Raw genomic sequence first — 72,089 nt, forward strand, 5'->3', positions numbered from 1 at the left:
TGCGGCCAGGGTTGTGTGAAAAACGCAGAATATAGAAGATGCTGCGATTTTCATGCAATGCAGAACCGATGCGTGAAAAACATCGCTCATGTACACAGACCCATTGAAATGACTGGGTCAGGATTCAGTGCGGGTGCTATGCGTTCACGTCACACATTGTACCCACGCAGAAAACTCGCTCATGTGAAAGAGGCCTTACAATAAAACTCTCTGGCAGACAATTATAGTTGAGGGGAAAGTAGAAATAGTAGTATGTTTAATTAAAAAATAAATGTGATCCTGAGGGTCATTTATAGACGTCCACTCTCCTGCCATGTTGTCTATAAATGATCCGCCCCATACCAACACAGGCACGGAGAGCCAGCAGCTCTTAAAGGCTTATACCAGTCAGGCTATGTTCACACAGCAGTATTCAGGTTTGTATTTTACGTCAGCAATTGTAAGGCAAAAAAAGATAAAAAATAAAAAAGGAACCTACAGAGAGAAAGTAAAATTTTTATTATTTTTTTTTGGCCCACTGCTTACAAAATACTGATACAGACTTGAATACTGCTATGAGAATGAGGAAAGCGGCAATAAAGCTGCTTTGGGTGCATACCACTGAACCAAACCAAGATCACTGTGTTCAGATGACCTGTTAGACATGTGGTCCTCCAAGATGGCACTGCATTTCAGCTGTCTGACACCAGCCATATGGTGTCTACCGCAATGAGATTAGGAACTATGGCTGGCCATGCACATTGGATAGCGGTCTCTCCTGGCCTATCCTTACAAATGCTCGTTTGGTTTAGCGCGTATATGTCCTGAACAATGAGAACGCTGCTGACAGGCACCGGCTTATCTCCAGAGAACAAAAAAAATCAGGCAGCGTAATCCAACTGCCTGACAATCAGCCGACAGATGAGACCCCCCATATACATTAGACAGGCTGCCAGACCTGCCAAAATTGCTGCGTTCAGCATCCATTTATCTAATGTGTATGACCAGCTTAAAAGAGAGAGAGATAAAATAAAAACTTACTCTCGAGCCAGTCCTATGCAGTGGCTGGAAATTTCGGCTATTTATTCCATTAGTAAGCTGTAATAAATCAATGTAAGATCGTTGGTTTCGTATTGCTGAAAGCTTTCATGTACGGGAGACGGAGAATGGCGAGGTGTGGTTTAATAAAACAATAAGAAAACGTCTTTGTCACAGAACTTCTCTTTTTTCCAAACAGCAATTAAATCATTCACACAAAAAAAAAAATTGCAAATCTGGTAAGTAATCACCCCCTGTATGCCAAAGGTAACTACTTCACCCCTCAACTGCAGCTGGGAGTCACACAGATTTCCAATTGATATTTACAACAGATAAATCCTGCAACTGCCGCTGAGGGGTTTATTGGAAAGTCCGATAGGATGTACTGAATCACAGGCATTTCCTCAGCAAGGCAGCCTCCATTCATTCCATCAGAAGAAAGAAGTATTTCACTGATCCTTTCCTGGATTTCAATCTAGCTGTAGACGGATATGTACATTGTGATCACTGCAGTCAGCATGGAGAAGGGTGCACTCTGTATACTGTGACATTGTAATAGTGATGTGCTGCCATACTGCCAAGGCTGGAGAAGACGTGGGAACACTGAACATGGAGGAGTAAATCAAAGTGGGCACCTCCTATGCTCTCTTGTATAAAGCCCCGACCTGGATAACCGCTTTTTTAGTAATGAAACATACAAAGGAAGGGAAAAGACGAGTCACTTAAACTAGACAGAAATATGTTAACCTACATTTGCATTAGAATTGTTGTCTGTATTTTGTACCATGGAGTAACTGAAGATGTACCCACCACTAAGCTGCACAACCAGCTTATATCCCACAGAAACCATAATGCTATGACATGATGGGCAAAATAACAATGGAAAAGAAAATAATAATATATCGGAATGCCCACTCCTCCTACCAAACCTAGTGACCCACAACAGCTTACTCCACATTGAGCAGTCTTCACGGTACCTGTGTTGTATCGCCACCCTGAGCTAGTAGTTCAGTGTCTTAGACATTATTTTTTTTATATAACAAACTCTGTACAAAGGAGCTGGGGACTGTTTGTGGATAAAGCAAAGGGGCAGATGTTTCCCCTTAAATCTGCTGTGGTCTGATTTGTAAAACTGTATTAAGTAGGATACAGTTGCACATTTCATAGAAGGGCCAACCATTCTAGCTCGCTTTCTACAAGACTTATTCTTTTTAGCAGTCTATTAGATAATCTGAGTCCCAAACCCAATCTTTAAAAAAAACAAAAAAACATTATAAATCTATTTCAAATAAAATAACCCTCAAAACCACCAATGAAAGGAGCAGTAGTTTATCGCAGAGCACCCTGCCCGCTTCCATTTATATCACCGCTGAGCCCTTTCCAGGGCATGCCAGCACAGAGCCAAAATGGAAATCCTGGCATCCTCTTGGTTAAAAGAGCTGGTCAGGCTGGGGAGGGGTGCCTGGTAAGTGTCTCATTTTGTCTCTCTAATCCCTTACAGAGCAATAAGCTCTGTTAAAGTTTAAGTTCGTTGGCAATTTTGGAAGCAATGTTCTTAAATGCCATGGAGGTGCCTGAAATTCTCTTGAAACGCACACCATTCAGGGAGAGCCGTGGAAGCTTGCACACCTCCATCTCCCACTGTACATAGCTGTCATGACCCGGGGAGCCATGGACACAAAGCAGCATGTACTTCTCTTGTGACTCATGTTGGCAGTTATTGGCATCCAGCACTTTGCAGATTTCACTCATCATCTCATTAGGCTCCATTGAGCTGGTGGTTTTCATGCTCCATGTGAAGCGCAATGAGCGTGGCTTGGAGTCCCTCAGGTCATCTTTTTCTGGAACAGTCAAATGAGGTCTGGAGAAACAGACAAGATACAAATCATATATACCATCATATATAAAAAGTATATAAAGATGTTGCTTTACCAAACTGGAGTTGCAAACCTATAGTTGAAGAAAGAAAATTTGAAGATTAACGGGAGGACATACAGAACATTTACATGGCGACTTCCTTTTCATCTTTTCAACTGCAGATCCGCAATTTTCAGGCTCTTCTTCTGTCATCCAAGAGTGCCGCACAGCACACTGTGTATTCATAGCCCAACATACTTGCCCAATCCTGCTCTTGAAATGGCCAAACTTAATGCTGTATAACACTGGCCAATAATCGCCAACGGTGGCAGATCACACTGTCTAATGACTATCTGCCGCCGGCAAACCGCTAGACAACATGGGGACAAGCGATGGCATAGCATTCATAGCCTCCTGTGATAGCAGCAGTCTCCTCCGCTAGCTAGCAAGCGATTCCCTCCCGACAATTGCTTGCTGATCTGCCTGTCTAATCCAAGCTTTAGGGCAGCAGGAATTGCCTTGTGCCACCAAATGCACAGTATGGATCAGGCAGTCTTGGATGGCAGAATAGGAGCACGAGGATTGGCGGATCTGCAGCTAAACAATGAAAAGGAAGGCACCAGGTAAGTGTTCTGTCTGTACCCCAGCTAAAGCAAATTTGTTTTCTTAAAGGGGTTATCCCATCTTAGACAATGGGGGCATATCGCTAGGATATGCCCCCATTGTCTGATAGGTGCAGGTCCCACCTCTGGGACCCGCACCTACAACAAGAACGGACCCGGGGAGAGTTGTGGCTGGAGGACCCCGGGTTTCCAAGGGTCCGTCCACCACCAGGCACAGCTCCCCGCCTCTCCCATTAAAGTGAATGGGAGCGCACCGCGCATGCACGGCCAACGCTCCCATTCATTTCTATGGGGCCAACGGAAATAGCCGGGCACCGAGCCAGCACTATTTTCGGCGGCTCCATAGAAATGAACGGAGGGCGGCTGCGCATGCGCTGTGCGCCCTCCTCCACTTTCTCTGCTCCGTTCTCCTTGTAGGTGCGGGTCCCAGCGGTGGGACCCGCACCTATCAGACAATGGGGGCATATCCTAGTGATATGCCCCCATTGTCTAAGATGGTATAACCCCTTTAAACTGGAGGGTTGCTTTAACTTATTTAAAGGGGTTATCCAATATTATACATACCCCCCTCCCAATGCCCGAGCCCCTCCTATAGACGATACTTACCCGGCCCCCGAAGTTCTCCCTGTCGCATGGATGAAAACATCTGCCAACGGGGGGAGCAGCCAATAGCAGGCCACGATGGTGACCAGCCTCCCTACATCACTCTCGATCAAAACATATGGCGACAGGGAGATGCAGTGGCTGCCATACAGGAATCCAGAGGGACGCAGGTGCCGCAGACCATGTAAGTATCGTCTATAGGAGGTGCCCGGGCTTTGTTGGGGGGGGGGGGGGGGTATTTCTACTATTGAATAATCCCTTTAAAAGAACTTCAGTAAGCAGCTACCCTCCGCATAGTTTACAGAATTAAAAATGTATGCCCTTTCAAAGTGTGAAGATGTCTGCACCTAAATCTGTGCGAGATCCGCCAACAATCTACATCCTATACATGTGGATGGGATTTCCGCTACTCCGTTCACATACAACCGCAAATTTCTTTTGGTGTGTGGTGAAAAAAAACATGCCATTAAAGTAAATAGCATGTCATTAATTTCAGATAAGAAAAAAAACTAAGTTTAGCCCCACTGAATGCTAATGGGTAAATCCTAGAGCGAGTCTGCAGCACACCACAGCTAATGCGTGGCAGGTGAAGGTAAAGCCTGGGATTTGTTGCAGAAATACACATTCGATTTTACCCGGACGTATGATCATACAGATATAAAACTTTTGCTGACGGCCCTTTGATATCGGTAAGTTGTGCCTGTTTTATCTGCTGTGGTTCTGGATGAAAAACTAAGCATCACACTGCCCTTAAATCAGTGAGCATCCATTTGATGCTAATACTAGGCAGGATATAGATGTCACTACTTTTAGGGTATGTTCAAAAGTGGCATCTCTACCGCAGGTAAAAGTGTAAATTACAAGTGTAAAGTAAAAATTTATATAAAAAATAATTATAATAATACACTCCAATTTCTTTTCTTTCATATGCCTTACTCGGACATGTTTATGCTTAAAGTTCCAATAACAAAAATAAAAAATACCAAAGCACAATGTTACTGAGCAAGTGCCACTCACTTTATCTGTTAGATGGAGATATTAAAAAGAAAAAGCCACATACAAACAATTACTGGGTCTCATGTATCAAAGAAGGGTTGTTAGGGTTGGCAGCTTACACCAGTAACTGCACATGTCCAGCTCCAGTCCTGGAACACCAATGCATTATGAGAGTTACAGGACTGATGAGAGCTGAATTCTGATGTGCAATGTGTACCAAAATTACAGTAGAGGATGTGACTTTTCTTAAAAGGATAGCCCAAGATTTTTTTCTTTAAATAGCATGGACACACATATCAAATCTTAGCAGGAATATTTGTTATGCTGAATGAAAACAGCAGTGATGCCCATAAGTACCGCAGATGACCACTGTGGGCAATAAATGGCCCAGCAGTCACATCGCTGCAGCAGAAGGAAGGGGGCTTGGGTGCCAAGTATACATTATAATTTTTGTATTATTAAATCCATGTCCCTGCCATTTCCCCCTTTTAACACCAATGATTTGCAGCAGGAAAGAAAAAAAAGAAAAAAACATTTTTAAGCATTCTGCAGAAACTAAAACCGGACGTGGAACCTTTCACGTGGAAAGCCCACAGATTTAACCAATTGTACTGTATGAGTGAAATCAATAGCAGGAAGTGTGTTCATTCAGTTTGAAGGTGCAGATTCTCTATGTGGTGTATTGACCAGGCCTTAAAAAGCTTTTCATAAATCACTGCTGATCCACTGAAATGTGCTGTTCTGCGCGGTAAATACTCATGAGCTGTAGAAGACAACATAGTGCAGCTCTTCAATACATCAGGATCAAAATTATTTAGGATCAGATTCCAGAGGGAAAGAAGAAGAGCGAGCCCACAGAGAGTAAGTGGTTCAGGGAGTGAACAAGGAAACAAAAAGGTAAGGGAGCAAGAGTTAAAAGTATACTGCAAGCTCAGCAGGAAGACGAGGTGGAAACAGGAGAGTAATGGCAAATAAAAAATGACATGAGATAGGAAATGATTAGGAATGTGAAGAATGCTACCAAGACAATGTCATGGATCTCTCACCTGGTGCTCTCCACTCGATCTTTCCCTTCTGGTTCATTTGGGTTCCTCAAAAGAGAGAGGTAAAAAAACAGGCTGTTCAATGTGTGCACTCTGAACTCCACTGTGCATGGCTCGTCTACAGCTTATGCTTTCTTATATCCTTATTGTAATACAATTTAACAAGCATTTTACTTTTTTCCCCAAAGATGAACCATCCAACTATGTAATAAAAACTGCTTTTAAGGGAAGAGATCTTCCAGAAATTCTCATTTCAGAAAACTTTTTTTTTTTTTTTTTAAGATTTGGCATTGACATGATAAGCGATATGATTTTTATTTCGTAATTAGAAGTGTTGTCAAAAGCAGATATGCATAGTAGGATATTTAGCAAAAACTCCCACAAAACCAACTACATTTTCCGTTCGGATACTTGCGCTTTTCTTGGGCGTAGTAAGGTAAATGTAGCATTGATCAGCAATGAATGAAAAACTTTTGAGAATAACAGTACGTACAAAATATAATATATATGTAATGTCTACATAGAATATTGTTAAATACTACTATGCTTTAAAATGTACCTCCAAGGATACTCTTCTGCCCAATTTGCCATGGAGAGACGGAGTACATGCAGAACACTCACCAATGCTGTAACGTTGCGTCTCTCCGCGCCTGGCGTCAGATGGAGCGGTTCAATATCTCCGGAGGTACACTTTTAATCTATGTCTGCTCCCATGCATGAGATTTGGAGCTCTGCACCAAAAAAAAATAGCGCTCCAACCACAATATATACCGTACAAGCGCTGTGTTCTGTTTACCTGCTCGACATTGCAGCCACGGGCAGGTGTGGTTACAGCTCAGCTGTTCCATTTATTTCAATGGAACTGCTCCCTCCCGTTCACTGTATTACATCTATACTGCAATGTCGACAGCGAGCAGGGATTCAGTGAAGAGAAGGCAGCGCTCGTACAAGCGAGGATTTCTATTCAAGCAGCGATCCTGAGGATAGGTCATCAATATAGCAAAAAGAGGAGAAACCCTTTAAAATGTCCCCCCACCTGTATGACCTTATGGGGGGCACAAAGTAAAAAATAAAGATAAAAATGCTAATAAAATAATCAAAAATTAAAACTAGAACGCCACTATAGTCTACACAGCTACCTCCTCCCTGTGTAAGCAATCCCAGTAAAAAAAAAAAAGCCATAACTGAAATAGGACACAATTCTAAAAAGTTTTTTAAATGTACTTTGTGCTATAAGAAAATAGAAAAACTTACTCTTTCCCCAATAATTATTTAAATAACCAAACCAAAAAAAATATGGCTTTCGAGGAAGTGAAAAAACACAAGTGTGTCTGGTCATGAGTGGGAGGAAAGGCCTGGTCTTGATATGCAGTACAATCTGCAGGCAGCAGGTTATAGAGCAGGAGGAGCTGAGCAGATTGAGTTATAGTTTTGTGAAAAACGATTCTGTAAAACTTTTAATTTATACATTTACCGTATATCTCTGCCTTTTCAGATTTAAGATCCGCGGGGGGAGGTGTTATCAGTGACTGACAGCGTTCTCTGTGTAAGTGTGTATACAGGGATAGTTATCAGGTAAAGAGCACAGGGGTGGTCATAAATTACAAGTTTTACTTAGTCTTTTCCCATAAACCTATATATCAATCTGGTATATACCAATCTGCTCAGCTCCTCCGGCTGTAGAACATGCTGACTGCAGATTGCACTGCATCTTGTGGTGACAAGTTCCCTTTAAGGCAATGATCACAGTGATTGACAGCTTTCCCTGATTGAACTCAAACTGCATGGGAAGGAAAAGGAGAACTCACAGGCGCACTCTAAATGCAGTATTCTTCTGTAAAAAGGTCTGCACTGTCACACTCAAAGTACCCAAAACTATACAGAGCCGAGCTCTGCGCTAACATGAAGACTCAAGTGCTCATGCACAGCAGTCCTGACAATGTATTTCAGCACAGCTTTAAAGGGGTTGTCTCACTTCAGCAAGTGGCATTTATCATGAAGAGAAAGTTAATACAAGCCACTTACTAAATGTATTGTTATTACCCATATTGCTTCCTTTGCTGGCTGGATTCATTTTTCTATCACATTATACACTGCTTGTTTCCATGGTTACAGACCACCCTGCAATCCATTAGCGGTGGTCTTGCTTGCACAATATAGGAAAAAGCACTAGCCTATGTGAGCTTCCACTGTTCTGACCACCAGAGGCTGACACTTTACAGTAGTGTGCAAGCACAACCACCACTGATGGATTGCAGGGTGGTCTGTAACCATGGAAACGAGCAATGTATAATGTGATGTTAAAATGAATCCAGCCAGCAAAGGAAGCAATATGAGTAGTAACAATACATTACTAAGTGGCTTGTATTAACTATCTCTACATGAGACAATGCCTTTAAATGCTATGGAAAATGTAAAAAACTGGACTCTTGGGGACTTGCGTATTAGCAATCAGAGGAAACAAAATGACCGCGGTCCCATTAGTTCACACAAAACCTGTCCTGATCACACATGAGGACCAGTTACTTTACAACACTGAGGTAAAGAGCTGCCTCCTCCTCTCTACTTGTCAGGGATTATGGTCCTGAATACAGATAAGAACTTTAGCTGAATCTCTGGGGAATTTAGTTCATGAGGAGACATGAAGTACAGAGAGGACAGACAGGACGGACTGTGGTAATGGAGAATGTATACAAGTGCTGCTGCTCATTAGCCACACCTCGCCTCCTCTCATGTCTCCTCATCATCTCCATTCCCACAGAGATTCACCTGCATTCAGGATCAGAGCAGAGAGGATGAGGCAGCACTATGGCTCATTGTGGTGAAGTAACTTGTCCTACTATTTATTATAAAATAATATTTAAGTATTTTCATTTTTTTAATTCCTGGAGAACCCCTTTAAAGGGCTTCTGTCACCCCACTAAAGTGATTTTTTTTTTTTGGGCTAGTGAAATTAGTTATATTGCGATATATCACAATATAATTGTGTTACTTACTTTGATCCAGCAGTTTCTTCAAAAAACGAAGTTTTATCATATGTAAATTCGGTCTCTAACAGCAAGTAGGGCGGCTACTTGCTGCTAGCTGCTGCAGAAATCCGCCCCCTCGCCGTGTTGATTGACAGGGCCAGCCGGGATCTCCTCCTCCGGCCAGCCCTGTTGGCATTTCAAAAATCGCGCGCCTCTGTTGATTCGGCGCAGGCGCTCTGAGATGAGGAGGCTCGTCTCCTCAGCACTCCCTCAGTGCGCCTGCGCCGATGACATCACCGAAATAGAAGATGTCATCGGCGCAGGCGCACTGAGGGAGTGCTGAGGAGACGAGCCTCCTCATCTCAGAGCGCCTGCGCCGAATCAACAGAGGCGCGCGATTTTTGAAATGCCAACAGGGCTGGCCGGAGGAGGAGATCCCGGCTGGCCCTGTCAATCAACACGGCGAGGGGGCGGATTTCTGCAGCAGCTAGCAGCAAGTAGCCGCCCTACTTGCTGTTAGAGACCGAATTTACATATGATAAAACTTCGTTTTTTGAAGAAACTGCTGGATCAAAGTAAGTAACACAATTATATTGTGATATATCGCAATATAACTAATTTCACCAGCCCAAAAAAAAAAAAACCACTTTAGTGGGGTGACAGAAGCCCTTTAAGTTACACTAAAATTGAAAAAAGTCAGTTAAAAACCATTTGTGCATCCATGCTGCATGTCCGTTTCTCACACTGTTAAAAATGGCCAAGAAAAACTGATGAATTTCATTGGCTTTTTTTTATAAAGTTCCCAACCCCTGCAGAGCCCTCGGTACACATAATGTTGCCCATAATGGCGCCCAGCAATAATGGCCCCATCTGTAATAATGGGCCCCATAGTGGCCCCATCTGTAATAATGGCCCATAGTGGCCCCCATCTGTAATAATGTCCCCCATAGTGGCCGTCATCTATAATAATCCTGCCCATTTGTAATAATAGCCCTCATAGTGGCCGCCAGTAATATTTCATTTTAGCAACTAACAAAAAAAAAAAAAAGTATTTGGATGCGCAATTGCTTGATGACATCACCGCATGCCCCCAGCATGCGCATGTCCTGAGCGCAGGTCTTTCAGCAGGTCCTTTTGAATAAAGGGAGGAGTGACTGCCTCTGCAGGTGGATGAGCCGAGTATTTTTTTATATTTTTTTTTTAACTCCCTAGAAGGCCACATTGTCCTAGTGTACCTGTTTTTAACGGCTCTAAGAAGTAGGGTTGCACCGGGTATTGCACAGTATAGTATCAGCTTTCCGCGTGCGCCATGTTCTCTTCACTAGCACAGTGGAGAAGGAGGGAGTCCCTCCCTACTGACGCAGCTGCCGCTGCCACCAGTGGGGAGATAGCAGGGAGGAGGAGGGGAGGAGCTGTGGCCAATGCACAACCAATGAATGTAAAACACATGAATTCAAGTATAGGAGGCCGAAGGTGCCGGTACCGGGATCACATACCCGGCACCCAGCCTCAAAAACGGGTCATGTGATCCGCCGAACCGCGGCAATTAACCCCTCAGGTGCCACACCTGAGGGGTTAATTGCCACGGTTCGGTGGATCACATGCCCAGTTATTGAGGCTGGGTGCCGGGTATGTGATACCGCTGCCGGCACCTGCGGCCTCCTATGCTTGAATTAATGTATTAATTACATTGATTTGTGGTGCCGATTCGTTGCTATGCGAGGTGGAAGCAGGCGGTCAGGGTCCTGAACCAGCAGTAACTTTTACTTCAACTTTAAATCAGTGCATCTTTATTAACTTACAATGAAGCTCCGGTAACAGGAGCTTCATTACTCACGTGATGCACCTGCTCCGCCTGCTTCATTCATAAAGTGGGCGGAGCAGGTGTGTCATGTGAGTGAGTGACGTTACTCCACCGCCCGCTCTGCCTGTTACTGGAGCTTCATTATATTTGTAAGGTAATACAGATCATAGAGCTAATTTAAAGTTCAAGTAAAAGTTACTGCCAGTTAAGGAATAGTCTGAATACTGATGTGGCCAGTGTATTGGGAGATCTGTGCCATCCATAGATCCCGATCCGCCTAACAGCGTGTCATCCACAGATCCGCCTAACAGCGTGTCATCCACAGATCCGCCTAACAGCGTGTCATCCACAGATCCGCCTAACAGCGTGTCATCCACAGATCCGCCTAACAGCGTGTCATCCACAGATCCGCCTAACAGCGTGTCATCCACAGATCCGCCTAACAGCGTGTCATCCACAGATCCGCCTAACAGCGTGTCATCCACAGATCCGCCTAACAGCGTGTCATCCACAGATCCGCCTAACAGCGTGTCATCCACAGATCCCCCATAACTTGTCTTTTTTTACATTGTAATGCAAAATTATGTAACTCCTAAATTTGTTTTATTATGGTCTTTGAAAATAAATTTAAGTAAATTCATATAAACCCCTTTTTTTTTTTCATTTTGGTGTTTTTCCCTGATTAATCAATGAAATTATTGACAACTAATCGATTATTCAAATAATTGTTAGCTGCAGCCCTAGACCAGAGTCCAACAAAGAAAAAAACTGAAATGAGGAGATAACACCAACTAATTAGTGCTATTCTAATATCTGTGAATTATTTCAGTCTCTGCAAAATCTAAAAACTAATATGCAGTGACTGTAATGTACCACAGCATATTAACATATAAAAAAAAAATATATTATACCCAACATCAAAAGTGTTGCTCACGACAACTCAAAAGTATGATTCATAAAGGCGCCCAATGTATGCAGAAGGTGAGGAGGAAGCTGGTGGGTGGTATAAACTGCATCTGACTGCTTATTATGCATCGGCTATGAGGAGGTAGGCTGGGGGAAATCTGCAGCAACTCATCTCTTCACTAATGCTTGGATTAAAGGAACACAACCTAGAAATGGATGTCAAAAGGTAAACCAGGACTAGAGATGCCCTTGGGGGTTGCAGATAAAGGAGTCCTGCTGATCTGTTTCACTTTCAGACTGGAGACGGATTGAGGAAAGGGAGGAGCCAAGGAGGCGGGGCATAATGATCTTGTCCTACTGCAGACAGGACACAGTATGGAGGTGCCTGCTCCAGGCCTCCAGCCACTTACAGTTTTATAGTTTGCCACAAGATTGGGCCCCTCTTCAGATGACCTCCTGAGACTTTCTCAGTTTTAACTATACTATGACAGAAAACAGGATCAAAGGAAAAGAGAAGATGAAAGGAGAAAGTGCTCCTAGATAAGGTAAAGTACCGTATTTTTTTCCCTATAAGACGCACCTAGGTTTTAGGAAACTATTAAACCGCATAAATATACAGGAAAAATGAACTTTCACGCAATAAACCATAAGTGTCTCTCTCCAACAGCCCCCAAATTTGGGAGGTATGCAATGGCCATATAGCCTAAGCGCAGCTTAGCACCAATGAAGTGATTGGGACTGAGGTGTGATACCAAGCACTGCCGCTATACAATGTCTGGTGTGTGCTTGGCGAGATGAGAGAAAGCAGCAGCACTACTGCGAGCGCTGCTGCCTTTTCAAACAGCCGATTGGCGAAGGTTCAGGGGGTCCAACCCCCACAGATCTGATACTGATGACCAATCTAGAGAATAGGTCATCAGTAGAGATGAGCGAATTTCCGCTTATGAAATTCGCTCACACTTCGGTTGTTGGTAAAAGGTGAATTGCGTTATGAATTCTTTTACCACGGACCATAACGCAATTCTATGACGGAATGCCTTTAGAGGCATTTCGTTATTCATTCAGTCATAATAGAAGACTATGGGCTGCAAAATGGATCAGTCCGTTTCTGTTATGCAGGGGAGGACTACATAACACAATTCACCTTTTACCAACAAACGAAGTGTGAACGAATTTCATAAGCGGAAATTCGTATAGGTGGGGATGCGAATCACAAAACGAATTGAGACTCAGATTTCTACACGTTTTCATAAGCATTAATCTTTTTTTACTTTTAAAAAGGGTTTAGACTAATTCTTAAAACGGTCCACTGTTCCTGCTGTGACCACGTCCTGAGGAAGTCCATTCCACAGTTCTTACAGTAAAGAAGCTTTGACGCTTCCGAAGACTGAACCTTTTCTTCTCTAGTTGGAGGCAGTGCCCCCTTGTCTTTTGAGGGCATTTTACATGGAACAGCTTTTCACCTTATTTTTTGTATGGCCCATTTATATATTTGTATAGGGTACTCATGTCCCCCCTTAGACGTTTCTTCTCAAGACTAAATAAATTCTTTTAATCTTTCTTTATAACCAAGACCCTCCATGCCCCTTATCAGTTTAGTCGCTCTCCTCTGTACTCTCTCCAGCTGCAGAGCATCCTTTCTATGGACTGGTGCCCAGAACTGAACTGCATATTCCAGATGAGGCCGCAGCAATGCTTTGTAAAGTGGTAATATTACATCCCTGCCCCGCAAGTCCATGCCTCGTTTAATGCATGACAGTGTCCTGGTGGCCTTAGAAGCAGCCGATTGACATTGTGCGCTGTAATTTAATCTACCATCAGCAAGGACACCCAAATCCTTCTCTACAAGTGACTCTCCCAGTGTTACTTCCCCTAGGACATATGAAGCACGGAGATTATTACTACCAAGATGCATAACTTTACATTTGTCCACATTGAACCTTGTTTGTCAAGTTGATGCCCAATCACTCAGTGTTCAAGTCAGCTTGTAGTATATGGACATCTTGCATAGACTGCACAGTACTACATAGCTTAGTGTCATCTGCAAAAATAGAAATGGTTAATTATTAATCCCCTCCTCAATATCATTAATAAATAAATAATAAAGGGCTCAGCACTGAACCTTGGGGTCACCACTTATAACCCGGGACCATTCTGAATAGGAATCATTGACCACAACTCTCTGGACACAGTCCTTCAGCCAGTTTTCAATCTTTTTTAAATATGGGCACCACGTTTGCCATGCGCTGTACCAGTCCCTAGAGAATCCTTAAAAATTATAAACAGGGGCACAGCACAGAACCCCAGTTCAGGACCTGCATTAGGCCAGTGTAGAGAGCAGCTGCTAAGAGCATCTCTCTCTCGGAGGACCCAACATGAAATATTAAATTTGAACATTCAGAACTGAAACACTTCATTCTCAATGAAGATGTTCACACATGCAAACTACTATGTTTTCAAAAATACGGCATATTCAGGACTGCTAATCAATGTCAGTAAGGAAGTCAGAGTTTGAAAAACCGTACATTACCACTTTATATTCTTATGCAAAAAATACTGTTATTCGGTTCCTCCAACTCAAGATCAAACCTCAAAACTTTCAGACAACTTCTACCTCTAAACTGAAAGAGCATTCCATACACATCACATTGGTGTCTACAGCACCGCCGTCAATATGACTTGAGGACTATACTTATTCTTTCTTTTTGCAACACCGACAAAAAAATATAAATAAAAAATAAAATCAGACAACCCCTGTAAACTGCCTAAAATAACAAATATATGCTCACCGTTTTTTTTCCCTCTGCTACTTCCTGCGATGCTCTCCGATCCTCACCACTGTTCTTTGTTCTGGCTGCAGCGGTGACGTTCTGTGCATACAAAGTCACCTCAGCAGAGATGTCTCATCACTGCTGCAGCCAAGAAGATTAGATCAGCAGTGGGACGGGAGCACAGCTCTCAAACAGGGAGCAAAACAGCAGATGAGTATTCATTCATTTGCTCTTTTAAGCCACTTACAGGGGTTGCCCGACTTTTTATAACTCAGACAACCTCTTTAAAAAAAATAAAAACCCATACAAGTCTACCCGAATTAATCCTTCTAGCACCATCTAGTATATAATATAAATCTCCCACATACTAACATGGTTCAGAACTGCATTTACAATAAACCCAGGAATGGATCTTCTCAGAGACCTTGAAGATAAATCTCTAAACCCATTTTTAGAAAATAATAACAAATCAGTCACAAACAGTGGCTTACTACCGAAACATTTATTCTGAGAAGACTGTACCACTGTACACAGGCTATGCATACTGCTAGAATAAAGAGTCCCTATGGCAGAGTTCTTCAACCAGCAGACCGCAGTTCATACCCATTTTGAAAGCCAGCTGATCAGATTCCAGAGACCTGCCATCACAGATGCTTTGTCATCAGGAGCGAACTACCGTTGGGGAGTGGGCAACACAAGATTCCTGACATTATCCAAGGTAAAGCGTTGTGTGCAGCAGCGCCTTGAAGGAAGGTAGACCCTTGAGATCTGAATTCATTTTAGGAGTCTGGTCTGGGGTTTGAATTCATTTTAGCGGTCCTAAGGTTCGAAGTAGATTTAGCAGTCTTGTCTGAGATCTGACTTAAAGGGGTTGTCCAGGTTCAGAGCTGAACCCGGACATATCTTCATCTTCACCCAGGCAGCCCCACTGACTTGAGCATCAGACCAGTTCATGCTCTGATGCTCTCCTTTGCCCTGCGCTAAATCGCGCAGTGCAAAGGCATTTTTATGAGTTCCAGTGACGTACCGGGGCTCTCCATAGGGCTGCCAGGAAGCCCAGTGACTTCACCGGCACTTATGGGCAGACTTTAGAGCTGCCCTAGCCAATAAAACTGCTAGGGCAGCGCTAAAGACCGCCCATCAGAGCCAGTGACATCACCAAACACACTGCCGTGCCGCCCGGCAGTGTGTTATGATAAACAAGAGCCCTTGCCCTGCGTGATCTAGCGCAGGGCAAGGGAGCACATCGGAGCATGAGATGCTCTGATGCCAACATCAGGTGGGCTGCCTGGGTGAAAATATGGGTATGTCCGGGTTCAGCTCTGAACTCGGACAACCCCTTTAAGTCTTACCTTGGGCCTGAATGAGTTTAGGGATCTGGAGTTTTAATTTTGGGACGTGGTCCTGTCTTTCGGCTAACAAGTAAAATAAGTCCTAACACGTATATTTTTACTAGGTCTGCAAAATGTCAATGAGAAGACAACTCAACTATTGGTGTTCAACTCAACCCATTACCTGACCACAGTTGTGGGTAAGCGGACCTTTAAAGGGGTTTTCCAGTCTTTCGGCACTGATGCTCTATCCTCAGGATAGGTCATCAATATCAGATGGGTTAGGGTTCGACACCCATTAACCCGGCAATCAGCTGATTTCTGAAGTGTCCAGCACCGAAAACAAGACATTGGATTGAGCAGGAAGCAGAAAACTATTCACGGTGTACTGCACTTTCAGCTCCAATTCATGTGGCACACTGTGTGAAGACCCTATCACGAGTTATCATTGTAATAAGGAACATAGGACTATTGTATGTTAAACCTATAAGAAAACATCCTATGGGTGCCTCCATGGGGGTGGGGTGGGAACAAAGGTGCAGGATGGGCACCATATTATAGATCACCAATATGGACAAGTGAATAAAGTCTAAGGCCTCTTTCAGAAAAGCATGTCATTTTTAAAAATCACGCTGTGTGTGAACATGATTCCCCATTATGGAAGCTGTGTCTCTCTGCATGACCTCACTTCTACAGAATTATACTGACTGTATAATTCAGTAGATACTGCTCATGCAGATACACACAGCATTATAAATCAGTATAATGCCATGGTGTCCTGTGAAATAAGACCTGTTCATAACGGGAAATCACGCTCACACGCGGTGCGAGCTTTCCGCACGGGACATTCTTGTCTGAAACTAGCCACTATGCATGTTGTAGGATAAGAACATATCAAGTGTACACTTGTATCCTGCACTGATCAACCTGTTGTGTTCTCCCAAGACTACCATCCCCAGCAGTGAAGGGATGTGATTTCCATAACCTTTATGAATAAGCCGGTACGGTGAAGACAGATAGGGCAGTAGTTAAAGGCAAGAGCTTTTTGTGAAATACATGCAGACAAAAAGCTCATTTTCTCTCACACACTATGAAGCACAAAACTTCACATTTACACTCATAGCAAGGGAAGCTATGACATTATTACTCAAGTCTTAAAATGAAGGAGGCTATGAAAGGAAAGGTTGTTGGTTTTTCCAAGTCCTTCACATATGTATGAATACGAGCATGATTTTTATTGAAGGGGTTTTCACATAAACATGTGTCGCTTACATAGTATAGGGGACGCTTCCATCATGAGAACAGGGGTCGGTCCAGTGAATGAAGCGATGGTCACACATGTGCACTACTGCTCCATTCATACAGTGGACTCAGGACCTCTGTTCTGGTGACTGATGGGGGGCTCAGCAGTCTGACGCACAGTGATCATATATTTATACCTACACTGTGTATGGGGGATAAACGTTTATGGAAAACCCGCTCAACGTCTAGTGAACTATATAAGCAATGCAGCAATACCTGTGAGTGAGGAGGGTGTTCAGAGCTAGACAATTATACATATTCTATAACTTAAAAGGGGTGATCTGATTTCAGAACCATCCCCCCCACGTGCCGGGCCCCTCACAGGTAATGTACTTACCCCGCTCCCTGCACACCAATGAAAACATCCGGTGTCCGGATAACCCCTTTAATGATGGATCTGATTGTATGTACTTCCATCAATTTTTTATATGTAAATGACGTTTGCTACACTCTGCTTTTACACCCGAAAGAAAGAGACTTACTTGTATATAAAACAGAACCTTTTGGCCTGCTACATTACTCTAAGCATACAATTTAGGAACATACTGTAAGTTTCCAAATACAAAAGTTTAACTTATTTCAGAATGGCAAAATTTCCTTTAAGACAGGGGGCTCCAATAAAATTCTCAAGCTTCCTATAAAGACAGACTAGAAATGTCATGTTCACGTGTTATATAAATTACTATGGTTATGCATGGGGGGTACTTGTGTAGAAGTGCAAGTCAATAGCTTGTTCTCTATACCGTACAAAAATAATTGCCCTTGCCTTTATTTTATTACATTATTATCTCTTTTTCTCTAGTACACAAGAAATGCATTGATTTATTCCCACCACACTGAGGACCCTATTTTAGAGTCAGCACATGTTGATTACAACCCCCTCTCAGTCTCTCCGATGCAGAAAGCCGGCCGTGAATAAGCAGATGACTCCTATATTCACGCAGACTGATCTCGCAACTGTCCAGATGGTAGGTAACATGGTATCTGGAGTGCAGGGTAGGGAGCACAAATACCTGGGAGAGTATGTATGAGAAAAGTGTAGGGAGGCGAGAAAAGGCCCACTATATGGTATATCAAAGCTGCAAGGTGTCGAGCACCAAACAAAAAAAATACAATAAAAACTTTGGACACTGCAGAATTAAGACAACCTTGTCCCTCTGGCTTGCTATATACATTATATATGCCTGATACTCTAATCCCAGATATACTTTGGCAAGTCGTCCTACAATAGTAAAATGCAATTTAATAAAATGTATTTACACGTGCCACAAGCTGAGGTGTAGGGAAAAGCTCCGCGGCACAAACATAAGGGCAAAAAACAGTCCTAGCTGCAGTGTGCAAAGCTTCTGTCAGTGGAAAGTGTCTACAATATGGACAGAACGAAAAAGAGTAAGAAGCAAGATGCAGAAACAAACCCAGAAAAGAATGGCTATACCCATAAATGACAGAGAGACATGAGGCCAATCAGGCTGCTACAAGGAGAATGTGACCCGTGCTACACATATTCACAATCTCATGTTCCTTAATGTTCTGAATGTGCCTCAGCTCTCAATGTCTCGTGACAATCACACACACGCTCTGTCCTAGCTGCACAGGACATGACACTTAGAGTGCTCAGTAGACAGACAACAGAGACAGCCGGCAGTATTGGAAGGAACAATAATATAGATTTGGGGAATCCATGCCTACCTTCTTGGAAATCTGAAAGACAGATTTCTAGATAGAGGGATGGGAGGAAAACAGGAAAAAAACAAACAAAAAAAAAACAGATAAGTGAGGGGTAGGAAACTTATGAATTTATGTTTAAACATGATATAATTGAATACTATCCCCTTCACTGCTGGACTGTAGTAAACCACAATAAATCACCAATTTATAGGGGGTCTACATTACGGCTGCCTACTATAGCCTACACAAGTACAGATGTACCTGAATGGTGAACATGGACAAATAGGTGCAGGATTTATTTCAGGACTACCAAACTGTTTAATTTTATGTACACCATAAAGGTAGATGAGACCCATAGTGTAGATCCCCTTAAATTAACTAGCCTAAAAACTATACATTAAAGGGGTTTTTCACATCTGTGGACCTTTTCTGCAGATGTCCCACTGTGGCCAGACACCGGGTGGGAATCATACTTGCCTGATCCCTGCTGCTGGTTTTGTGTAAACCATGTGTCATGTCACTGCTGTGGCCAGTCACTGGCTGCAGCAGCCACGTTAACTGTGTCAAACAAGATGCTGATGCAGGGAGACCTGCAGCACCTGGGGGGGGGGGGGGGGGGTAAGTATTATTTGCATCACTGGTCCAGACATGCTAAGGGCCTGCAAAAAAGGTCCCCGAGATGAAAAAAAAAAACCTTTAAATAAAGAAATATACTTCATTCTGAACATAAAAATGATGCTACACATAATACAGTATTATTGAAATGTCAAGCATTTCAAAGCAAACCCCTTGTGTCCAATTTAGCATCTCACCTGCGTACGAACTTGGATGTGAACTTGCTGAAGATGCTTCCAGTTGCTCCCCGACGACCCTGGCTATTACCAGAAGGAGATGCAGGTGTAACGCCCCCAAATTGTGAATTCTGTTGATCCCGAGCTTGGCGAAGCTGACCGGCATGAAACGTGCTCCTACTGGATACTCCACGTGGGAAGTTGGTCCTCTCTGGAGCTGCACTACTGATGTTGTGAGCAGATGGCGATGCAACAGGGAGTCTCTGAGGGGCTGTGCTGCTAAGTGTGGGAAAATAAAAAAATCTAAACAATTCTCCTAAATACATTAAAGGGGTATTCTGGTCACCATAAATAGAACTTATGTTTTAAACTTATTCATCATCAATAATTACCTAATATAATGTAATTCTCACATATTTACTGTTCAGTAGTTATAAAAGTAGTTTTCCTTTGCTACCCACTGCGTTCCTCATACATTACCATGGCATCCACCTCGACCTGTAGTTCTGAGCCTTTGTTAGGTCGAGCATGCTCAGTGGGTTGCTATCAATTCCCTTGCTAAATGTCTTATGAAACAATGGGAGGGTCAGTGTGCTGGTGATTACTAGTAGCGGGGGTGTGACCGGACTGTATATCAGGCAGCCAAGCAGTAACCAACACTCACAGCAGGAAAGCTAGGGATTGTGGGGGTTGTAGTTATGTGAGGGAAGATCAGGCGCCATGATAGTGTGTTGCAGGCTCACACAGAGGCTAGAAAAATGGGCTGCAAAGTAAATTGAAGCTCGGGTCATATGTATAGGTGTGGGTTCTGGTTGGGTCACAGCTTTCAGCCTTAAACAGGTCGTCTCACTTCAGTCTAGTGGCATTTATGTAGAGGTTATTACAAGGCACTTACTAATATATTGTTATTATCGATATTGCTTCCTTTGCTGGCTGAATTCATTTTAGGGTTGCATCGGGCATCTAAGTATCAATACCCAATCGATCCTTTCAGACCCGGATTGATACGATACGGGGTCTTACCATTTACTGATACTAGACTGCGCAGTCTAATATCAGTTAAAGAACATGGGACGCGCCTCTCTCAGCGCACGCCATGTTCTCTTCACTAGCACAGTAGAGAAGGCGGGAGTCTCTATGGGGAGATTACAGGGAGGAGGAGGGGAGGAGCTGTGACCACTGCACCACCAATGAATGTAAAACACATTAATTCAAGTATAGGCAGCGGATGTCAGCAGCGGTATCAGATACCCGGCTTCAATAACAGGGCATGCGATCCGCGGCGATTAACCCCTCAGGTGCCACACCTGAGGGGGTTAATTGTCACGGTTCGCCAGATCGCATGCCATGTTATTGAGGCAGGGTGCCAGGTATGTGATACCGCTGCCTCCTATACTTTGAGTGTGAGCTATTAAAATACAAAAAAAATATTCCCTATGTGGTGAACACCATAACAGAAAAAAGAAAAATTGAGTATCGCAATACTTTTTTATGGTATTGTCACAAACCCAATTCATTTTTCTATCACATTATACATTGCTCGTTTCCATGTTACAAACCACCCTGCAATCCAGCATCAGTGGCCGTTGGGAGCGCACACAGCCCACCGCTTTTTCCCATAGTGTGCAAGCACGACCACCACTGATGGTCTGTAACCATGGAAACGAGCATTGTATAATGTGATGGGAAAAATAATCCAGACAACAAAGGAAGCAATATGGATAATAACAATACATTAGTAAGTGGCTTGTATTAACCTCTACATGATAAATGCCACTTGCTGAAATGAGACAACCCCTTTAATGCAGTTTTTCAAAAATGAAGTTACTTTACCAGAATACCCCTTTAAATAAATAATACAAAAAAAAAAATGCAACAGGGGAAAAACAGGCAGACAATAGATTTTTTTTTTTAACAAATATATCTTTCATTTTTTTTTTTTTTTTTTTTAAAAGTGACCAAACTGGATCTACAAAAGTTTGCAAAGACCCAGTAGTGTCACTCACATTAAACATTTTGTTGTAAAATAGTTGATCAGAGACTCCCTAAGGAATACTCTAGAGCAGGCATGCTCAACCTGCAGCCCTCCAGCTGTTGGAAAACTACAACTCCCATAATTCCCAGACAGCCTACAGCTATCAGCCTACAGAAGGGCATGGTGGGAGTTGTAGTTCTACAACAGCTGGAGGGCCGCAGGTTGAGCATCTCTGCTCTAGAGATTAGACTTTTTTTTTTTTTTTTTTTAGGTGTAAGGCTACTTTCACACTTGCGTTTTTGCTGGATCTGGCAGAGTTCAGCAAAAATGCTTCCATTTATAATACAACCATCGGCATCGGTTCTGAACGGATCCGGTTGTATTATCTTTAACATAGCCAAGACGGATCAGTCATGAACTTTATTGAAAGTCAATGGGGAACAGATCCATTTTCTATTGTGTCAGAGAAAACAGATCCGTCCCCATTGACTTGCATTGGGGGTCCGTCTTGCTCCGCATCCCAGGACGGAAAGCAAAATACAACATGCTGCACTCTCCGGGTCTGGGAACGCAACTAAACGGAATGGAATGCATTTTGGAGCATTTAGTTTTGTTCCCATTGATAATGAATGGAGACAAAACTGAAGCATTTTCTTTCTGGTATTCAGCCCCTATGCCGGATCTCAATACCAGAAAACTAAAACGCTAGTGTGAAAGTAGCCATACCTATAAGGAACACCAGCCATATCAGTCTTATGAAAGCAGTAACTGCCGTTTAAAGATAAATGCGTTCTGGGTGGCATGACAAAAGCAAATCACAAGGAGTCCTACAGCAAAGACTCACTGAGAGGAGTTGTAATTTGTAAGGAAATCTGGCTGCATATGTTCAATTGCCCTGACGACCAAGCATTTAGGATATAAAGCATTGCACGGTGCCCTTTAAATCAATAGTCTGTCTGCACTCTGCTCTGGCAGACTGTAGTAAAAGGGGTTGCCCCACCAGTATATGTCATGTTCATTTTACAGATCATATAAAATAAAGCATATTGCCATTTATATACTGATAAAACAATCCAGTGAAGAGTTATGGCATTTACTTCCATAGTATTGTACTCACCGTGTGTTAGTAACGTGCACATCTATCTACTGAGCTGAGTGCTGCTGGTCACATATGCTCAGTCACTCTCCCCACATCCTGATCTCTGCACAGTTATCCTATGTTCACTGCAGAGCTGCCAATAGGAATAGCTATGCTCCCTGGGTTCGCTGCAAAGGAGCTAATAAAATGTCTCTCTTCCAAGCAGAAAGCTATTGCAGTGAACACAGGATAAGGGCTTATGCACACAACCGTATGTATTTTGTGGTCCGCAAAAAAAAAAAAAAAAAAAAAAAAAAAAAAAATTTGTGTGAATGAGCAGAGAAATGACTGTGGGAAGAGTGACTGAGCATGTCTGATTAGCAGCACAAAGCTCATTAGATAGACGTGAACATTTCTATACATTACACCAGGCGGCGCCCTACTGTGTAAGTAAAGGTCACATTTCTTCACTGGATTATTTTTTAACAGCATGTAAATAGTAAATATGCTTCATTTTATTAATGAAAAAAAAAATTGGGGATAATGTATAATTTTTTTTTATGAGATCACCACTGGAGAAAGAGGCCACTTATATGCAAGCTGAAGTGTAACTGGGTTATGGCTTTTGGAGACAAAAATAAAATAAAATGGATGTTACCATTCACAGTGTCAATGGGGTGTGCGCCCCCACACACTCCTCACACTGTCTAACCAGTGTTAAAAGGGTTAAGATTTTTATACTGATCGGTGGCTGCCTTCTCACAGCTTACCAAGCACAGTGCCATAGATTGTGTAGCGGCTGCGCTTGGTATCTTGCTCAGTCCCATTCATTTGTATGGGGCTGAGCTGCACCTAGGCAATCTGACCGATGAACATCACTCAGCCTAGGAAAAGCTAAGAGAAGGCAGGGGCTCTCCAAAGAGCGCCGCTAACTTCTCAAACAGCAGATTGGTGGGGGTCCCGGATGTCGGATGCTCCCCGACCAGATAGTGATGATGGTCATCAGTATAGAAATCTCAGAAAACTCCTTTAAACAGTGTCAGACAGTGGAAGGGCAATGAGAAATCCTCTGAACATACTACAATTTTTTTTTTTTTTTAAACAACCATGTTTCCCAATAAACCCAGTGCCCAGTCTTGCACTTGCCTTGGTCTCTGTGCATCAGTGCTGCCCTCCAAAGAAGGTGTAGCTTTTGAGGGGTGCACAGAGGTGGACATGGATTTCTGATGCGAACGAGTCCGAGCTGATGTGGCTGGGGCAGAGGCGGTGGAGGCACGGGAACCAGGTGTGGAGAAGCTGGATGGCGTAGGGTGTAAATGGAGATACAAAACAGAATATGGATGCACAGACTAACATGAAGGAAAAAGTGAGGAAGGGAACACAGGAGAATTGTCTGCAGCAAATGCCTTTGTAACACATGAAAAACATGAGACTGTACAAGGTGGTACACGTTATGACTATTTTTTGCTAATGGATGATCACAAGATACAGATAACACAAGGAAAATCTTAGCATTGTGAAAACTTAAGTTGGAAGACACATGAATGTATTCAATCATAAGCATCTATGATGGGGATGGTTACTCCGATTTGTCTCTAGAACATCAACATTGCTACTGCTTTATGATTTGTAAGAGCAAATTCTAGCCATTACTACATCAACACCTATTTTCAAGTTTAAGACTTCATATTTAAAAAGACTGTTCTCCAAATTAGGGCCAAAAACACAAGATCTGCAAATGTCCTTAGTTACTCAGGAAAACCTCTTAAAAAGGAGTTTGTCGCCTCAAAATTTTATTTCACGTTTAGGATACTGCCATGTAGGGTAGGTGTACTCGAAAAATATCATCACTTGTGAAAATCAAGGCTACATTCACAGAAAAGTGAAAAGCGGCCATCACACATCTGTTTTAAGAACAATGGTGGTCTATGGGTTTATTCACACAGCCATCAGAAAATAGGGCATCCTATTTTGACAGTTTTCAAGGACTGACAGCCACCATACAATTGAAGGGGACCATTTTGTACAGATGTTTTTTCACTGTTGTGTGAATGTAGTCTCACCCTAAGGCCTTGTTCACACTTCAGTGTTTAGTCAGTGATTTGTGAGCCAAAACCAGGTGCAACTCTAAACACAGAACAGGAGCAGATCTTTCCCTTCTACCTCATGTCTGTGGAGGCTCCACTTCTGGTTTTGGCTCACAAATCACTGATGGAAATCACTGACCAAACACTGAAGTGTGAACGAGGCCTAAGAGTTTTCTGTTCACCAGGGGTGGGTCCCCTCCATTCGGTGCACCCACTGCTTGGCCAGTAATCTCATGCAGGCCTCACACCTCTTGTATGACAGTCTCTGGAGATTTCAGAGCTGGTAGGCACCTATATCCTTATTTGCATAAAAAAAAAAAAGAAAAAGCATTTCTCAGAATTCAAGGGCAGGAATTTTTACAAGAAAGGTAGGGTTGTGTTTCAGGGGCACCTATCCTACATGGAGTATGCTTTGAAACTGATTTTGGTAGTAACAGACTCCATTTAATGTAAAATAGGAATTGTAAAAGACGTCCCTCCAAATCATTTAAGAAGAATACAAAGCGTTGCCTTGCACACTATGCACCTTGCACCCAAACTGAATCGGAGATGCACGGTAATAACAGAATACATAAGAAATGCTGCTTACCTATCCTTGCCATTCTGAACTGATCCAGGACCAAGGTTGGCTCTCTCCAGCATAGGAGAATTGCGACTACGATTGGTACCAGTGGACAGTACACTGTTCTATAAGGGTAGAAGTGATAAAAACCAACATGCTCTGTGATATTAGGGTAAAAACACAAGACAGAAATAAGATAATAATGCACTTAATTAGTAAAGTAGATGCAAGCATTATATATGGATAAAGTCCTCACTCTGATGTGATAAAATCTGAGACACTTAGCCAATATATTTTGATCAAAACACATCTGAGCCCACCTACCAAGTGCCAAGGTGGTCTTAGGTCAGGCGGGTCCTACGCTAAACCTACCTAAGCCATTGGGCTTCTATGTTCAGGAGCGCAGACGCCGCACATATAGTGTGCTGCTCCTAGTCACCTCCTTGTGCATCAAGCAACCAATAGGACCTATATGTACCACCTAATCAAGGCGGTCTGTTGGATAGGAAGGGCAAAAGTGCAGAGGAATGCTACTCCCAAGATAAAGTAGGTGCGCATTCACACTTGAAGGTGCCACTACCTCAAGCAAATACTACATAGACAAAAAAAAATAAAAAAAATCACAGAAAAAGTAAGAAAAACATCCTGCACGGTATGATATACAAGATTTTGTATATCATACTAAGCAAGATGATTTTATTTTATTTTTTTGAAAACACAAAACAGCATACAATTATGCACCAGGTGTGTGTTTAAAACAGGAAGAAAAAAATCCAACATTGCAAAAGGACCAATTCTAAAGAATTATGGAGACCATGATAATAGCCTACATTCTGGAAAATTACAGCAGCGATCCACTGTATTGAATGGCTATTCAGTATGTGCCTCTGTCAGATCCTGGTACAAGTTGGTAATTCTGCCACTGTATTTTCCAGTTTAAATTATTGCTATTCACTGGGTGGCATAATAAAGGTGTTATTTTTATTCTATGGGTCTGTACAGTTAAAGGGATACTAAATATGTATAGTTTTTGTTTGTTTTTAAGCACTTTTGCACAAGAATAGAATATCTTCGATTCCAAAAGTTGGAAGCTGTACCTGTGGTCACCATGATGTAACTATACAACATGTGAAGGCTTAATACAAGACAATCTAGGACGTGCCAAGGGTTGTGCCAAGTTTAAATGTTATCCCTTTTCACAGATGCACAGAATAGGGGAAAACTATCTGATTGGTGGGGGTCCAACTGCTGGGACCTCCACCAATCCCAAAAATGGGGGTCCTGTTCACACATCTCAATGGAGCAGGAGAATGAGGCTACACGCTGGTACTCATTCATTTGCTATGGGACTACCAAAGAAGAAACTGGATGGTATGAAAAAAAAAAAAAAAGCTGAATATGACTAAGTATGGTTTGGCACCAGGAGACTACTGTATCATCATCATAGCTGTTCCCCATGACACACACGTCATGTTGGATGTAGAAGTGTTTGCTATGTTGTGGTATAGTTGAATAGCTTTCAGCAAAACACACAGCATGTCTTACTGTAGATGGAGTTGGGGTTGTTCTCTTCCTCTCCAATCCAGATAAAGGACTAGGTGGCACTCTAACTGTGCTGCTAGATCGGCGCCCGCTTTCTCGCTCCTCATCAGGCCTCTTGTTTTCTGCATTGTTGCTCTGCGTCTTTTTTGAGTAGGAATTTGATGTAGGGATGGTGGGACCAACTTAAAAAAACATACGATCAGAAAATAAGATGAAGAAATTCCAGACTGTATGATATTTAGAGGGAGCTTCTACTTTTTATTGAATCAGCACTCACCCTGGTCACTGAGTCTTCTTTGCTTGGTATTAGCAGATACACTACGGTGAACTTTGTGAGCAGGTGAAGGAGCTGTACTGTTGGTGATGTCTGGAGGTGGTCTAGGCTTCAGGGTCAAATTCTCATTGTCCAACTGAGCAGAAATACAAAGATATTAACTCAACTAACTGGATAAACAATATTGTTCTACACCCGCACATTCCAGTTTCTACCACACTGACGACATTAAAACACTCACCACATTTAGCTGTATTAAATTTATGGTCATATTTGGCATATACACTGGGGAAGGCTCCCGAGGCAACATAGCCATAGCTACTCATTAACCAGACAAAAAGTGGGTCTGTCATTTTTGCGTATGGTCAAGGGGTACCCCTTTAATTCTGCTGTTTAGAAAAGCGTACTCAACTAAGCTTTTTCGTTCAGAGGCGATATTCCATACTGTTGCATATGTTTGGGGCTACGCATGTCAGGAGATTTTCATGGCATTTAAGCCGAATGCACACGGCAGTGAGCTGTCCGTGGTAACACTGGCTGGATTCCGGGCTGGAGTCCTGTATATTACTGTACTGCGGTGGCAGCAGGAAGCGCACGGCGTCATAGCCACCAATGACGCCGTGCGCTCCTGCTCTCAGCGGGAATCCAGCCCGTGTTACAACGGACCGCTCACGGCCATGTGCATTCAGCCTTATACACAGTCATAAAACACAATGGTGATGTGGTGCAGAATTACACATGAATTCTCACACATTGAATTACCAATGTCACCTATCATTTCTAAATGTATAAACTAAACAGTCCTTTAGCAAAAAAAAAAAAAAATACTATGACTGAAATGTAATTGTATTAAATATTACAAATTATAAACCACATGAAATAATGTACAATCTACCCACAACTACAGCAATACACAGCAGGGTCTGCAGTTCATAAAACTAATGTGATAACCAATGGCAGAGGGGTCTGGTATGTTATCTCAAGAGTGCCGAAATTGGACCAGTCATCAATCCTGGCATGTCTGTTTTACCAAATACTTTTTTTCCCCACAAAATAATTGTGGAGATGGTCATTTCCTTTAAGCATTTAGACATTTTTAACAGGGTGTTCACTGTTTTTTTGGGGGAGGGGGACCTGGTGCCCCTATATATTCTGACATTGCCCTGTGCTGACATGCTACCATTGGATGGCCAGTGATCAAACATTTATCACCCATCATGTGGACAGATGGACTTTTCATGGGATTATCCCTGTAAATAGTCAAGAAGAAATATAATAGGATGATGTACCCAGCAATGACTGAAACAAACTGTTATTCTCCATACATGCTGAACATCCCCCATGAAGGCCAAGATGGTATACTATACCTCAGACGACTTATAGCCAAGGAGCAGATATGTTGCCATGACCTCATTATATTTCTGGTTAATTAGCGAGTCCTGGATTTCCTCTCGAGAGTAACCCATAGTTACCATTAACTCTGTACATAAGGAAAGAAAATACTTGATCATTACACATACTCTCCAGATGCAGGGTAATCTTTTATTAACTAGCCTAGAAGGTATTATTGTAGTGGGTTCTAGAGCAATGACCTCTTAAATACCAAATGTTTTCACGTCCCTTCTTGACTACACATATGGGGTATTCACAAAGAAGCACAATCTGTGTGCAGAGCTGTAAACTATACACCGTGATCTACTGTCATAGGAATTTGCCATTATAGGATCAGAAACGAGTTGTCATTCATACTAGACCCCCCATGTACAGTAATAGGTCACACTGGAGGAGAGACAGGGTCAGGTTATGCAGTCCTGTACCACTGTATGCATAGTCCACAGCCCTGCACAGACATAATATAAAGAAACTGGAGGAATCTCTTGCTCTCGCAGGGGATGAAGAACAATGCGACTGGACGGCGGCTTCTCTTCTCCGCCGACAGCACAGTAACAATTCACTTTTAAGCTGCACATCCAAGAAATGCTAGAATGCACTGCTTATCCACATCTTGTTAATGGTGTTTTCAGGCAGCACATTGCTATCATCTAGTCTGCATCAGATTATTCAGGTCTTGAGACGCAGAGGCTTGGCAGCTGCCATATATTTACCCTCTGCAGAACAGAAGCACTCCAGAGATCGTCGGTGTCCTTACCATTACAGCATAACCGCCAAGGAGGAATCACCAGTACATGGCTATTTAAGAGACTCATTTACCTACTGAAACATATGCTATTTTGCAGTGGATTTGCCGTGGAAAGTGCGAACTCCACGGTGAAAGTCTACAAAAGGTCTGTAGCAGAATGGGCAGAGGAAATGAATAGAAAAGCTGTCATTCCAGTATGAGATATACAGACCTGTCCTTTTAGGATCCTTGTAATCTGGAACTGGTTCAATATATGGCTTCAGCTCATCATCCTCATGACCTACATTCATCCAACGATCCCTCATAATTTGCTAGGGACAAACAGAAGCACAGAATTTTAAGGCAACTGATAAGCGCAGTGAACAAATCAACAGGCACGATTACTCCATTGTGATTAATGCTCCATTCACAGTCCGTCGCGGATCCGCAAAACACGGACACCGGCAATGTGTGTTCCGCATTTTGAGGACCACACATCACCGGCACTAATAGAATATGCCTATTCTTGTCCACAATTGTTCTGCAAAATGCGGACGTGTGAATGGGGCCTTTAGCAACATACCAAAAACAACAAGACTCCACAGACTAAACTTTAAAGAGGCTGTGTCACTTCAGCAAATGGCATTTATCAGGTAGTGAAAGTTAATACAAGGCACTTACTAATGTATTGTGATTCTCCATATTGCCTCCTTTGCTGGCTGGATTCATTTTTCCATCACATTATACACTGCTCGTTTCCATGGTTACGACCACCCGGCAATCCAATAGTGGCGGCCATGCCTGCACACTATAGGAAAAAGGACTAGCCTGTCCCACAGTGCTGACCATTAAAGAGAGGCCAGCACCTTTCCCTATGGTGTTCAAGCATGACCACCACTGTTGAATTGCAGGGTGGTCATAACCATGGAAACAAGCAGTGTATAATGTGAAGGAAAAATGAATGAAGCCAGCAAAGGAAGCAATATGGACAATCATAATACATTATTAAGTGCATTGTATCAACTTTTGCTATATGATAAATGCCATTTGCTAACATGAGACAACCTTTTTAATAATTTATTATATTTGCACAATTATAGACACTCTTATATTTTTGAATAGTAAAATGCCAGTAACTGGCACAGTAAAAAGTATGAACACCATCTCAAACTAGACACTGCGGGAGGTTAAGACTCTCCATGTATTGCTAGGGGTTACCTAGAACTTTATAGTTTGCTGTATAAGGAAGGATAGTTCTGAGATCATTCCTGCCGCCATCATAAATGATACTTGACGAGATCAAACTAATGCTGCCAGCTCCCAAATCAGTTTCACGTAAGCAAACCGCCATGGAGGGAAGATGCTGGGAAACATAACCATACCTTTCTTGAATAATCTGGTCCTCTAACTCTGAAAAATTTTCACAAGAAAGCTATGATTATGATTTGGGGCAAAAGATTTTGTAAGTGACAGACTCCCTTGAAAGGGTTGCGCCATTGCGGTCTTTCATGGCCAAGATGGGAATAATAGCAGTAAGCGCCGGAGAGGGGAGTTATGGAAATGGACAAGCAGCCATCACGTCACTGCTATTGTAAGGTCTGTAGTACACCACCAGATTATCTGTTTTCACACACAGATTTTTTTGTTATACACCAATTGGAAAGAGATTGGTCAGATAATCTGTTGGTGTAATGCAGCCCTAACTACCATAGCAGTGAATGGGAGCTACACAGCCAGCATAGCAGTTGTTATAGCTCTTGTTAACTGCACTGTTTGAACAGCTCCATTCATGGAAGCAGCAGCATACCAGCAATAAAGGGCTGTATTACACCAACAGATCCCTGTGTGTAAACGGCCATCTGACCAATGATTAATAATCCGGTGGTGTAATACAGTCCTTACCCACTTTCATAATCCTTCCATTTGGGCATAGATGAGAAATCCTCTTTTTATAGGGTTTGTCCAGGATTGGACTGAAAAAAAAAAAAAAAAAAAAAAAAAAGAAGAAGAATCTGTGCGGAGGATACAGGAGGCTGAGTTACACTGGGCAGCACCAGAAGCTTGTTACAATTTATAGCAATCATGGTGACCATATCCCGAGAAGGTAACTACTGGGGAAGAAGCACTCATTAGGATTCTACTGGTGAGCCCATGCAGGGGAGCTCTTTGATGTTTTGAAGTAGGACCTTAGATTTATATGGCTGCTGCATGTGCTGCTGTTATGTAAATCTAAATATTGTAGATGACAAGGGGTTAATATTTAACAGGTAGTTCCTTTGATTTATCACCAACTCTGTTCAAACAAGCAGTTTCCTTTCTTGGGGCCAGAGATCTGGTTGCTATACTAACATGGTCATTCACGGTGGCTATGCACAGTACTGCAGCTCATTCCCATTCACTTGGCATGTGGCCATATACTTTACTAGGTACGTGCATCATACCTTCCACAAACCGTTTAGTAAAGGGCAATCAAATCATAGACTACACTCACCTCCAGTGTGCCTCTCTTGCTTGGATTGAGTATGAGGAATTTTTTTAGCAAATTTTCACAGTCTGTAGACATGTAGAAAGGGATCCGATATTTGCCCCTTAGCACACGCTCCCGTAGTTCCTGAAATAGACAGCAGAGTATAGTGGTTATAAGTTTGTACACTTCGCCCTCCTTCTCTAAGCCTTACATGAAAGCTGGCGAGTAACCAAGCCCTCTCATTGTTATTGTGGTAAAAATGTTGCACATGATTGTAGTAAATATTATTTAAAGAGGACCTTTCACTAGAATAAAACTTCTAAACTAACTATACAGACATGTAGAGCGGCGCCCAGGGACCCCCCTGCACTTACTGTTATACCTGGGCGCCGCTCCGTTCTCCCGGTATAGCCTCCGGTATCTTCATAGTTAGGCTCCACCCAGGGGAACCTGCCGGCATCTCCTTCTCCCATGCTGTAGTGCTGGCCAATCGCAGCGCTCAGCTCATAGCCCGAGAGGAAAAAAAGCCTCTCAGGCTATGAGCTGAGCGCTGCAATTGGCCAGCGCTACAGCATGGGAGAAGGAGATGCCGGCAGGTTCCCCTGGGTGGAGCCTAACTATGAAGATACCGGAGGCAATAACGGGAGAACGGAGCGGCGCCCAGGTATAACAGTAAGTGCAGGGAGATCCATGGGCGCTGCTCTATATGTCTGTATAGTTAGTTTAGAAGTTTTATTCTAGTGAAAGGTCCTCTTTAAGGCCCCATGCACACGGCCGTGTGCGGGCCGTGGAACCGTGGCCTGGATCCCTCCTGAGAGCAGGAGCGCACGGCGTCACTGGTTGCTATGATGCCGTGCGCTCCCTGCTGCCGCAATACAGTAGTACACTGGTATAGATCTATACCAGTGTATTACTGTACTGTGCCGGCAGCAGGGAGCGCACGGCGTCATAGCAACCAGTGACGCCGTGCGCTCCTGCTCTCAGGAGGGATCCAGGCCGCGGTTCCACGGCCCGCACACGGCCGTGTGCATGGGGCCTAACTGTGAGACTGCAGTAGATAGTAGCTAGTCATCACCCGAGATCAAAAGGATCGGCATGATGAAATCCAGCATGCATGACCCTCTCTCCATCGACAGCTGCTGTCAGGGGAGAACCAAGAGGCGTGACATAGTGGTCTGCTCCCGCCAAAATTGGCGTTTAATAAACACACATATCCCCTGTGTGTCAGATCTTATGCTCCTGTAAGTGCCCATACGGCACAGATAGGTTAGCGTTAGATCCCGTGCCACTATGAGAGACCTTGACGAGGTGCAGGCTCCGGTATCTTGATATAAGAATATATTGGCGAAAGTCTCATTTTAAATATCAGAGTAAGGGTTCTAGCCATATATTGTCAAGTGCATTAACCATTGTAATGCACCAATTTTTGCAATGTTTTGTTTAGTCAACATACGTCTAATGTGTAGAATTACGCGGCTACTAAATCCACATGTTGCCTGGCCGAGCAACAGAGACGCTCCCTGGTGGTAGCATGGGATTCTGTAAATGTAGCCAGAACTGTTTTGGGTTCAGCAGTGGTAGAGCTACAGCAAAAAGGCAACTTTAAATGAAATCCAATCTCAAAAAAGTACTACACCAACTTTCCAATATTGTGTGCAATTCTCTTAACTTCACACACACACTGCATACATATAATGTAGAAAGCACAATAAGGCAGGGGGATTTTTTCACACAAGCATACCTTTAGGTTCTGCCCATCAAAAGGCAAGGAACCACTGACTAACGTATAAAGAATAACTCCAAGACTCCACACATCCACTTCAGGCCCATCATACTTCTTCCCCTGAAAGAGCTCAGGTGCTGCATAGGGCGGACTGCCACAAAACGTATCCAGCTTGTTCCCAAAAGTGAATTCATTGCTGAAGCCAAAATCAGCTATCTTTATGTTCATATCAGAATCTAGCAGCAAGTTTTCAGCCTAAAAAGGAGAGGTGGGGAAGAAATAACTATTAAGTTCCTTAATAACTAACTGAAAGCCTACAGGTTTTCATGAGTTGTACATTGATTGCAGTTCACTTCTTGTTAATTTAGCCAAATAACTATTTTGCCAAATTCAGTGAACCTCAGTGGTTTCAGGAAACTACAGACACAGTGAGTGTCCTTACATTGATGCATGGATAGAAACCATTTATACTCTTCATTTGGCAAGTCTGTTAAATACATTAGAGGGTTATTCCCATCTGGAGATTTATGGCATATCCAAAGGATGTGCCATAAAGATTCAATAGGTGTAGATTCCAAAAGGTAGGGCCCACACCTATCTCAAGAAGAGGATCGCGTGTCACAACTCTGGGAATGAAGAGGGGGTGGCATGTGCGGCTCTCCCTATTCACTTCCATCCATAGCTGGAGTAAGCACACTTAAAGGTGTATTCCCATCTCAGACAATGGGGGCATATCGCTAGGACATGCCCCCATTGTCTGATAGGTGCGGGTCCCACCTATAACGAGAACAGAGCGGGGAGAGCTGAGGCTGGAGGACCCCAGATTTCCCGGGGTCCGTCCACCACCAAGCGCTGCTCCCATAGAAGTGAATGAGAGCGTACCACCAGCACTCAGCTATTTTCGTCAGCCCCATAGAAATGAATGGAGGGGGGCTGCACATGCAGGGCCCCGTTCTCGATATAGGTGCGGGTCTCAGTTGTGGGACCCGCATCTATCAGACAATGGGGACATATCCTAGCGATATGCCCCATTGTCTGAGATGGGACAACCCCTTTAACTATTCAAAACGCCCATAGAAGTGAACAGTGATTGTCAGTTCGCATCTGGCCATGCGGGCTGCCATCTTTAGTAAGGTAGACTCACCCGTCCAGCAATGCACAGGTAAGCCCTTACCCTGTGCATGTGACGGGAGCCGGTCTGAAATCAAACGCAGTAACTGGGAGCAGTCAGCTACGAGAACAGCCGCCGGGGGCCTTCATCAGGCTGTTCTCGGAACTGCCTGTTCCCGGTGACTGCATTTGATTTCAGACCAGCTCCCGTCACAGGCACAGGTAAGGGCTTAGTTGTGCATCGCCGGATAGGTGGGTCTACCTTACTAAAGATGGCAGCTTGCATGTGTTCGCTGGCGAACACTGCGAACTGACCATCACTGGAAGTGAATGAAGAAAGCCAGATGTGCACGGCCTCTACTCCATTATGGGGCCCCGCTCTAAAAGGCGGTTTTAACAGACCTCTCCAGAGTGGCTGGACCAGCAATAGGGTTTATATTTACCTGGTCCCCGTAGCTGAATTCCAGCTGCATCGCTAGACATCCTCCTCGGAAGATAAACAGGTTTCTGGGATTCAACAGGCTGTTAACAGGCATCGCGTGACCACTAAAGCCAATCACTAGCTGCAGCAGTGACCTGTCACCTAAGAGGTAAATCAATGGATCACGTGCTGCATGGGCGACAGGTCACCGCTGCAGCGCTCATGTGACACCCATCAACTGGATGACCCAGGACCTGCCGAGGAGGATGTGGAGTGATACAGCCGGCATCCAGCAGCGGGACCAGGTAAGTATGAATCCCAGCACGGGGTTCATACTTAGTCCTGGATAACCCTTTTAAGATAGGTGTGGGTCTCTGAGTTCCACACCTATCAGACATTTATAGCATGTCACGTTCTTTGGTCACATGGCCTAGATGCAGCTCAGTCCCAGTTGAGTGACGCTGAGCTGCAATACCACGCACAGACGCTATACAATGGACAGTGCTGTGCTTTGTAAGCTGCGAGGAGGCCGTGGCTGCCTCTATAAACATCTGGCCTGCGAGGGTACTGGGAGAAAGACCTCCACCGATTGCAAGCTTTGCTCCCACTAAAGTGTAAAGCAATGTGAAATATGTTGACGGTATATCAATATATTATCAGTATTAAACACTCGAACAAACCCTTTAACTACACCAAGAACAGGTTGGTATTAAACGTTATAAAGTCATTTTCGTACCTTCAAATCCCTGTGAACTATAAACTTCTGATGACAATACTGAACAGCAGAAACAATCTAAAAAAAAAAAAAAAAAGAACCAATTTTATAAACTGCTCATTATACAAATCCTCAATATTACCAATGCTTACATATAATCCACAGTTATTAAAACTTGGCTTGGCAAGCGTACAATACAAATAATGCCTCTTTCACATCAGCATTCGTTATTTCCGTTATTCTTCTCCGTTGTAGGAGCAGAACAATGAAAATAACGCATTGGGAACATGAGTGAAGCAAACGGAGCCGAACAGACCCCATAAGGAGAATGCTTTTTTAGCATGCAGGACTTTCTCTACTATTTTTTAACAAATTCTGTGTCATTGTTAATAGGGAAGAAAATAAATAAATAAATGTTGTTCTGCCCCAAATTAGTCAATGCATACAAAAATGTGATAAAAATATCATGCCCTCAGGACAGTTCCAACATAATGGCAGAAAAGCAGACAGAAACCACATACAGAAATGACAGCATATAAATGTGCACCACACAACCCATGGAGAAATGGAGCACAATTTAATTTTTTTTATTTTTTGGGGGGAAGAGGGGGGCTGGATGAAAAGCAGAGCCTTTTTGTGATCTTGTACAACACCTTTAATGGCATTTTAGAGAATGGTGTGCTTCCAGCATGGTGACAAGAGCTTAGCATCTGCACCTTTTTTTTTTTTAGAACGACAATGAGGAACTGCAACGTTGATTGGAAACCCAACAAAAAAAAAACTGTAAATCTGAAGAAATATTTCTCTGTGTTTGGTACGTTTCATAATACATTTTAGGCTACTTTCACATCTGTGGCATGAATTCCAGCAGGCTGTTCAGGCAGAGATCCAGCACTGCCAGATGCAGCTGGAATGCCCTATGGCCCCGTTAACTATAATGGGGTTCGGCGGTGATCCGGCCGCAATCCAGTAAATATGCCGAGAATCGGCTGCACACTTCGGTTTGTATAAGGCTGATGCCCAGCATTCTCTGACGGAACTTGCAGCCGGATCGCAGTGCTGCACATCGATCACTGCTCCATTCATCAAGAGTCTCAGGACCCTCATTTTTGGGTTCGGTGAGAGACTATTCATATTCAAAAGATGGGAAAATCGGGCCCCATTCCAGCAAACATTACCTATAAATGTTAGATATTTTACTCACCTGCCGGAATTTAGCTCTCGCCTCCTTCTCCTTCATTCTTCCATGTGCAACCAAGTAATCAAACACCTCACCTAAAGGGTCAAGCAGAGCACTATAAATATCCAAATACAGGCAGATACTTATCCATCATGCAGTACAATCAGAAGAGAGTCTTATTGGCTCTAAGTTTATTCTACAGAAGAACAGCGACCCCAAACATACAGCCAATGTCATTAAGAACTATCTTCAGTGTAAAGAAAAACAAGGGGCCCTGGTAGTGATGATGTGACCCCACAGAGCCCTGATCGCATCATCGTCCAGTTTGTATAAAACAACATGGAGACAAGGATTTGGCCAAGTCTACAGTCACAGAAGATCTGCGATTAGTCCTCCAGGACGTCTGCCACAAAACCCTTTCCGTACCTCTGCCGTACATGTATGGTGGAAGTCCAGCATTTAAACTTGGCGTGAGCTCAGCAGCTCAGCAGCTCAGCAGGTGCCACAGCTGGCAGTTTTCTGCCGTTTTAAAAAGCAAACACCCGGGGCGAATGTCTGATCAGCAACAACACCGATCATGGACAAATAACTCCTCAGATGCTGTGTTGAATTGTGACCACGGCTTTTCCACAGGAGCGCTGTGCTTCCGCAGCTCGAACAGCAACGCTGTGCTGAGATCGTTCGATTGCTGTAGTAGCCACAAGCCTTAGGAAAGATCCAAGGCTACCACATCAATAGTTCCTAGGGTGCCCTGCCTGTGATCCAATGATCAGATATTGATTACCTATCCTGAGAACAAGCCATTAATATTAAATTCACGAAAAAAAACTAAATTTAGTAATTTTTGATGCACTGAAGCAAGAAATAGGTTGTAAATGTTGACTGAGCTTATAGAGCAAGAAATGCAACACAACCTGGCAGATGTATATGTTGGTGATTAAACTTAGTAACCTAGTATATTTAAAGGACTAATAAATCCAAAGGGATATCAATATAAAGCACACAGTTGGTGTTCGCCAATCCTTTCTTAATAAAATCTAAATCCATCAGCTAACCTATTTAATCTGTACTTACTATTTTAACTTTTATTCACAGACAATCTCTATGCCATGCAAGTTTAATTTGCTGTGCGGATTTACAGATTAGCTCATAGCATCCCCTATCAAACTGCCAGCATACGAACAATGTGATTGGGGCGGACTGTAAACTTAATAAATAAACTAAAAGTGGGTCCAATGTTATATGGATCCAAACTGACAGAAGATAGGACAACACAAGTAGACAGGGCCAATACAAGTTGGCAGGGTCAGTAATATCATAGCGCAGAACAGAATACCATCCCACATAACCATATACCAGGGGTGGCCAACCCGCAGCTCTTGCTGTGGAGATGGGAAGCAGCTGCGTAGCCTAATAGAGAACATGGCATGTGCCGCTCTCAGCGCCTACCATGTTCTCTTCACTAGCACAGTGGAGAAGGAAGGAATCCCTCCCTCCCCACTGTGACAGGGCTGTCGCTGCCACCAGTGGGGAGATGGCAAGCAGGAGAAGGGGAGAGGCTGTGGCCACTGCACCACCAATGAATGTAAAGAATTCAAGGGTGGGAGCAGGTGCTGGCGGTACCCAGCCTCAATAACGGGGCATGCGATCTGCAGAAAATAACCGCTCATGTGCTGCACAACCGCCTCCTATACTTGAATGAATGTGTTAATTACATTCATTTGTGGCACAGTTGTGCCCGCCCCCCTCTCCTCCCCTTCCCCCCCAAGTATTAGTATCCACAGAGTCCTCTCTCCCCTCTTCATTGGTGGCAGTTACGATCGGAGCTACTGAAGCCCCGGCTGCCATGGTAACCTCCCTGTTGCTGTGTGCACTATGCACAGGGCAGCAGGGAGAGTGTGAGATGCTATTCACCCTAATAGAGCTCTATTAGGGTGAATAGGACAAGAGTTCTAGCCCCTAAGGGGGCTAATAGTAAATACAAAATAAATTAAAAAAAAAGTTTTAAAAAGTAAAAAAAAAAACAATTTTACATATAAAATTTTCAAACAATAAAAAAATAAACATATTACATATCGCCATGCCCGAAAAAGTGTGAACTATTAAAATATTTAAAAAATATTTCCTATGCGGTGAACGCCGTAACAGAAAAAAAGTAAAAAAAAAATAATCACAACCGCGCGATGTATAACTTGAGACTTCTGCTAGTCATACGTTTTTAGTTTTTTTTCTCCTGGCTCTTTGTGTCCGTAAGGTTGGCCACCCCTGCCATATACCACAATGCAGCACAAAATAAATCCCCAAAAACTGCCCCCTTGGTGGTGGCCAGTAGCTGCCATGTTCTGTTCGCCTCCTCCTCCAATTATCACTAATGAAGATAAGGAGCAGGGGCTTCAAAGGAGTACTATGGGCCACAACACCAAGCCAGCCCTACCTTCAGCATGCTGCCTCTAATAATGACCCCTATAGCTCCCCCAGTAGCATGTACCTGGCCAACAGCAGTGAGGAGGGTTCGGGTGCCCCTATGGGAATTGGCACACCGGGAATTTTCTCTGTAGGGTCTATGGCTAGTCTGCCCCTGGATGTGTACTTTGGTTTTCCAGACTAAAAAAGGACCTTATCTAGGGCTGAAACGATTACTCGATTGAATTGAGTAATGCGACACAAAATATACTCGATAGAAACGTATGGGCCATGTGACCAAGGAGCGGGAGTGAAGCACTTTCTATTACTCACCGCTTCTTGGTCACCCGCCAGCCCGCATCGCACTTTCCTCCTGACACATCGTCAGGACATAGTGCACGCGGAGAAGATGAACGAGCTGTGGAATGGCGCCCCTACAGGAGAGGTAAGTAATTTAATTTCACTGGTGCTGGGGAAATGGTGGCACGGGAGGGCAGCTGCTGGCACTGAGGGGGTAAGCTGCTGACTTTTTATAAAGAAAAAACATTATTTTAATTACTCGATTAATCGTTGGATTAATTAATAGAATACCCAATTACAAATATAGTCTAGTCTAGTCTTATCCTAGTTACAGGCCTGGGTTAACACTTTGGCTTTTTATTTCCTCTGTAACTTCAGCGTGACAGATCAGTAAGTGTAGATTACTTGCCGGTTATTTAACACGCTTACAATAGAATGTCAATTTTAATTTTTTTCGTTTTGATTAGGAGAGCGAGTTCTCTGGCCTGTAGACAACCTAGTGCGAAGAAAATGTCTCTCCAGGCAAAGTCCTTTTACACAGACTGATAATATGGCAAATTATCGGGGATGAATGTTTGAATAGACGCTCATTCCTGATAATCTGCCTGTGTGAAAGGTGTCGACGATCACCCGATGAACAAGCTCATTCATCGGGGGAGCATATTGTACTGCTGGCACAGAAAATCGTTGTTCCTGCGCAGCAGATAGTTCTGTCAAAACAACGATTTGCTGCGCAGGAATAACAATTCTCTATGGGCACAAGAGATCGCTATGACGATTGTCCCTGATAGAGCAGAGGCGATTGCTGCATGTAAACCAAATAACTACAAAACCACTCGGGTCAATTGTGCCATCTCCACTGATCAAATGCCTGATGACCTAGCTAATGACCCCAACAGAGGTAATAACTCTGGTCAGAACATGATATAAAGATAAGGATCTGCTTTTGTAGTCAGCAGTAGAAATGAAGTAATGTAATATATAAATCAGTACATCATGTCAAAATCAACCCTCTTGTAACTATAAAAGCACCAGGGAACTGACAATAAGGAAAAAGAGGTGCAGTAATTTCTAATGCCTCGGGTCTCCACTTCCAAGCTAGTGTCACACAGTATATAGTAGGAAAGTAGTACTGCCAACATCTCCAGGAGACTAAGCAAACACTAGTCCAAAAGGAGACTGCGCCGACTTCTGCAGACTTGTTTTGCCTTAAATAGAAATAGAGCTATCCACTCACTCAATCTGCTTTTATAGAGGGGAAATGTCCATAGATAAAACACCAAATGTCTACATCTTACCCCTCAAGCCGTCTATAAAATCACCTGCCCAATATTGTGTAGATCCCCCTTTTGCTGCCTAAATAGTGCTCATCCGCCCACAAAAGAACGCCACCAGACGTCCTGTGGTTTCTGGCACCAACAGGTTAGCAGTGGATGTCGTAAGCTGTGAGGAGTGAACGCCAAGGTTCAGGTGCACATGTTGCTAGTTTGCTCATGGTCTTTCCTTGGACAACTGCATACCAGGAGGAAAACCTGCCATCGTCTTAAGGTTAGCAAATGTGCAAACATGAATCTAAACTTAGAGGTGCTGTGTTTACACTGTGTGAGGCCACAGCCCCTTTCAAAAAATCAACTACAGTGTATATAACTGGATGTCTAATGGTGGTATATATGGGTTTCAAAAGATGCACACTAAGGGTCCATTCACACGTCCGCAAAATGGATCCGCATGCGTTCCGCAATTTTGCGGAACGGGTGCAGACCCATTCATTTTCAATGGGGCCGGAATGTGCTGTCCGCATCCACATTTGCGGATCCGCACTTCCGCATCCGTGTTTCCGTTTCCGCAAAAAAATAGAACATGTCCTATTCTTGTCCGGAATTGCGGACAAGAACAGGCATATTCTATTAGTGGAATACATGACTGGAATATATTGGCAAAAGTCTCAGCTTTTAATACCTGCATTTATGTCTTGCCAGCATAGTCAGTGTTATATCTGTTTGGTGCATTCTCTCTCTGTGTTTTATATGATTAATTGCTACATTCTGTGTAGTTTGCTCTTGTGGTGCATGTGGACCGCGCTGGTATCCTCCATTGTATGCATATTTTGCTGGGGTTAGTCGATTACTGCGGTCCACATGCGGTCGGCTGCTCCACCAATAAAAGACACGCCACAGTGTCAGGGGCTGAGCAGCTCCTCCAGAATTGCCACTATATATTTTTTTTGTTTTTCTCTTTCTGCCATATTCTATTAGTGCCGGCAATGTGCGGTCCGCAAAATGCGGAATGCACATTGCCGCTTTCCGTGTTTTGCGGATCCGTGTATCCGCAAAACACGTTGCGGACATGTGAATGGAGCCTTATTTGGGGGGTAAAACTGTGTGTGTGTTATAAATATATATATATATATATACACACACACACACACACACACACTAGCTGAAGGATCAATCCATTTTATTTAATGTTTGTGTGTGTTGTTAAACGATATCAACACTATACACTATAACAGTGACATCTACAGCCCCCCACCCCTTAACACTGACACAGTCCCGTAAAATTGGACCTCCACAGCAGCCCACCCTCTTAAATTTGACCTTTACAGCAGCCTTCCCCTTTAACAGTGACTTTAACAGCACACCACCCCCTTAACAGTGACCTTTACTGGATCGGGGGCATGTCCTTTAGAACAGAACACTAACACAGCAGCACTGTGCTGTCTGAGTGTGACCTGCAGGAAGAAGGTCGCCCTCCCTCCCACCCCTGCAGCTGACAGCAGTTGATTTTTACATTCATTTTTCCACTCCTCGTCAGCTCAGGAGTGGGAGGGGCGTGACCTAACCAGATAAGAGGTGTGCCTTAGCAGGGCCTGGGGGCGGGGTTTTAAGTCTTAGAGTTACATTCATATTTCAGCTTCACGGCTCAGTACAGGGTCAGTCTAATCTGGCTGATGACAGTGTGCAAAGGCGTGAGCAATGCCATGAAACGGACCATAAATTAAGACGTAAAGACATTATCCTGGTAATTGACTAGAGGTGGGCATTAAGGGGTTAATATAGCAATATGCAGGGCCAGCATAATGATCCTAGCTTTCCAGAGTAGTTACATTACGGTGGATAGGAACTATAGAAAGCAAATGGAAACACAAACCTCCACTGGCATATTCCATTACAAGGTACAATGTCTTCTCTGTTTCTATAACTTCAAATAATTTTACTGAAACAAAAGCAAAAGAAGAAATGGTTAACACTGGGAGAGCTTCCTTTTGAACAAAAGGGAATTCACACATTCCCAAATTAATCTAGGGAATTCCTATGCAAAACTGAACTTGTCAGGCATGTTATGTCTAAAACCTCAGAATAGTACAGAAAACCGGATATTCTAAATTCTAGCACCTTCCATTACGGCGTGCAGGCTATCGCAATCCATTGTTTTACCATTCAGCAACTGACTAAATGTTGCTGGATAGTTGCTCCATAGTTCCAATGAAAATCCCTTCTTAATAATTGCCCACAAGGTGATTTGTATAAACCATTTGTTACAATAAAACCACTAAAATGCTCATTGTAAAGACATATTCAGATTAAAGAACATCTGTCAGCAGATTTGTACCTATAAAACTGGCTGACCTGTTACATGTGCTCTTGGCAGCTGAAGGCATCCGTGTTGGTGCCATGTTCATATGTGCCCGCATTGCTGAGAAAAATGATGTTTTATTGTATGCAAGTGTCTTAGGAGCAACGGGGGCGTTACCATTACACCTAGAGGATCTGGTCTCTGCAACTGCCACACCCTCTGCACTTTTATTGACAGGGCCAGGTGTGATGACATTTTCAGAGGATGCAGCAGCCCACATTGCTCCCAGAGGCTGATTTGCATATATCATATGCGGGCACATATGAACATGGCACCAACACAGATGCCTTCAGCTGCCAAATGCACATGTAACAGGTCAGCCAGTTATAGGTACAGATCTGCTGACAGATGCCCTGTAAGCAATTACTATTGATATAGTACTACAATAGCTCACATTTACTGCGTTACTTACCTATGTTAGGGTGGCTCAGGACCTTCATTATTCGCACTTCTCTGAAGAGCTGTTAGAAAAGAAGATGGAGCAGCTAAGCACAAGAACACTGGGTACAGCACTATTTGGCTTTTCTCTCTATTCATATAAGCACTTGTTTTATAAGCTTGTATAAAATGGTACTTCACTGATGGACAGCATTACGTAAGGTACCTGCACACAGGTGAGAGTTTCAAAAAGGAAATTCCATTTGGATTTTGTGCCGATTCCTCAGCATTTTGGCACCAAAAACCGCATGCGTTACTTCCAGCTTTTGGAGCACATTTGCTGCAGATCCCACCCTTTGCATGGCAGGTCAGTTTCCAAATCGAAAGAAAAAGCAAAATGTATATGATATTTGTCCAATTCCATTCACTTTGCTGGTACTGTATTAATGCTGCGTTTTTTTGCTGCATGAAAAGCCGCACATAATCCACAATGTGTGCAGGTACGCTAAAATTCCGCTACAACCCGCAGTATGAACGGCCCCTAAGGGTGCTAGTACATGTTGCAGTAGAGCTGTAAACCTCTGCTGCTTCTGGACTTGTCAGTAAACCCATTCACAAAGCACAGGGTTACCCTGGCTGGGCCGCAATGTGGCTAGCACCCATTTCAAAAAGAAGGTAAATGGGTGCCTGGTGTTTCATACAAGTGTTGGTCACACTATTTCTGTGATCTGCATTCACACCAGAATTGTATATGGACTGGAAGGTCACATAAAAGGGTTATTTCTGAAAGGTACAAAAGCACAGCGGACTCCTCTATAAACATGCATACTTAGGTTAGCCGAGCATGCATGCGATTGTACAGCTGTTCTGAAACTACAACTTCCAGCATGCACGGATTGCCTGTATAGCTTGAAGTGGTTATCCAACCCCTATAATGACCCACCCCTCCCAATGCCCGGGGCCCCTCACATAGATTATACTTACCCCGATGCAGTGGCAGCCGCGCAGGGATCAGGAGCAACGTGGGTGCTGGGTAAGTATAATCTATATGAGGGGCCCGGGAATTGGGGGAGGGGGTTATTATTGGGGTTGGATAACCCCTTTAACAACAGCTGGACATTCACAAGTTGTCAGGGAAATATAGTCCACAGAAGCTGTGTAGATTTTATCTTATTGGATCCTGACAGCAAACGTCGAGACAAAGGGGGAATGATAAGGATGTGTATTTCCACCATGGATTTCATTTTTTGCAATGCATCTTACATGCAGAAACAAATCGGCATGTAACGTGGGGATTATGCTGCAAATTCAGAGATTTCCAGTGTGTGGCTGCACCACAGATGACCTGTCCGGGTCCTAACTGAACATTAACATCAGTACAGCCTCTTCACAAGACATTCGTTACGACGACAGGAGTATTTTACCTGTCCAGACACAACATTGTGTACAATCTGCACAGTGCAGAAATCACTACTTTGGAAACAAATATTTTCCCTCAAATTTCCCATTCAACCAAATTACATGCAAATAAAACAAACAGCAGGCAAGAATGGACGCACCCCAAAAATTGGAAGGCAGTGAATACCCTCTAATGCTGGAGTGGGCCTGCCATGTATACACTGCCAAGTGTGGAAGGGGAATTTGATGTGTAAAAGTACCACCATCATGAGGCAGGGGGGCTGCGTATGCATCTAGGTGAGGCAGGCGATTGGAGCTCCAATAGTTGGTGGGATGGGGCTGGAGGGTCGTGCTGTACTTCGTATCAAGCAGAGAAAGGACATTTGCGAGGCACATTGCGACGACAGCTCTGCGAGAACCCTCCTGGCAATTGAAAGCTAGTTCTCCCCTTACAGCGCTCGCTCTAAATGTCACTTTCAGCTGGACGCGTGGTACAGTATAAGGCCTCATTCACACAACAGTACTTTTGTCTGTGTCCAATCTACATTTTGTTTGCAGACCCATTACAATCCTATGAAGCCACAAAAAAGGCAGACAGCACACGGATGTCCTCAGTATAAACAAATCTTGGTTTCAGACACATCTGTACATATTAAGGAAAATATTGGAAAAATTATTACTACAAAAAAAGGTGTTTCTATTGGACCAGAGTACTAGTCTGACAAAAGGAGGATGCCGGATACCCGTCTGACTGGGGTGACCAAAGCAATGCAAATACAGCCTATGTTCCCCTACACACCTGCGCTTTCCCTTTCCGCTATTGAGATCCGTCATAGGATCTCAATACTGGAGAACAACGCTTCCGTTTTGCCCCCATTCATTGTTAATGGGGACAAAACGTAACTGAAAAGAACGCTCCAAAATGCATTCTGTTCCGTTTGGTTGGGTCCACATACCAGAGAGAAAACTAAGCTGTGGTTTTCTTTCCGTCATGGGATGCGGAGCAAAACGCATCTGGACATGACCCACAATGCAAGTCTATGGGGACGGATCCCACTGACTTTCAATGGAGTTTATGACGGATCCATCTTGGCTATGTTAAGATAATACAACCAGATCCGTTCATAAAGGATGCAGATGATGGTTGTATTATCAGTAACGGAAGCGTTTTTGATCCCCATTGTGAAAGTAGTCTAAGTATTAATTGTTTATTCTTCCCTAGTAAAGTGGGTTTTGATAATTATTCTATAGGATTTTGATATTGATAGCCTAACTCAGGATAGGTCATCAATATCAGACATCCGGCACCCCCAGCAATAAGCTGTATGAAGAGATTGCACCACCCCGTGAGCTCTTAGGCCTCTTCCTAGGCTAGTGACATCACGTGGCCTAGGCACAGCTCAGTCCCACTCAAGTGAATAGGGCTGAGCTTCAATACCAAGCACAACCACTATCCAATGTACAGTGCTGTGCTTGGTAAGCTGTGATGAGGCCGAAGCGCTCACTGGAGCTTCCTCTAATAGCTAATCAGAGGGGCCTGACTCCTATTCATCTCATATTGATGACATATCGCCTGCTCCTCCCACTTAATGAAGCAGGCGCGTGACGTAGTGACTGATGTTACGCTGCCGCCCGGCATGCCTGCTACGGGAATTACTACAGTATATTTTTCTACTGCTGCAAAGAATTGCTCTAGTTTAACAAAGCGCCCATGCCTACACTTTAGATATGAATACTACAGTGAGCGGGGCCCAATGTCATAGAATATAGTGACTGCACCGGGCCCCGCTGCCATTCCAATATCAGTTGCCGGACCCCAGCCCATGTATTGGGGATCATTCACTATTTACACAAGGACACTTATGTTATAAGATGCTATATATGTGTCATCCACAGATTCCACCCCCCATAACAGTGCGTCATCCACAGATTCCACCCCCCATAACAGTGCGTCATCCACAGATTCCACCCCCCATAACAGTGCGTCATCCACAGATTCCACCCCCCATAACAGTGCGTCATCCACAGATTCCACCCCCCATAACAGTGCGTCATCCACAGATTCCACCCCCCATAACAGTGCGTCATCCACAGATTCCACCCCCCATAACAGTGCGTCATCCACAGATTCCACCCCCCATAACAGTGCGTCATCCACAGATTCCACCCCCCATAACAGTGCGTCATCCACAGATTCCACCCCCCATAACAGTGCGTCATCCACAGATTCCACCCCCCATAACAGTGCGTCATCCACTGATTCCCTCCATAACAGTGCGTCATCCACTGATTCCCTCCATAACAGTGCATCATCCACTGATTCCCTCCATAACAGTGCGTCATCCACTGATTCCCTCCATAACAGTGCGTCATCCACTGATTCCCTCCATAACAGTGCGTCATCCACAGATTCCCTCCAAAACAGTGCGTCATCCACAGATTCCCTCCAAAACAGTGCGTCATCCACAGATTCCCCCCCCCCCATAACAGTGCGTCATCCACAGACCCCTCCATAACAGTGCATCATCCACAGATTCCCTCCAAAACAGTGCGTCATCCACAGATTCCACCCCCCATAACAGTGCGTCATCCACAGATTCCCTCCATAACAGTGCGTCATCCACTGATTCCCTCCATAACAGTGCATCATCCACTGATTCCCTCCATAACAGTGCGTCATCCACCGATTCCCTCCATAACAGTGCGTCATCCACTGATTCCCTCCATAACAGTGCGTCATCCACAGATTCCCTCCATAACAGTGCGTCATCCACAGATTCCCTCCAAAACAGTGCGTCATCCACAGATTCCCTCCAAAACAGTGCGTCATCCACAGATTCCCCCCCCCCCCCATAACAGTGCGTCATCCACAGACCCCTCCATAACAGTGCATCATCCACAGATTCCCTCCATAACCTTGTCATCCACAGATCCCCCATAATACCATAATAGTGTCTTCCACAGACCACCACTAGTTCAAAACCCACCAAAAGCACACCTTTTGGTTCAAAATATTTTTTTTTTTCTCATTTTCCTCCTCAAAAACCTAGGTGCGTCTTATAGGGTGAAAAATGTCCGTTAATGGTGTTCCAGAATGTCAACACCTTAACACTTTTCTACAGAAGTAAATACAAGGAGATTTTTAACATGCACTCGCATCAGAGGAGACCAAAAGAAAAAAGCAAACATACATAGTCATACGCTAATTGTTTTCTTCTAAATCAGTCTTTTTTTTTAGCCTGTTCACACTGCCCAGACACCATCATGATTTGTTTGTCACTGATCTTATGCCGTGTAAAAAAAAAAAAAAATTGCCAATACAATCTGTAAATGTCACTGGAAGAAGTACTGCTGCTTAAAGGCATTATCTTTAATTTATCTCATGCATATGGGATTTCTCATGTAGATAAAGTTAATACAAGGCACTTACTAATGTATTGTTATTGTCCATGTTGCCTCCTTTGTTGGCTTGATTCATTTTTCGATAAAATTATAACCACCCTGCAATCCAGTAGCGGTAGTCATACTTAACCCCTGGATACAAGCACTGCGTAATGTGATGGAAAAATCAAATCGAGCCAGCAAAGGAGGCAATATGGACAATCACAATACATTAGTGAATGGCTTGCATTACCTTTCTCTACATGATAAATGCCATTTGCTGAAGTGAAACAACCCCTTTAAGGTGGCCATTCACATTAGGCAGAAGTTGGTCAACAGTGGAATAGCAGCTGAACAAAAACAAAGTGAACAATAGTTTCTCTGACACGGCTATACGCTTATTGTATACATCCTTATTGGCCGTTACAGTTGTTTAATTTGCCCACACATGTTCAATGAAACTGGCGATGGATGAAAGATCTTTCTGGGAACTTTCTTTCAAAGAAAGCTTTCATACAACTATGGAAAGAAAATATTGAACACGGCCAACTTCTTTTCAAACGTTAAGGTCATTGGTCCTCGGTCCTCTACAATGATCCTTGGTTGTTAATTTGCAACCAACGAACATTCATTCTGGTTGAAATAGTCTATTTTGATCAACTTTAAAGCAATGTGTATGGTCACCTTTACAGCAAAGACAGGACAACAATGCTCCTCTCCAGACTGAATCTTCTCCTTGCCAGCGGCAAGGGTTGTCCAGATAGAATACCACCTCACCGAAACCACTTACCTTTTGCAAACTAGAAGAATTTAGTTGTGTTTTGTCTATAATTTTTACAGCAACCTAAAAACAAAATACAAAAAAATATGTTACACTATTTATACACCAATAAGACTGCTATGTTTATACATGAAAGGTAATAAATACAGGTTATTAGCGCCGTCAGCATTTAGTGATTGCGCAACATAATCACGTAAGTGCAATGTCCATGACCTCGGGCTCTGCATGCTCCCCTGTGAAAGCGAAGACTACTTATTTGGATCTGCTTATTAAGATAGTCCAAGACCATGAATGACGAGATCACAAAATTAAATCAGGTCACAACTCAAAACTGTATTGTTTACATGTGGTATGACACTTGCAGCATGATCTGGGGGACATCAGAGTAAATCCTACAGGAAGCAAAGATAGTTCAAGACTATGAAAAAAAAATTAAAGCTTACAAGGAGTATTCCAGTTATAACAAGCTATAACCATCAGACTGGTGGGGGTACTACCGATGGGACCCCCACCGATCATGAGAACGGGGTGCTGCCCTGAAATAAACGGCGCTGCTGCACTATTCATTTCAATGGAAGCGCTGGAGATAGCGGATTGCTTACGGACACTGGCTCCCAGCTCCTTCCTTATCCAGCCTCCGCTGCTCCACTCAGGTACCTTTTGGTTTAACACTGTTCCAGCCAATCAATGGCCGAAGTGGTGACCTGCTCCCCTTAAGTCATGTCTAAACGACCACTTGAAATTAATTGTACAACCCCTTTAAAAGGACGAGTAAAATTTTTCCCACTCTCTGTTGCTGGGGTCATAACAGTTTTATTTTTTCTTCAATTGAGGCCGAGTTTAGATGAGCGTTCAGCCTTACCTTTCTCCTGCTTCAAATCTCAGGTTCAGTAACAACTAGAGATATGGAACTGGTCTTGTTTGAAAGTCTAGATGAGAATAGCAGCATAATGTCCTCTACATCAGGAGATATAGCAGTTAGAAATCGTGTCGGGAGTGAAAGCAGCCGAAATCTGCCACTTTCAGCTGCTATCACTACTAACCGTTTTATAACAGCCAGAGGTGATAATCACATTCTGGTCTTGTTTAAAGGGTTTCTGTCACCTAAAAAATGGGTATTAAGCTGGCTGACATTATCGATATGCTAATGTCAGCTAAACATAACTATATTAGTGCCATCTCACTGCCTGAAGCCTTTATTGAGAAAACAAACTTTTATAATAAGACTGTTTGCCCACCTCTTTTCACGCACTTCATCTCTTGATTGACAGGGCCAGGGCAGCGCTGCTCTCCTCCCGCCAGTCATGTCTACTAAGAAAATCTCACACCTGTGCCATCCCGTTCAGTATTCGGCGCAGTGAGGAAAGGACTCTCGGCGGCTGCTGGCTTCCTCACTGCGCCTGCACTGAATATGTCACAGTGAGGAAGACTACTGCCGGAGAACGTCCTTCCCTCACTGCGCCTGCGCCGAATACTGAATGGGATGGCGCAGGCGCAAGATTTTCTTAGTAGACACAGCCATCTGGAGGAAAGCAGCGCTGCCCTGGCCCTGTCAATCAAGAGAAGAAGGACGTGAAAAGTGGTGGGAAAACTGAGCCTGTAGGAGCAGGTGCAAAAGCCCCCCCTGCTCCTAGAGGCTAATAAGCCTATTATAAAAGTTTGTTTTTCTCAATAACGGCGGCAGGCAGGGAGATGGCACTAATATAGTTATGTTCAGCTGACATCAGCACATTGCTAATGTCAGCCAGCTTAATACCCATTTTTCAGGTGACAGAAACCCTTTAACCACTTAAGGACCACAGGTTTATACCCCCCTAGTGACCAGGCCCTTTTTTACAAATCGGCACTCCACAACTTTAGCGGTTTATTGCTCGGTCATGCAACTTACCACCCAAATGAATTTTACCTCCTTTTCTTCTCACTAATGGAGCTTTCATTTGGTGGTATTTTATTGCCGCTGACATTTTTACTTTTTTTGTTATTAATCGAAATTTAACGATTTTTTTTGCAAAAAAATGACATTTTTCACTTTCAGCTGTAAAATTTTGCAAAAAAAACGACATCCATATATACATTTTTCGCCAAATTTATTGTTCTACATGTCTTTGATAAAAAAAAAATGTTTGGGCAAAAAAAAAATGGTTTGGGTAAAAGTTATAGCATTTGCAAACTATGGTACAAAAATGTGAATTTCCGCTTTTTGAAACAGCTCTGACTTTCTGAGCACCTGTCATGTTTCCTGAGGTTCTACAATGCCCAGACAGTAGAAAACCCCCACAAATGACCCCATTTCGGAAAGTAGACACCCTAAGGTATTCGCTGATGGGCATAGTGAGTTCATAGAACTTTTTATTTTTTGTCACAAGTTAGCGGAAAATGATGATGATTTTTATTTTATTTTTTTTCTTACAAAGTCTCATATTCCACTAACTTGCGACAAAAAATAAAAAATTCTAAAAACTTGCCATGCCCCTCACGGAATACCTTGGGGTGTCTTCTTTCCAAAATGGGGTCACTTGTGGGGTAGTTATACTGCCCTGGCAATTTAGGGGCCCAAATGTGTGAGAAGAACTTTGCAATCAAAATGTGTAAAAAATGACCGGTGAAATCCAAAAGGTGCACTTTGGAATATGTGCCCCTTTGCCCACCTTGGCTGCAAAAAAGTGTCACACATCTGGTATCGCCGTACTCAGGAGAAGTTGGGGAATGTGTTTTGGGGTGTCATTTTACATATACCCATGCTGGGTGAGAAAAATATCTTGGTCAAATGCCAACTTTGTATAAAAAAAATGGGAAAAGTTGTCTTTTGCCAAGATATTTTTCTCACCCAGCATGGGTATATGTAAAATGACACCCCAAAACACATTCCCCAACTTCTCCTGAGTACGGCGATACCACATGTGTGACACTTTTTTGCTGCCAAGGTGGGCAAAGGGGCACATATTCCAAAGTGCACCTTTCAGATTTTGCAGGCCATTTTTTACACATTTTGATTGCAAGGTACTTCTCACACATTTGGGCCCCTAAATTGCCAGGGCAGTATAACTACGCCACAAGTGACCCAATTTTGGAAAGAAGACACCCCAAGGTATTCCGTGAGGGGCATGGGGAGTTCCTAGAATTTTTTATTTTTTGTCACAAGTTAGCGGAAAATGATGATTTTTTATTTTTTATCTTTTTTCCTTACAAAGTCTCATATTCCACTAACTTGCGACAAAAAATAAAAAAATTCTAGGAACTCGCCATGCCCCTCACGGAATACCTTGGGGTGTCTTCTTTCCAAAATGGGGTCACTTGTGGCGTAGTTATACTGCCCTGGCAATTTAGGGGCCCAAATGTGTGAGAAGTACTTTGCAATCAAAATGTGTAAAAAATGGCCGGTGAAATCCGAAAGGTGCACTTTGGAATATGTGCCCCTTTGCCCACCTTGGCATCAAAAAAGTGTCACACATCTGGTATCGCCGTACTCAGGAGAAGTTAGGGAATGTGTTTTGGGGTATCATTTTACATATACCCATGCTGGGTGAGAGAAATATCTTGGCAAAAGACAACTTTTCCCATTTTTTTATACAAAGTTGGCATTTGACCAAGATATTTTTGTCACCCAGCATGGGTATATGTAAAATGACACCCCAAAACACATTCCCCAACTTCTCCTGAGTACGGCGATACCAGATGTGTCACACTTTTTTGCTGCCAAGGTGGGCAAAGGGGCACATATTCCAAAGTGCACCTTTCGGATTTTGCAGGGCATTTTTTACACATTTTGATTGCAAAGTTCTTCTCACACATTTGGGCCCCTAAATTGCCAGGGCAGTATAACTACGCCACAAGTGACCCCATTTTGGAAAGAAGACACCCCAAGCTATTCCGTGAGGGGCATGGCGAGTTCCTAGAATTTTTTGTCGCAAGTTAGTGGAATATGAGACTTTGTAAGGAAAAAAGAAAAAAAAAGAAAAATCATCATTTTCCGCTAACTTGTGACAAAAAATAAAAAATTCTAGGAACTCGCCGTGCCCCTCACGGAATACCTTGGGGTGTCTTCTTTCCAAAATGGGGTCACTTGTGGCGTAGTTATACTGCCCTGGCAATTTAGGGGCCCAAATGTGTAAGAAGTACCTTGCAATCAAAATCTGTAAAAAATGGCCGGTGAAATCCGAAAGGTGCACTTTGCAATATGTGCCCCTTTGCCCACCTTGGCAGCAAAAAAGTGTCACACATGTGGTATCGCCGTACTCAGGAGAAGTTGGGGAATGTGTTTTGGGGTGTCATTTTACATATACCCATGCTGGGTGAGAGAAATATCTTGGCAAAAGACAACTTTTCCCATTTTTTTATACAAAGTTGGCATTTGACCAAGATATTTTTCTCACCCAGCATGGGTATATGTAAAATGACACCCCAAAACACATTCCCCAACTTCTCCTGAGTACGGCGATACCACATGTGTGACACTTTTTTGCAGCCTAGATGCGCAAAGGGGCCCAAATTCCTTTTAGGAGGGCATTTTTAGACATTTGGATCCCAGACTTCTTCTCACACTTTCGGGCCCCTAAAAAGCCAGGGCAGTATAAATACCCCACATGTGACCCCACTTTGGAAAGAAGACACCCCAAGGTATTCAATGAGGGGCCTGGCGAGTTCCTAGAATTTTTTTTTTTTTGCATAAGTTAGCGGATATTGATTTTTTTTTGTTTTTTTCCTCACAAAGTCTCACTTTCCGCTAACTTAGGACAAAAATTTCAATCTTTCATGGACTCAATATGCCCCTCACGGAATACCTTGGGGTGTCTTCTTTCCGAAATGGGGTCACATGTGGGGTATTTATACTGCCCTGGCTTTTTAGGGGCCCTAAAGCGTGAGAAGAAGTCTGGAATATAAATGTCTAAAAATGTTTACGCATTTGGATTCCGTGAGGGGTATGGTGCGTCCATGTGAGATTTTATTTTTTGACACAAGTTAGTGGAATATGAGACTTTGTAAGAAAAAACAAAAACAAACAAAAAATTTCCGCTAACTTGTGCCAAAAAAAATGTCTGAATGGAGCCTTTCCAGGGGGGGGGTGATCAATGACAGGGGGGTGATCAATGACAGGGGGGTGATCAATGACAGGGGGGTGATCACCCATATAGACTCCCTGATCACCCCCCTGTCACTGATCACCCCCCCTGTAAGGCTCCATTCAGACATCCGCATGATTTTTTACGGATCCATGGATACATGTATCGGATCCACAGAACGCATGCGGACGTCTGAATGGAGCCTTACAGGGGGGTTATCAATGACAGGGGGTAATCAGGGTAATCAGGGTGATCACCCCCCTGTCACTGATCACCCCCCCTGTAAAGCTCCATTCAGACATCCGCATGATTTTTTACGGATCCATGGATACATGGATCGGATCCACAGAACGCATGCGGACGTCTGAATGGAGCCTTACAGGGGGGTTATCAATGACAGGGGGTGATCAGGGTAATCAGGGTGATCACCCCCCTGTCACTGATCACCCCCCCTGTAAAGCTCCATTCAGACATCCGCATGATTTTTTACGGATCCATGGATACATGGATCGGATCCACAAAACGCATGCGGACGTCTGAATGGAGCCTTACAGGGGGGTTATCAATGACAGGGGGTGATCAGGGTAATCAGGGTGATCACCCCCCTGTCACTGATCACCCCCCCTGTAAGGCTCCATTCAGACATCCGCATGATTTTTTACGGATCCATGGATACATGGATCGGATCCACAAAACGCATGCGGACGTCTGAATGGAGCCTTACAGGGGGGTTATCAATGACAGGGGGTGATCAGGGTAATCAGGGTGATCACCCCCCTGTCACTGATCACCCCCCCTGTAAGGCTCCATTCAGACATCCGCATGATTTTTTACGGATCCATGGATCGGATCCACAAAACGCATGCGGACGTCTGAATGGAGCCTTACAGGGGGGTTATCAATGACAGGGGGTGATCAGGGTAATCACCCCCCTGTCACTGATCACCCCCCCTGTAAGGCTCCATTCAGACATCCGCATGTGTTTTGTGGATCCGATCCATGTATCCATGGATCCGTAAAAAATCATGCGGATGTCTGAATGGAGCCTTACAGGGGGGGTGATCAATGACAGGGGGTGATCAGGGAGTGTATATGGGTGATCACCCGCCTGTCATTGATCACCCCCCTGTCATTGATCACCCCCCTGTCATTGATCACCCCCCTGTAAGGCTCCATTCAGACATCCGCATGATTTTTTACGGATCCATGGATCGGATGCACAAAACGCATGCTGACGTCTGAATGGAGCCTTACAGGGGGGTTATCAATGACAGGGGGTGATCAGGGTAATCAGGGTGATCACCCCCCTGTCACTGATCACCCCCCCTGTAAGGCTCCATTCAGACATCCGCATGATTTTTTACGGATCCATGGATACATGGATCGGATCCACAAAACGCATGCTGACGTCTGAATGGAGCCTTACAGGGGGGTTATCAATGACAGGGGGGTGATCAGGGAGTGTATATGGGTGATCACCCGCCTGTCATTGATCACCCCCTGTAAGGCTCCATTCAGACATCCGCATGTGTTTTGCGGATCCGATCCATGTATCCATGGATCCGTAAAAATCATGCGGACGTCTGAATGGAGCCTTACAGGGAAGTGATCAATGACAGGGGGTGATCAGGGAGTGTATATGGGTGATCACCCGCCTGTCATTGATCACCCCCCTGTAAGGCTCCATTCAGACGTCCGTATGCTTTTTGCGGATCCGATCCATGTATCCGTGGATCCGTAAAAATCATACGGACGTCTGAACGGAGCCTGACAGGGGGGGTGATCAATGACAGGGCGGTGATCAATGACAGGGGGGTGATCAGGGAGTTTATATGGGGTGATCAGGGGTTTATAAGGGGTTAATAAGTGACGGGGGGGGGGGGGGGGTGTAGTGTAGTGTTTGGTGCGACTGTACTGACCTACCTGAGTCCTCTGGTGGTCGATCCTAACAAAAGGGACCACCAGAGGACCAGGTAGGAGGTATATTAGACGCTGTTATGAAAACAGCGTCTAATATACCTGTTAGGGGTTAAAAAATTCGGATCTCCAGCCTGCCAGCGAGCGATCGCCGCTGGCAGGCTGGAGATCCACTCGCTTACCTTCCGTTCCTGTGAGCGCGCGCGCCTGTGTGCGCGCGTTCACAGGAAATCTCGGCTCACGCGAGATGACGCCAATCGGCGTTAGTGTGACCTGGCAGCGCCGCAGCATTGACGCCTTTCGGCGTTAGTGTGACGGCAGAAGGTTAAAGGCTACTCTGTTAGCTTTCAAACAACACCAGTCTCATATCTTTAGCGGTTACCAATCCCGAGACACGAAGGGTCAAAACAGAGCTCCCCCTGCTGCTGAACTGTCAGTGCCTTTTCTGAAAGCAGTGGGTGGATATGTACTAGGATAGTGCACAAATATGATACATCCATTGAGGTCATGTATTTGCGCCAAGAGGTATCATTTGTGCACTATCCTAGTACACATCCCCCCACTGCATTCTACATCACTCCTCTGGAGGACCGGCAACTCCATTTACGACGACAGAGATACCGGCAGCACTGACCCTTGGCCCTCACGAGTGTTGTACCCGCGTAAGCAGAACACCAAAAGGTTTTATTCATAAACATCATTTTATCTACGTACTACCCTATGAGCGCCTTTCCTCTTTCTGCCCCATTTTCTGAAAGCAGAGTAGATAAATAAAATTGCAGGTGGATGTCAAAAACGTCATCCATACAAAAGAGAAAAAAATAAAAATAATCTAAGCGGAATCCATACGGGACCCAAGGTGCAGATTTTAAATTTGCAGCATGTCAATCTATGCTGTGGACTTTCACCATGGATGTCACTCTTTGCAATGCATAGGGCAAAAATAGCTGCAATCTGTGAAAACTATCCCTAGGCTTAATTAAAACCCCATTCAGTGGGGTTTATATAAAAGGAAAAAAAAAAACAACATGCATCTGAATGGCAACATAGCTGCATTTATCAAATAGACTGCTAGAAAAATTATATATAATATAGTACTATGCAAAGAATTTAGGCAGGTGTGGAAAAACAGCAAAAATAAAAAGTACATTTATTTTTATCCCTTAAAATGCAAAGAGAATGAACAGAATAGAAATCGTAATCAAATCAATATTTGGTGTAACCACATTTTGCCTTCAAAACAGCATCAATTCTTCTAGGTACACTTGTACAAAGTCAGGTGTTTTGAAGGATTATAGTCAGGTTTAGGATTAACCAATTACACCAAAAAGCTAACTGATAATTTTTATATGTGGGTTGAAACTGTCATTAACTGAAACAAAAACAGCTTAAAACTGGGTGAGGAACAGCCAAACTGACACGAAGGTAAGGTTGTTGAAATCAGTTGGATATCGCTTTTATACTTTTTTGCAGTCCGTTTTTCATGGATCCGTTATTCCATTTTTGAGTTCTGTTGCGTTTCCGTTTAGTTTTTCTGTACGGCATATAGAGTATACAGTAATTACATACAAAAAAAATTGAGCTGGGCATAACATTTTCAATAGATGGTTCCGCAAAAACGGAATGGATACGGAAGACATACGGATGCATTTCCGTATGTGTTTTTTTTTCCGGGCAATAATAGGACATGTTCTATCTTTCAACGTAACGGAAAAACGGAAATACGGAAACTGCTTACAGAACACATTCCGTTTTTAATGCGGAACCATTGAAATGAATTGTACCGTATACGGAACACTAAAAAAAAAAAAATGATCGTGTGAACTAGGCCTCAAGAAGGTCTCTCCTAAGACAAAGATTTCAAAGCAGACTGGGTTTCCAAGATGTGTGGTTCAATCTCTTTTAAAGAACCACAAAGAAATGGGCAACACGGAGGACTGTAGATGCAGCAGATGAAAGATGGAAAGTGTCAGCTCAGAAATGGCAGATAAGAGTGGGACCCAGGTGCATCCATACACTGTTCAGAAAAGTCTGGCCAGAAGTGGTCTTCATGGAAGAATTGTGGTCATAAAGCCACACATGCAATGTGTAAACAAGGCCAAGGGACTCAACTATGCATGAAAATATAGGAACTGAGGCCAAGGGATTCAACTATGCATGAAAATATAGGAACTGAGGTCTAGAAAAATGGCAGCGGGTGCTCTTAGGGTACTTTCACACTTGAGTTAAGCTTTTCCGCCATTGAATTCCGTTCTAGGGGCTCTATACCGGAAAAAACTGATCAGATGTATCCTAATGCATTCTTAGGCCTAGTTCACACGACCGTATGGCTTTTATAGTTTTTCACGGATCCGTTGTTCCGTTTTTGAGTTCCGTTGTGTTTCCGTTTCCGTTCCGTTGTTCCGTTCCGTTTTTCCGTATGCCATGTACAGTTTACAGTAATTACATAGGAAAAATTGGGCTGGCCATAACATTTTCAATAGATGGTTCAGAAAAAACGGAACGGAAACGGAAGACATACGGATGCATTTCCGTATGTGTTCCATTTTTTTTGCGGATCCATTGACTTGAATGGAGCCACGACCCGTGATTTACGGCCAAATATAGGACAAGCTCTATCTTTCAACGGAACGGAAAAACGGAAACGGAAGGCATACGGAACACATTCCGTTTTTTTTGCGGAACCATTGAAATGAATGGTTCCGTATACGGACCGTATACGGAACACAAAAAAACGGCCCGTACACCCGCAAAAAAAACGTTCGTGTGAACTAGGCCTTAATGGAGAGCAATCCATTCAGTATGCATCAGGGTGTCTTCAGTTCAGTCACTGTACGGTTTTTGGACGGCGAAAATACAGCAGCATGCAGTATTTTCTCTGGGCAAAGTTCTGGATCATTGAAATGCATTAACGCACGGTGTCCTGGCAGCAGCCTCATCATGAGCAATCGTGCATTTGCCAGCTTTATGCGCAGAGAGCTGGCACATGCGCAATTCCCCTGGATGAGGCTGCTGCCAGGACACCGCGTGTGCCCAGACGTGCTTAACATTGGCGCATACGCGAGATTACGGCGCACTGCGGGGAAAAAAAAGCTGAGGAGAGGAGTGAATAATTAACAGCGGGGCGGCGCTGGCCTCCAAGATAAGAGGCGCGGCTAGGCCTTGGGTACCTTATAAAGGTAATTAGCATATCAATAGTTTTAACCCCACCTGAAAGGACAGGTGGGGTTAAAACTACTATATTTTTATTTAGAGAAGGGAGACTGATCTGATGATACAAACAGCTCTGTATCGAAAATATGGCCGACAGAACCTCTTTAAGAACCATAATCAATGTAAAGAAAAAAATAAGAGTCCTGGGAGTGACTATATATCACCCACAAAGCCCTGATCTTATCATCAAGTCTGTCTGGGATTACACAAAGAAACAGAAGGATTTGGGCAAACCTACATCCACAGAACAACCTCTGTGCCAAGTTTCTTCAAAAACTGTGTACAAGTGTAGCTGGTAGCACTGACGTTGGCAGAATATTGATTTATGCCCAATTCACACGTCTGTTTCGGTCAGTAATTTCCATCAGTCATTGTGAGCCAAAACCTGGTGTGGCTCTAAACACAGGTGCAGATTATACTTATGTCTTAGGTCCGTGGAGGCTCTAATCCTGGTTTTGGCTCACAATCACTCATGGAGATCACTGATCAAAACACTGACGTGTGAAAGAGGCTTTAGATTTCTAGATGGTTTATTCACTTTGCATTTTGTTAATTGATAAAAAATAAACTTAACAGTTCTACTTTTGATAGCATTCTTACTTTCGGCATTTTTCCTTTCACGCCTGCCTAAAACTGCAAATTCTTTGTATACAGTTGTATTGAAAAAGGTTTTCCTGAACTACACTATTGATGGGACCCGCACCTATAGAGAACAGAACTCCGCAAGGTGGTGGCTGGAGAACTCTGGTCCGGCCACCATCAAGCCGGCTCCCCATAGAAGTGAATGGGAGCGTACCACACTGAATGGGAGCCCCCGCTCCCATTCATTTCTAAGAGGCTGACGGATGATTGGCTATTTTCACCAGCCCCATAGAAAATGAATGGAGGGCGGCTGCGCATGTGCAATGTGCCCTCCTTCACTTGTGGGGCTCAGTTCTCGATATAGGTGCAGGTCACAGCAGACCTGCACCTATAAGACAAAGGGATATCCTAGCGATATGCCCCCATTGTCCATGATGAGACAACCCCTTTAAGTCTTACCTCTTTTCCAGTTAAAACATGTCGAGCTAGCTTGACCTTCGCAAAATTGCCCTTGCCAATGGTTTTGAGAAGACGGTAGTTTCCAATATGTGGCTGCTCATCTGCAGAGGTTGGAATGGAGGTGCGACATCTCAGCATATTGGGTTTGCTATTGCCGCCCCCACTGCTCGTCTTTGAGTCAGCGTGACCCAATGTAGGCTGCAAATAAAAGAAAAAAAAAATTAAGAATTTAGTCAATTGGCAGGCAAAATATGAAATCCTAAAACCAGTGCTTTTAGACAAACATACTTTTCTTAAGGTACATAATGAAATGAAACTGAAGTGAAATACTGGAATGTCTCAGACCATATTAACCAAGTAGCAGCAATATCCAGACTCAGGAGTTTTATGAAAAAATAAAAAATATCCCAATTTAAAAAGAATACGATGTGTGATGTAAAAATAGTATACTAATTGTACGACAACCCATTTAAGGTTGAAGATTGATTTTAACTATTAAATGAGAGCTGCGTGCAACTTAAAGGGGTTGTCCAGTTTTGGGGAATTATTTTCAACAGACCCCTGGCACCATGTTGCACCTGTTAAAAAACCATAGTCCTCTGGGTACACTGCTCAGTTTCAGCTCCCTTCAGCTGTCTTCCGTTCCTCGTATTGTAAAGTTCCAGATGGGCAGGGTCACGTGCGACTCTGCAGGCAATGACTGGCCTCAGTGGTTATGTTTGTTCAAGCACGTCACTCCTGCGTCAATGGCTGCAGAGGTGCCCATGACCCCATCTGTCAAGGAAGTTTACAGGAGTGAAACAAAGCGGCAGGGATCAGGCAAGTGAGTTTTTGAAGAAGTACAACGTGGTGCAGGGGTCAGTTAAAAAAAAACCCTGTAGCTCGATATTTAAAATTGGACAAATCCCACTACAAGAATTCTCAGTGCAGCCTCAGTCTAAGGGGTCGTTCACACGAGCGTTTTTTTGCGTTCTGTATGCATTCCTTTTCCGTATTTCCGTTCAAAGATAGAACATGTCCTATTATTGCCCGCAAATCACGTTCCGTGACTCAATTCAAGTCAATAGGTCCACCCCAAAAAAAAATTAACACATACTGAACGTACTCTGTATAGGTCTTCCGTATCCGTTCCGTTTTTGCGGAACCATCTATTGAAAATGTTATGCCCAGCCCAAATTTTTCTATGTAACTACTGTATAAGCCATACGGAAAACGAAACTGAAAAAGGGAAACTGAAACACTACCGAAACAAAAAACAGAAAAAACTGATCAGTTAAAAATGGCCTGCATAACACTGAAAAAGCCATACGGTCGTGTGAACAAGACCTAAGGCCACAAACGTATTTTCATTTCGTGTCTATTCCATTTTTTTGCAGATCGTATTCATTTCAATGGGTCCTAAAAAAATAAATAAAATAAAAAAACACCAAACAAAGCACTCAGTGTGCATTCTGTTTCCGTATTTCCATTCCGCGAAAAAATAGAACATGTCCTATTATTGTCTGCATTACGGACAAGGATAGTACTGTTCTATTAGGGGCGAGCTGTTCCATTCCGCAAAATACGCAATGCACACAGACATAATGCGTATTTTCTGCGGATCTGGTTTTTGCAGAAAGCAAAATACATATGGTCCTGTGCAAGAGGCCTAAGGGTACATTCACACGACCGTATGTGTTTTGCGGTCCGCTAATTGCGGATCCAAAAAAAAAAAAACACACAGATGATTTCCGTATAACATCTGCTTTTTTTTGAGGATCCATTGTAACAATGCCTATCCTTGTCTGCAAAACGACAAGAAGACAAGAATAGGACATGTTCTATTTATTTTGAAGGACTACAGAACGGACATATGGATAGTAGGGCTGCACGATATGGGAATTTTGTGCGATTGCGATTAGGGCCCTCAAAATTGCGATAACGGTATGCGATGCGATATTTTAAGGGAATTGTGCTAGAGGTCTATTTGCTTGGATTTTCAAGGCAAAAGCACACACAAATTACTGATTATGCTGAAATGTAGTTATGCTTAACTCAAGAACTGAAATGCACAGTGTTTTTCAAAATAAAACATCTTTTACAAAATTAAACAACATATTTGCAATACTGCAAAAGTACAAAATACAAAAACTTGCCATTTTCTTAATAGCGCTGCACAGAACAGATAAATAAAATAGAATAAATAAAAGAACATTTGTTCATTAAAATAACGACTTGCCTCCAGCCCCTCCTCCCTCCCCATACTGTAACTGATGTATCGCCGGCCGCGCTGTGCAGCATAGCGGCCGGCGATACATCCGTGTCAACCACGTAAAAAGTCAACCATCGCTTTATAAGGCGCACTGCCATTTCCCCCCCACTTTTGGGGGGGGTACAAGTTTGTCTTATGGTAATATAATTGCAGCATTTTTGGGTCGGCCAATTGGCGAATGCGATATATTGGGCAGGCCTAATGGATAGCATTCTATCCACCAAAAAAAAAAAAAGTAACGCACACGGAAACCAAATACATTTGTGTGAATGAAGCCTAATATATATAATAACAATCATTGCGGTATTCTGAAACACAGAAGAACAAAAACGGATCAGACTTGCTGATGAGTCTACTAGGGGATGGCCAGGGGCCAAGAGACTGTCATCAGATGGAAGTGCAATCTAATAGTTCCAGCTGTGCACAAAGGTTTATCCATAAGGCCTTTCACACCTCAGTGAATCATGGACAGCACACATACCCATTATGGGTCATTTACAAAACATCTTACACCAAAATTGCAAGACCCCTTTTGCGACTTTTTAAACACCTGTGACACTATTTGGTCACATGCACATTTTTCTTCCATCCGTACCACTTGGGAATGGAGTAATTTTTTCGAATTTCAAGTGAACTTTGGAAAATGAAAGTTGGAATGTGATTGGTTTCTGTGGGCAACTAAGGGTACTTTCACACTTGCGTTAGAGGATTCAACTGCTGGAACTGCCTGCCGAATCCAGAAATCAATGTTTCCGGATGACAAATGCATTGTCTCTCAGGTGTCATCTAGAAAAACGGATGCAGTATTTATTTATTTTTTTCACATTTTTAAGTTCTGCGCATGCGCAGACTGGGAAACCGGATACGGTTTACAGGAACACTTGGTACCGAATCCGGCATTTCGGCAAGTGTTCTGGAACTTTGCGGTATTTACTATTTTCTCTGGCCAAATACCGTAAGAGGGACTGAACTGAAGACATCCTGATGCATACTGAACAGAAGGCTCTCCATTCAGAACGCATTAGGATAAAACAAGCATTTTTTTTCCAGTATTCAGCCCCTAGGACGGAACTCAATACCGGAAAAGAATAACGCTAGTGTGAAAGTACCCTAAGCCAGTTTTCCTTTTTATCAGTTTTGATAGATGGACAGAGGCGGTAGCAGTAAGCGCCATCCATCGTGTACTGGTCATGCTGACATACTGCTGCTCCGCTGCAATTCACCCCACCGTTCAGGATAGGTCATCAATATCTGAAGATAGGCCATCAGCATCTACAGAGTGGAAACCCCCTTTACCAGTGTCAAAGGATGTTTAATATTCCCAAAGCTTACATTTACATGTAGAACAGCTTGTGATTTAGTATAAAAAAAAGAAAAGGCCTAAAATAGACCTTGTATAAAATTTTGTAGAAAAACAAAAATGTAATTTTTGTGTTTCAGACTAGATTTCTCATCAGGCGGTCATAAGCACAATTATCCATGGGTGAGCGGTGACTCAGGTAAAGCTGGATGAGAGACAAGTCTGAGCAAGACAAGTCACGGCTAGGGGCTGGGCATGTGTGTCCACAGCTCTTCTAACCTGACAGCGGCAGCTAATTGCAGGGAATGAAGCAGCAGGGATGGGTTGGAGGGTGGAGAGCAGAAGAGTTATTCAAGGTTCATCTCAATGCAGTCACTCCACAGTAGAGTGGTGCGTGGGCAGAGTATACAGAGGAGGAACCGGGAAGGGGGAGGGGAGATTTTAGAAGAAATTAGAAGATGAACAGAGGAAATGGAGCCAGCTGATGACCTGTCTGACTCAGTACATTCTGGGGATATGATTACAGCTAGCCTGCCTATTCACCAAGCCCTCGTCTTTAACCCTATCACATTATTCCATATCACCTTTTTTTCATGAACATAGAGCATTAACTTTAGAATGATTTCAAGCTTTAACATTTTGCAATGAATTGTTACATATATTAAACTCATTGATTACACAGTACTATGTGTTTTTCTCCCATGCAATCATTAAAGGTGTTCTCTAATTTTAAAATGATTTTTTTTTTATCATCTACCAAAACACTATTTTTCATCTCGGCACTTTCTTTCCCCTGTTCTCAGCATCACTACATCCTGGCAGGATGTTTACAAGCAGAACTTCCTGTTTTCCCTCAAACTCTGGCTAGGCTGCCTAATAAAGCCCAGCATGATTTACTCTATAATGTTTCACAGGGCATTCTCCACATAGATAATATGGAGAGTTGAGGTGTAGGGGCATGACTACAGAGAGATCAGTGTGGCAGGCAGAGTAAGCTCTATGATACATTACAGAGCAAAGCAAGCTGGGAATGATTAGCAAACCTAGCAGGACACAGATGAAAACAGGAAGTTCTGCATGTAAACAACCTGCCCGACAAAATGATGCAGAAAACACTGAAAATAAAGTAATGGCATGAAAAAACTGGTATATAGGGAAAGAACATGCCGTATTTGAGGTATTCTGGGCCGATAAAAAACAAACAAAAAAAAAAAACCTTCCATCATGAAACTGGAGAACCTCTTGAAGGGAGAACCAAGATGTACAATCCATTAATAAATTATTTTATCATCTTTTACTTCTCATTTCCTTCTGTATTTTTACATCAACATAAGAGGGAGAAGGGGGGATCAACAGGAGGTGACAACTGTGTGTTTCGAGTTAGAGGGGAGGGGGGATTCCTTATATAGCCAAACATTGTGCAATCAGTATTGACAAGGAGAATGGTAACCTAGTTGTCAATTTACTCACATTTCTAGGAGTAATAATAGAGGAATAGAACACAGTTCTAAGTGATACAGCATTATAATAGAGGGAATACAAGCAATTACTAAAACAGATATGCAAAACACTTGTTCACCATTGGTGTGGACACCTGAATCATCATTTGCTGGCAAACAATGATTCTGTATGTTGACGAACGATGGCATTAGGGATCACTGCTCCCTATACAGTGGAGGAGATCGCTGCATGTAAATGGAGAGGTCTTTCACTGACAAGCAGGCGATTGTTGCTCAATTAAGCAGTGCAAAGGGGCTTTTACAGTCTGAGATCCAGCCATCAGTAGCATGGACATATAAAAATATGTCCTTGCCTACTTAACTGCCATGCAGCCTTTGCAGGGAAAGGGTTAAAAAAGAGCCTTTGCACTTTGTTAACTGCATGCCTCAAGAGAACCTGTCAGCATTCCTAACATGTATTTTAGTCAGTACTTTTATTCTCCATGACAAAAGTTGGTCTGTAGTCTACGTTGTGTCTTTCCTCTGTTATTCCTCCTAGAAATTTCTGAATAAAATGACAACTGGACGTTAACAGGTGGGGGCTCACATTTCCAACTGGTGTCAGACAGTGTAGGCGCACACCCCTTTCACAAAAGGAACAGTAACACACAGTTGTCAACTTAGACCGGGTTCACATCATGGTTTATTTTTTCCAATCTTCTGATCGGTCAGATGTACCAAAAAATAAAGCAAAGAAAAACAGATTCTGTGTTTTAAGCATCGATTACGCTCAGTTATTAACATTTTGCATCCGTTTTAGCCATTTCTAAGATCTGATTTTAGATGGAAAAAATAACGGATCTCAGAGGGAAATGGCTAAAACGGATACAAAATGTGCAAAACTGAGCATAACAGACACTTAAAATACAGAATCCGTGACATATAATAATAATAATGAAAAAATAAACGGTGCTGTGAACCCGGCCTTACTCTGTTCCTAGGGGAAATAACAGAAAAATAGCATAACACAAAATGTTCCAGAATTGTTATTTTAAGGCAACAGAGAAACAAACCGATCCTGAGGGGGGGAGTGACACCTAAAGAAAACATGATGTCCAATATGTGGGCAGCATAATCCATATTTAGTTATGTGGAAAAACATTATATGTAACTTTTAATTAAGGCTACTTTCACACTGGCGTTTTAAGTTCAGTTTGTGAGATCCAGTTCCAGGGATCTCACAAACAGATCAGTTCAGCCCCAATGCATTCTGAATGTCTAAGGATCTGTTCAGAATGCATCAGTTTGGCTCCGTTCCGTCTCCATTCCACTCTGGATGTGGACACCAAAACGCTGCTTGCAGGCGATGCAGAGCCAAACAGATCCGTCCTGACTTACAATGTAAGTCAATGGGGACGGATCCGTTTTCACTGACACAATATGGTGCAATTAAAAACGGATCTGTTTTTTAAAAGAACAATGCAAACTGATTCGTTCTGAACGGATACAAGCTTTTGCATTATAGGTGCGGATCCGTCTGTGCAGATACCAGACAGATCCGCACCTAACGCAGGTGTGAAAGTAGCCTTACTGATGCAAGTCCGCAGTGAACAGGTATCGGCTGAGTGGTCTCAAAGATTCAATAACGTTTTCCATACAAGCGTGCCATCAGGAACCCTGTCAATTCTAGAGGAATTCCATCATTTTAACTTACAGTTCCAAATCACTAGAACTTAAAGGGGTTATCCCATGACTAATTAATAAAATGAAAATCAGACATCATATAGTACATGACAATGTCTTTCTAACAAACCTAGAACCAGCTCTGTACTTCACATAGATCCAGAGATATTACCAGTCATTGCTCTGCTAGATTTATATCAAGCTGTAAGCTCAAGAGAGGTCACAGAAATAAGAAAAAATAAACAGCAGGTGGCGCTATACAGATACATTTTATTGAATAACTCAGTGGCTATGGTAAATTTTTAATTACATGCGATTACAGATTCAGGTGCTGGTTTGAAAACTGTAGAATATTTTTCGTGAGACAACCCCTTTAATAAATTATAGTTATGCAAAATCTTTCCCACGAAACTACATATCATGTCTATTCAGCTCCTATGCTTTTGGCAGTAAGTTCCTTCTTGGCCACTAAGCCTCACAAGCCAGATAAATGTCTGTTCTGTAGAGATTATTAAATCAGCAGTCATTTCATTATCAATGCCGTCAGGACTTCAATGAAAGGAAACACTACATTATAAGCTGAAGGTAGATAACACAGATGTAGGCCCATCTGGTCCCATCTGAAACAGTCTGTCTATCTTTGACCCGGTAACGTATACTGTGCTTATTGCTCATGATTATTAATAAGATATTATCTTGGAAAATAGCCAAAAGTCCCCATACTGTGGGAATATATAGTGTTAGGGTCCATTCACACGTCCGAGGTTTCTTTCCTGATCTGTTCCGTTTTTTGGGGAACAGATCTGGACCCATTCATTTTCAATGGGTCCTGAAAAAAAATCGGACAGCACAATGTCTGATTTTTTTTTCAGGACCCATTGAAAATGAATGGGTCCAGATCTGTTCCGCAAAAAACGGAACAGATCAGGAAAGAAACAACGGACGTGTGAATGGACCCTTAGGCGCCTCCATAATGCCGATTATTCTCTTAGCAAAGATGCATATTGCGAATGGGAGATCTGACCTAATTTGAAAAGACGACTAAACCCTTGGAAAGTTATTTTCTGTAGTCTGATTGCCGAGCTGGACATTTTATCATATTAATATCATATTTTTGATTGGTCATAGGAGAACAGAGTCAAGGGATAACATTTATTCCTACTGTATATTCTGTGTTTTGTTATTGCCTGTTTGGTAAACAGAAGATCCTAAGTTTCTCCTTGGTCTGCTTGTTAAAAATATAACATTGGAGTTTTGTCATAAGTAACTTTAAGTTGTACTGGGCTGGTGAGATTGTGGTGTGTTAGCACCACCGTGTGGCATATTTTGGGTGTTATTTGACAGCTTCATTGATTGTCTTTGCAATTGTATTGATTTTATATTCTTGGTTTGTATAATAAATTACATATATATTTTCCTTTGTTTCACTGCTTGCACAAATCAAATTAAGATACTCGATAAAAGAACTTAGAGGCGACTATGTCTGCCTGAAGGATCTTTTTTTTTTTAATCCTCTTTTATATGAAGAGTCTTTTAATATAGAAGATATTCGACATGTCTTAAAATAAAATATGATACACTCACCGTTTCTCCAGCCCTGCTATCTGTAGCACTGGTCTGACACTCACCGCTATTTGTTTACAGCAGCAGCTGTGACACACTCGCATAGCGTGCAAAACACTGTCTTCAACTGTAGACCGCTGAGGACACCGATTGGCAGCAGTGGTCACATGCTGTATCCAGAAACATCACCGTTGCCATTTGTAAACAAACAGCACTATGGGGAACGCCACTGGAGAAACGGGTGAGTCACCCAGGATGAGAATGCTCGTCCTAAAAGGCTGGTACTTTGTGCCCCAGGACGAGCATTCTCATCCTGCAGTCCTTTCTCCCCCCACCCCCACATGTGCGGAGCAGCTATCTGCAGTAACAGCCGGATCCCTGCTGCATCTACCAGCCTTGGCGATGACACCAATGCTGGTGGATTAACTCCTCATATGCTGCAGTCAGCGCTGTGGTGGCGGGGACAATGTTTGCTGTGGCAGCCCCTAGCCAGTCCAAGGCCTTGGGGCCTGGTATGTACGGAGGCCTATGAGGCCCAGCCCCCAGGCTGGGTCTCATAGGCAAACTATCAAACCCATCAAACCGTCATCTCATCCCGCAAAAAATGAGACCCTAACCAAGACAATTGCCCAAAAAATAAAAAAGATATGGCTTTCAGAAGACACAAAAATATGCTTTTTTAAATATGCTTTATTATGTAAAACAAACAAAAAAAGTTGTCATATTTGGTATTGTCGCATCCGTAACAACCTGCTCTATAAAAATACCACATGATGTAACCTGTCAGATGAACATTGTAAATAAGAAAAAATAAAAACTGTGCCAAAACAGCTATTTTTTGTCACCTTGCCTCACAAAAAGTGTAATATAAAAGAACCAAAAATCATATGTACCCTAAACTAGTACTAACAAAACTACCACCTTATCCCGTAGTTTCCAAATTGGGGTCGGGGGGGGGGGGGGGGGGGGGGAGTTTCTAGTCTAGGGGTGCATCAGTGGGGCTTCAAATTTCAAGATTTGCTTCTAAACTTCTAAGCCTTCTAACGTCCTAAAGAAATAAAATGGCATTTACAAAATGATCCAAACATGAAGTAGACTTATGCGGAATGTAAAGTAGTAAGTATTTTTTATGTTATTACCATTTATTATAAAAGTAATTTATAATATTAAATACATATATATATTTATATATTAAAGTATTTTTTTGTGGTAAATTTTGTATTTTTTTTATAAATAAAAAATACATTTTTTGACTCAATTTTACCACTGTCATGAAGTACAATATGTGACGAGAAAACAATCTCAGAATGGTCTGGATAAATAAAAGCGTTTCAAAGTTATTACCACATAAATTGAAATGTCAGATTTGCAAAAAAAAAAAAAATGGCCTGGTCCTTAAGGGGTTAAGACATTGTAGGGTTGTCTGAGATTGTTAAGTGGGTGCACGTGATGTGGATTACACACGGTTTTTCTGGGGAGATTTTGTGGAGAGAAAAAAAAACGCAGCCTAACGGCTCATGCCCACGAACATAAGGGCTCCATGCCCGTGCTTTGGACTGCAAATTGCGGTCCGCAATGCATGGGCACCAACCGCAGGGCAGACGCATGCGGATCATGGACACATTCACTTGAATAGGGTCCGCGATCTGCATCCAACGGTCTGCAAAAAAAGCTTTTTTGCAGTGCGGAGGCACGGCCAGAAACACTGCGTAGTGCTTCTGTGGGGTTCCAATCCGTGCTTCCGCACCACATCTCCGGATTTGTGGGCCCATTCAAGTGAATGGGTCCGCATCCGTGATGTGGAATGGACACCGCTAGTGACCAGTGTATTGTGGAACTGCCATATGCGGTCCGCAGCACAGGCACAGAGCCCTTACGTTCGTGGGCATGAGCCCTAATACAGTATCAGTAAAGTCAATGAGATTTGACAAATCTCATGTACAGTTTGCTTTTTTTCCTTCTTAGGTGCTGGAAATTGACCTGTTGTGCGGATTGTAAAATCTGTGGCATGTCAACTGTTGGGGTGATTTGGCACCTTCTGTACAGTGGTTTTCCCCAAAGACTTCAAAGGGGTTGTTTATATAAACAGAAAAACTGCACACAAAAAGAGTACCAAAAGTGAAATAAATAGTACGGATTTATGTGCGTTTTTGGTGTGGTTTAGGTGCAGATTTGTTGCACCCAGAGTATGTTCACATGGATTTAGAAAACGCACAGATTTTCTGAGCCATTTTGGTGTTTTTTCAGTTTAATTTCAATGGAAAATCAGTGCAGATTCTGCACCAAGATAGAACACGTTTCTTCTGTTTCCATACCGTTTTTTTCAGCATGGGAAAAAAGAAAAGTTCTGCTTCCCACTGAAGCAAATAGGAGGCTTTTTAGGCAAAAAATGGTTCGGATTTTCTTACAAGAATCTTTGCATTTAATTCCATGGGAAATTGATTATATAGTGGAAAAACCTGCTACAAAAAAAAAAGTGCAGATTGCGCTGTGTGGAGTGCTTGCACACAGTGCAGATTTGTATGCAGAAAAACATAATGAAACCTGCACCAAAACAGCACAAAAAAGGCAAATGAATCCGCACCATTTATCGTGGTTTTGGCGACTTTTTCTGTGTGTGCATTTTCTGTTTAGGTTAACAATCCCAATGTTAGCAAGTCTCCACAGTTATGTAAACAGAAGACAGAGGAACATTGCTAAGGCTCAAAATGGGCCACTTTAGGGCTATTTTTCGAATAGAAATGTATGATTTCAGTTATTAAAGTATATTACAAAAATTGTCAGTATCACTACTCCTATACATAACACAAAAAAAAAACGGCAGCTACACTTTAAAGTCTATGGAGAAAACCACTGTACAGAAGGTGCGACTGATGTGCTCTAGATGTATGAAATCCGAACAAACCAATTTCCACACAGAAGAAAAAAAAAAGCTAAGTTTATGAGATTTGTCAAATCTCATTCACTTTGCTAGTACTGTATTACACTGCAGTTTTTCTGCACAAAAATCCTCATGGAAAAACTGTACATAATCCGCCTCATGTGCAGGAACCCTGAAAGTGTAACATGTTACAAAGCAGTGCAATACTTGACTCAAGCTTTGCATTTCTTCAGCTAACTGCACATAAGCTTATAAAACAGATTTCTTTGTCTCTTGGAGCACTAAATCCCTTTAAAGGTCTTTTTAAGATATAAACTGCAAATCTCCCTGCTAAAGCTTCTTAAAGCTCGTTGATTCACAACATTCAGGCTAATATAGTAGCAGAGAATCCCATTAACCAACAAGTGGCTTAAAGCTACCACTCTACAGACCTAGAGCAGTGGTTCTCAACCTTCTCATGCCAAGTAACCCCCAAGTAGTGAAAAGAACGTCGAACAGAGTACCCCCAAGGAAGCAAATAGTGAAAAACG

At 43.0% G+C, this 72,089-nt stretch overlaps 1 protein-coding gene across 7 annotated transcripts; it reads right to left on the bottom strand.

The window, feature by feature from the left end:
• Positions 1-1,036: 1,036 nt before the first annotated feature.
• Positions 1,037-60,649, bottom strand: MARK2 (microtubule affinity regulating kinase 2). 7 transcript variants are annotated; one of them, XM_044269439.1, is made up of 18 exons: positions 60,443-60,649; positions 49,221-49,274; positions 43,686-43,734; positions 42,788-42,853; positions 36,959-37,029; positions 35,776-35,832; positions 33,527-33,763; positions 31,810-31,929; positions 29,551-29,650; positions 28,567-28,679; positions 27,203-27,335; positions 26,929-27,107; positions 25,411-25,508; positions 23,881-24,030; positions 19,703-19,957; positions 18,912-18,938; positions 6,143-6,187; positions 1,037-2,878 (listed from the first exon to the last, which is right to left on the bottom strand). In XM_044269439.1, the coding sequence occupies exons 1-18, from the start codon at positions 60,578-60,580 to the stop codon at positions 2,533-2,535; spliced, it is 2,238 nt and encodes a 745-aa protein (XP_044125374.1). In that variant the 5' UTR covers positions 60,581-60,649; the 3' UTR covers positions 1,037-2,532. The 7 variants fall into 7 exon arrangements, with proteins under 7 accessions (XP_044125374.1, XP_044125373.1, XP_044125380.1 ...); XM_044269438.1 differs by having other exon boundaries at positions 19,703-19,960; XM_044269445.1 differs by lacking the exon at positions 23,881-24,030 and having other exon boundaries at positions 19,703-19,960.
• Between the last annotated feature and the right edge of the window lie 11,440 nt (positions 60,650-72,089).

The sequence above is a fragment of the Bufo gargarizans genome, chromosome 10 (assembly GCF_014858855.1).
Source record: "Bufo gargarizans isolate SCDJY-AF-19 chromosome 10, ASM1485885v1, whole genome shotgun sequence".
In the NCBI taxonomy this organism is placed as follows: domain Eukaryota; kingdom Metazoa; phylum Chordata; class Amphibia; order Anura; family Bufonidae; genus Bufo; species Bufo gargarizans.

What these genes read in the sequence shown, in the direction of transcription:
- MARK2 (XM_044269438.1), bottom strand. Translation starts at nt 60,580, where the DNA reads ATGCTGAGATGTCGCACCTCCATTCCAACCTCTGCAGATGAGCAGCCA. An exon ending in CGAGAGCTAAATTCCGGCAG is followed by an intron (nt 35,833 to 36,958) that starts GTGAGTAAAATA and finishes TTTTTTTTTTAG; the next exon opens with ATTGTTTCTGCTGTTCAGTA. An exon ending in CAAGGATCCTAAAAGGACAG is followed by an intron (nt 28,680 to 29,550) that starts GTCTGTATATCT and finishes CCTTATGTACAG; the next exon opens with AGTTAATGGTAACTATGGGT.